The sequence below is a fragment of the Phocoena phocoena genome, chromosome 11, assembly GCF_963924675.1.
Source record: "Phocoena phocoena chromosome 11, mPhoPho1.1, whole genome shotgun sequence".
NCBI classification, from domain to species: Eukaryota; Metazoa; Chordata; class Mammalia; order Artiodactyla; family Phocoenidae; genus Phocoena; species Phocoena phocoena.
The window spans coordinates 22,851,617-22,923,705 of NC_089229.1; the positions used below are offsets into that span (position 1 = coordinate 22,851,617).

Below are 72,089 nucleotides of genomic sequence, written 5' to 3' on the forward strand. Positions count from 1 at the left end.
CTCGTGCTGCAACTACTGAGCCTGCGGGCTGCAACTACTGAAGCCCGCGCACCTAGAGTCCGTGCTCTGCAACAAGAGAAGCCACCACAATGAGAAGCCCATGCCCCACAACAAAGAGTAGCCCCTGTTCGCCGCAACTAGAGAAAGCCCACGCACAGCAACAAAGACCCAACACGGCCAAAAATTTTTTAAAAATTAAAAAGTAATATCCCTTTGCACCTAGTACACAGCTGCACAGGGTAAGTGCTTGTATGCATTTGCCTTAAATACTAGGAATAGAATCCATTATATATGGTGACTGTGTTACTAGATACAGCAATTATTTGTGATATGGGTATTTGAGTTCTTATTCCAAACCATAATGATTTTTTGTGATGGATTTCCCCATAATTACAGTGGCAAAAGACATATTTTTTAGAACAACACTTGATTCATCCCTGTTTTAATACGTAGAAACATGAGAGTTTGAAATCAGAGATACTAGGTTGCAATCCTAGCTCTGCCTAGTTCTGTGGCCTCGGACAAATTTAATATCTGTGACCCTTAATTTCTTCATCTGTAAATAATAAATAATAATATCTACCTTATAGCACTGCTGTGAATATTACCATTAATATATCTAAAGTGCCTGGCACATCTGAAAAAGGGCAAAGCCATTAATTAATATAACAAAAAGTTACATACTATGGAACTGCTTTTTGGAAAACAACTCTATAGCCCACAGGGAGAGTATCACTGTAGTACATCCTAATGCAGTATTTGATGTTCATAATGATGATACCAAATGAAATGTAAATTATGTTCCATGTAATCAACTTAATCAGACAAAATAATGCATTTTAGACGTGAAAAATATTTAAAAAGAAAAATTTCAGGCTGGATTGGTTCAAGATGGCAGAGGAGAAGGACATGCTCTCACTCCCTCTTTTGAGAACACCAGAATCACAACTAACTGCTGAATACTCATCGACAGGAAGACACTGGAACTCACCAAAAAAGATACCCCACATCCAAAGACAAAGGAGAAGCCACAATGAGATGGTAGGAGGGGCACAATCACAGTAAAATCAAATCCCATAAGTGCTGGGTGGGTGACTCACAAACTGGAAAACACTTATACCACAGAAGTCCACCCACTGGAGTGAAGGTTCTGAGCCCCACGTCAGGCTTCCCAACCTGGGGGTCCGGCAATGGGAGGAGGAATCCCCAGAGAATCAGACTTTGAAGGCTAGTGGGATTTGATTGCAGGACTTCGACAGGACTGGTGGAAACAGAGACTCCACTCTTGGAGGGCACACACAAAGTAGTGTGTGCATCAGGACCCAGGGGAAGGAGCAGTGACCCCATAGGAGACTGAACCAGACCTACCTGCTAGTGTTGGAGGGTCTCCCGCAGAGGTGGGGGCTGGCTGTGCCTCACCATGAGGACAAGGACACTGGTAGCAGAAGTTCTGTGAAGTACTCCTTGGCTTGAGACCTCCCAGAGTCCGCCATTAGCCCCACCAAAGAGCCCCCCGCCCCCCGCCCCGGTAGGCTCCAGTGTTGGGTTGACTCAGGCCAAACAACCAACAGGGAGGGAACCCAGCCCCACCCATCAGCAGACAAGCAGATTAAAGTTTTACTGAGCTCTGCCCACCAGAGCAACAGCCAGCTCTACCCACCACAGGTCCCTCCCATCAGGAAACTTACACAAGCCTCTTAGATAGTCTCATCCACCAGAGGGCAGATGGCATAAGCAAGAAGAACTACAATCCTGCAGCCTGTGGAAGGAAAACCACATTCACAGAAAGATACACAAGATGAAAAGGCAGAGGGCTGTGTACCAGATGAAGGAACAAGATAAAATCCCAGAAAAACAACTAAATGAAGTGGAGATAAGCAATCTTCCAGAAAAAGAATTCAGAATAATGATAGTGAAGATGATCCAGGACCTCGGAAAAGGAATGGAGGCAAAGATCAAGAAGATGCAAGAAATGTTTAACAAAGACCTAGAAGAATTAAAGAACAAACAAACAGAGATGAACAATACAATAACTAAAATGAAAAATACACTAGAAGGAATCAATAGCAGAATAACTGAGGCAGAAAAATGGTTAAGTGACCTGGAAGACAAAATGGTGGAATTCACTGCTGAAGAACAGAATAAAGAAAAAAGAATGAAAAGAAATGAAGACAGCCTAAGAGACCTCTGGGACAACATTAAATGCAACAACATTCGCATTATAGGGGTCCCAGAAGGAGAAGAGAGAGAGAAAGGACCAAAGAAAATATTTGAAGAGATGACAGGCAAAAACTTCCCTAACATGGGAAAGGAAATAGCCACCCAAGTCCAGGAAGCCCAGAGAGTCCCAAGCAGGATAAACCCAAGGAGAAACATGCCAAGACACATAGTAATCAAATTGGCAAAAATTAAAGACAAAGAAAAATTACTGAAAGCGGCAAGGGAAAAATGACAAATAACATACAAGGGAACTCCCATAAGGTTGAAAGCTGAATTCTCAGCAGAAACTCTACAAGCCAGAAGGGACTGGCATGACATATTTAAAGTGATGAAAGGGAAGAACCTACAACCAAGATTACTCTACTCAGCAAAGATCTCATTCAGATTCGATGGAGAAATCAAAAGCTTTACAGACAAGCAAAAGCCAAGAGAATTCAGCACTATCAATGCAGCTCTACAACAAAGGCTAAAGGAACTTCTCTAAGTGGGAAACACAAGAGAAGAAAAGGACCTACAAAAACAAACCCAAAACAATTAAGAAAATGGTAATAGGAACATACATATTGATAATTACCTTAAACGTGAATGTATTATATGTTCCAACCAAAAGACACAGGCTCACTGAATGGATACAAAAACAAGACCCATATATACGCTGTGTACAAGAGACCCACTTCAGACCTAGGGACACATACAGACTAAAAGTGAGGGGGTGGAAAAAGATATTCAATGCAAATGGAAATTAAAAGAAACCTGGAGTCGCAATACTCTATCAGAGAAAATAAACTTTAAAATAAAGAATGTTACAAGAGACAAGGAAGGACACTACCGAATGATCAAGGGATCAATCCAAGAAGAAGATATAACAATTATAAATATATATGCACCCAACAAAGGACCACCTCAATACATAAGTCAACTGGTAACAGCTATAAAAGAGGAAATTGGGCTTTCCTGGTGGCACAGTGGTTGAGAGTCTGCCTGCTGATGCAGGGGACACGGGTTCGTGTTCCGGTCCGGAAAGATCCCACATGCCGCAGAGCAGCTGGGCCCATGAGCCATGGCCGCTGAGCCTGCACGTTCGTAGCCTGTGCTCCACAACAGGAGAGGCCACAACAGTGAGAGGCCCATGTACTGCAAAAAAAAAAAAAAGAGGAAATTGACAGTAACACAGTAATAGTGGGGGACTTTAACACCTCACTTACACCAATGGACAGATCATCCAAAATGAAAATTAATAAGGAAACACAAGTTTTAAATGACATAATAGACCAGATAGATTTAACTGATATTTATAGGACATTCCATTCAAAAACAGCAGATTACACCTTCTTCTCAAGTGTGCATGAAACATTCTCCAGGATAGATCACATCTTGGGTCACAAATCAAGCCTCAGTAAATTTAAGAAAATTGAAATCATATCAAGCATCTTTTCTGACCACAACGCTATGAGATTAGAAATCAATTACAGGGGAAAAAACATAAAAAACACAAACACATGGAGGCTAAACAATATGTTATTAAATAACCAAGACATCACTGAAGAAATCAAAGAGGAAATCAGAAAATACCTAGAGACAAATGACAATGAAAACACAATGATCCAAAATCTATGGGATACAGCAAAAGCAGTTCTAATGGGAAGTTTAAAGCAATACAAGCCTACCTCAAGAAACAAGAAAAACTTCAAATAAACTATCTAACCTTACACCTAAAGGAACTAGAGAAAGAAAAACAAACAAAACCCAAAGTTAGTAGAAAGAAAGAAATCATAAAGATCAGAGCAGAAATAAATGAAATAGAAATGAAGAAAACAATAGCAGGGCTTCCCTGGTGGCACAGTGGTTGAGAATCTGCCTGCTAATGCAGGGAAAACGGGTTCGAGCCCTGGTCTGGGAGGATCCCACATGTCACAGAGCAACTAGGCCCGTGAACCACAACTACTGAGCCTGCCCGTCTGGAGCCTGTGCTCCGCAACAAGATTGGCCGCAATAGTGAGAGGCCCGTGCACCACGATGAAGAGTGGCCCCCGCTTGCCACAACTAGAGAAAGCCCTCGCACAGAAACGAAGACCCAACACAGCAAAAATAAATTAATTAATAAACTCCTACCCTGAACACCTTTAAAAAAAAAATAGCAAAGATCAATAAAACTAAAATCTGGTTCTTTGAGAAGGTAAACAAAATTGATAAACCATTAGCCAGACTCATCAAGAAAAAGAGGGAGAGGGCTCAAATCAATAAAATTAGAAATGAAAAAGGAGAAGTTACAACAGACACCACAGAAATACAACGCATCCTAAGAGACTACTACAAGCAACTCTATGCCAATAAAATGGACAATCTGGAAGAAATGGACAAATTCTTAGAAAGGTAACACCTTCCAAGACTGAACCAGGAAGAAATAGAAAATATGAACTGACCAATTACAAGTAATGAAATTGAAACTGTGATTAAAAATCTTCCAACAGGGCTTCCCTGGTGGCGCAGTGGTTGAGAGTCCGCCTGCCGATGCAGGGGACGTGGGTTCGTGCCCCGGTCTGGGAAGATCCCACATGCCGCCGAGCGGTTGGGCCCGTGAGCCATGGTTGCTGAACCTGCGCGTCCGGAGCCTGTGCTCCGCAACGGGAGAGGCCACAACAGCGAGAGGCCTGCGTACCTCAAAAAAAACATAAAATAATTAAAAAAAAAAAAAAAAAAAAAAAAATCTTCCAACAAACAAAAGTCTAGGACCAGATGGCTTCACACGTGAATTCTATCAAACATTTAGAGAAGAGCTAACACCCATTCTTCTCAAACTCTTCCAAAAAATTGCAGAGGAAGGAACACTCCCAAACTCATTCTATGAGGCCACCATCACCCTGATACCAAAACCAGACAAAGATACTACAAAAAAAGAAAATTACAGACCAATATCACTGATGAATATAGATGCAAAAATCCTCAACAAATACTAGCAAACAATCCAACAACACATTAAAAGGATCATACACCATAATCAAGTGGGATTTATCCCAGCGATGCAAGGATTCTTCAATATATGCAAATCAATCAATGTGATACACCGTATTAACAAACTGAAGAATAAAAACCATATGATCATATCAATAGATGCAGAAAAAAGCTTTTGACAAAATTCAACACCCATTTATGATAAAAACTCTCCAGAAAGTGGGCACAGAGGGAACCTACCTCAACATAATAAAGGCCATATATGATGAACGCACAGCAAACACCATTCTCAAAGGTGAAAAACTGAAAGCATTTCCTCTAAGATCAGAACAAGACAAGGACGTCTACTCTCACCACTATTATTGAACATAGTTTTGGAAGTCCTAGCCATGGCAATCAGAGAAGAAAAAAAAATAAAGGAATACAAATTGGAAAAGAAGAAGTAAACTGTCACTGTTTGCAGATTACATGATACTATACATAGAGAATCCTAAAGATGCCACCAGAGAACTACTAGACCTAATCAATTTGGTAAAGTTGCAGGATACAAAATTAATGCACCGAAATCTCTTGCATTCCTGTACACTAATGATGAAAAATCTGAAAGAGAAATTAAGCAAACACTCTCATTTACCACTGCAACAAAAAGACTAAAATACCTAGGAATAAACCTACCTAGGGAGAAAAAAGACCTGTATGCAGAAAACTGTAAGACACTGATGAAAGAAATTAAAGGTGATACAAACAGATGGAGAGATATACCATATTCTTGGACTGGAAGAATTATTGGGAAAATGACTACTACCCAAAGCAATGTACAGATTCAAAGCAATCCCTCTCAAACTACCAACAGCATTTTTTACAGAACTAGAACAAAAAATTTTTAAATTTGTATGGAGACACAAAAGACCCCACATAGCCAAAGCAGTCTTAAGGGGAAAAGAAACGGAGCTGGAGGAATCAGACTCCCTGACTTCAGACTATACTACAAAGCTACAGTAATCAAGACAATATGGTAGTGGCACAAAAACAGAAACATAGATCAATGGAACAAGATAGAAAGCCCAGAGATAAACCCATGCACCTGTGGTCAACTAATCTATGACAAAGGAGGCAAGGATATACAACGGAGAAAAGACAGTCTCTTCAATAAGTGGTGCTGGGAAAACTGAACAGCTACATTGTAAAAGAATGAAATTAGAACACTCCCTAACACCATACACAAAAGTAAACTCAGAATGAATTAGAGACCTAAATGTAAGACTGGACATTATAAAACTCTTAGAGGAAAACATAGGAAGAACACTCTTTGACATAAATCACAGCAAGATCTTTTTTGATCCACCTCCTAGAGTAATGGAAAGAAAAACAAAAATAAACAAATGGGACCTAATGAAACTTAAAAAGCTTTTGCAAAGCAAAGGAAACTACAAACAAGATGAAAAGACAACCCTGAGAATTGGAGAAAATATTTGCAAACGAATCAATGGACAAAAGATTAATCTCCAAAATATATAAACAGCTCATGCAGCTCAATATTAAAAAAACAAACAACCCGGACTTCCCTGGTGGCACAGTGGTTAGGAGTCCACCTGTCAATGCAGGGGACATGGGTTCCAGCTCTGGTCCAGGGAGATCCCACATGCCGCAGAGCAACTGAGCCCATACGCCACAACTACTGAGCCTGTGCTCTACAGCCTGCGAGCCACAACTACTGAGCCCGCACACCACATCTACTGAAGCCCGCATGCCTAGAGCCCGTGTTCCACAATGAGAAGTCACCGCAATGAGAGCCTGCGCACCGCAAGGAAGAGTAGCCTGCCTTCGCTACAACTAGAGAGAGCCTGTGTGCAGCAACAAAGACCCAACGCAACCAAAAATAAATAAATAAATTTATAAAACAAAACAAATAAATGACCCAATCAAAAAATGGGCAGAAGACCTAAATAGACATTTCTCCAAAGAAGACATACAGATGGCCAAGAAGCACATGAAAAGCTGCTCAACATCACTAATTAGAGAAATGCAAATCAAAACTACAATGAGGTATCACCTCACACCAGTTAGAATGGGCATCATCAGAAAATCTACAAACAATAAATGCTGGAGAGGGTGTGGAGAAAAGGAAACCCTCTTGCACTGTTGGTGGGAATGTAAATTGACACAGCCACTATGGAGAACAGTATGGAGGTTCCTTAAAAAAACTAAAAATAGAATTACAATACGACCCTGCAATCCCACTACTGGACATATACCCAGAGAAAACCATAATTCAAAAAGGCACATGCAGGGCTTCCCTGGTGACGCAGTGATTGAGTCCGCCTGCCGATGCAAGGGACACGGGTTCGTGCCGTGGTCCGGGAAGATCCCACATGCCACGGAGCGGCTGGGCTCGTGAGCCATGGCCGCTGAGCCTGCGCGCCTGTGCTCCACAACGGGAGAGGCCACAGCAGTGAGAGGCCCGTGTACCGCAAAAAAAAAAAAAAAAAAAAGGCACATGCACCCCAATGTTCACTGCAGCACTATTTACAATAGCCAGGTCATGGAAGCAACCTAAATGCCCATCAACAGATGAATGGATAAATAAGATGTGGTACATATTTGCAATGGAATATTATTCAGCCATAAAAAGGAACGAAATTGGGTTATTTGTAGAGACGTGGATGAATCTAGAGACTGTCATACAGAGTGAAGTAAGTCAGAAGGAGAAAAAGACATATCATATATTAACGCATATATGTGGCACCTAGAAAACTGGTCTAGCTAAATCGGTTTGCAGGGCAGAAATTGAGACACAGATGTAGAGAACAAATGTATGGACACCAAGGGGGGAAGCGGCGGGGGTGGTGGTGGCGGTGTGATGAATTGGGAGATTGGGATTGACATGTACACATTAATATATATAAAATGGATAATTAATAAGAACCTGCTGTATAAATAAAATTCAAAAGTTCAAAAAAAACACTTCAGCACTTAAAAATATAAATCCAACTATCTGAAAATTCATTAATGAAAAATATTAGTTTCTGGGGAATTCCCTGGTGGTCCAGTGCTTAGGACTTGGCGCTTTCACTGCCGGGGCCCAGGTTCAATCCCTGGTCAAAGAACTATGACTCCGCAAGCCACACAGCACGGTCAAAAAAAAAATGTTTAATTTCTATCAGTGCCAAATAAATGAGATACTCACCTTTTTTGGTGCTATTCTACTCATTATTTTAATGATTCACAAATCTATCAGTAATTTGGTAGCCATCCTGAGTGGGACTTTCTCGAAAGAATCCTCAAATCTGGAATGTCACTAGGTTCATTGACATGATTTTGTTTTCAAGACAGATAGCTTTGGAGGCAAATATAGAATGGAAAACTTTGGATCTGTTTCCCAACAGTAGAAAATGTAAAATTAATCACTTCAATAATAGATATGGTCTCTTACGGGTGAGTCATCTTCAGCTTTCTGTGGAATTTCCCTGCTTTAATACTATTTAAAGTCTAACCAGTTGTGCAGTCAATAAAATCAGTGAAGAATTGTTTATCCATGATTAAAAGTTGATTACATTATTATTTTCAGAATATTAACGATGTCTGAAAAAGCAGTTTTAACCTTGGTTGATACAGCCTCCTGGTGTTGAGATCATGGGTCTTGAAATGATAGATATTGCCCCTAACATGAATTATCCTCCATCTTCAAATCTTGCATATGCTGCGTTCCACAAAGAAACCTAGCTGACTTGCACATCAAATCACAGTATATTAGGTACGAATTGTATCTTATGTAGGAGACACATCCTCTAGGCTTTCATTCAGTATAGCCAACCTTTAAGTGACTGTTGCACACATGGCACTTTATAGTCTATAAAACCGCAAATGAAAACCTTGGAATAGTTGCTTTCTAGGAAATTCAAGTCACCAAAGATTCATAAACCGTTTATCAATGTGAGGTGAATATCTCATACACCTCCTATGACCACTTTGGAGGATGTGAAGTCAGGGCTGCCTTGCAAAAGAGAAAATGATTCAGTAGATAATATCTGAGTTAAGAGCTGTTAAGAGTAGCTAGCTTATAAGGTACATCATTGTTTGATATATCAAGAGGCACAGCATTCAGTTGTGAATTCCAGATTCCTCAAAGTTTGCAATCAGTCTCTTATCCACATGGTATCTGGGATTTTTAACAATTATTGATTTATCATGTAAATGATAACAATTGTATAAACAATGTTTATATAACTTATGTTGAAGAAACAGTATATAACTCCTAATTTGGCAGCAAGACTGACTGCCATGCACCAAACTTGATGAATATTGTGGACACTTTCCCCAAAATGGTATCAAAACATTTCATGAAGCTTTCACACAATGGAGATTCGGTTAAGCTGTTAAGTTTTTCAATTTTGTTGTACATGTCACCAGATAATTTAGCAAAAATCTGGCTTTCTTAGAGTTTCTTAGAGACAAGTTGAATTTTATTTGATCTCTCTGGAAACTATGTCCTAGTGTTAAGACATAATTCAATTAAACAACTAATCACATATACTCATCCCACTGGGTTCTGCTTTGTGGAATTAACATTTTCTTAAAGCCAAATGTGAAAAAACAATATTAAAATATCCTTATTAGAATCTTTATTTTCAGCATAAATAAATTTTAAAATACAAAATGGGAATTCACATTTTAAGTGGGCATTTTAATTTTGAGGATGAAATGGTTTTACCTCAGAAATAGCTTTGAAAGTTCTCTAACTACAATTAGCAAGCAATTCTTGACAGCCTGAACACAGCACACTTTATGTCAATACCCACAAATGAAACCGATTGCTTCTCTTGAAAATAAGACTTGAATCCTGGCTGGCAGTGGAAACCTCTCATGGTGAAGCTGGCTGAACTGCATACCCTAAAGTTTTTAAATCCACAGTCCACCTCTCCATTGGCCCAATGTACATATATATCCAATCCCACAGGCTCTTACAATGTGACTGACCCTCCTCCCAGTAGGAGGTGGAGGCTATGCTCCTTTTCCATGAAGCTGGGATTTGATCTTCTGGGACTTCTGGTGACCAAGAGTATAGTGGAAGTGATGCTAGGACTTCCAAGGCTAATTCCCATAAAAGATCCAGCTTCTGCCTGGCTCCACTTCAGAGCCCTGAAATAAGTCCAGTTGCCCTAAAGCCACCATGCTGTTGATTTTGAGGAAAGACTGAGCCACTAACAGGGAGATGCTCAAACAATCTCCCTCTAACCAGATGTGAAAAAGCCTTTGGAGATGACCCAAGAGCTACCATCTGATAACTTCATGAGACACAGAAGCAGAAGAACCCAACAAATGCTCCTTAATTTCTGACCCACAGAAAGCTTGAGATCGTATCGTCGCTTGCCATTACATTTCAGATGATTCGTTACACAGCAGTAACTAATGCACACTGATGACACCAACTGCCACAGCCATCATTTGCTTCGGCTCAGACCACAGCTCTACCTTTTGTCAGTCTGGTCCAAATTTACACCCATAACCCCTCCTTTTTCTCTGCAACACAGGTAAAATAAGACTGGAACCTTAAACAAGACCAGGTGATGATGACAGAGAGAAGTTAACATGTAATGAGATATACCTGGTTTCTAAATTTAGTTCACTGACCTTATAACATGGGTTTGTAATGAAAACATTTCTCTTCCTGTTTAGACTCCTTTGAAGTTTTTTTCCTGAGGTCCCATCTGCATACTTTACACAGGGACTGTCAACTCAATCCAGATATTATATCCAAAGGCCTGAAGGTAAAATGTAATCAGATTTGAAAAAATAAACTATATTACAGATTGGGCTTTTATACTTCCTAACCAAAATACAAGGGAAAACTAAACAGTGGCTTACGTTCTAGCTTTTAAATCAGTTTGGGCTTAAACCAAATTCCAGATGCTTGAATATGCCGAAGTGCCACCGTCCCAGGGGCATTCACCTATTCCAGGTGTCAAGCAGATGCCTTTCTTAAAAACAAAACCGGAAATAGTTTATGTTATTTTTTTTGTAATTTAGAAAGTCAGATCTGTGTGAGGAGAATTAAGTTACCTGAAATAGTTTTTAGCTATCAAATGTTTTGGTCTTTCTAAAAAGCTATCATTCTAAGAAACAGCCTAATTTAGATTATCTTCTTTTACAAATAAGGATTAGCACACTGATTAGGATTTTTAAAAGTATATTAAGTGTTGCAAAAATCTGATTATATACGGAAATGTATTTGTCAAAATAAACCACAAATGAATATTTATCCATATTCAAACTGAACAATTAAATTGTTTTTAAAAATTTAGGGCATGGTACCTAAAAATGTAAGAACTCTCTTGAGTGACAAATCCTGAAACATGACAATTTATGAGTAGGGATTATAGTATTCAACCAACAGTGATTTTTTTCCTTGAGGTTCTAATGTATGCATAATTCTTTTCCATTTTAGGGTTAATTCTTTAAAAACTAGCTTTAAAAATAATTATCAAGTCACAGACAAACCATGAACAGTTGGGTTTATTTCAACAGTAAGTTTGAAACTCTTGCTTTTGGCAAGAGTACTACAGTAATTATATTAGGAATAGGTAATTTCCTACACTGTCAAATATATAAAAGTTCCTTCTGCATTTTCCTCAACACTGATCAACAAGCAGATTCAGTCCACATCTGCTTTCATCTACTCAGTGTACCCAAGCTTCTTCTTCAGAGATTCTGGCATCTCAGGTGGAGGAGGGCGAGGGAGCCTGAAGTAGACCTTCACGGAGTCATAGATGAACCACTGCAGTGCAGTCAGAGTGCCAATCATGATGATACGGGCAAAGAGTCCCTTCCATACACCTTGATAAAATATGAAATGTGAGTGAAAAATATACTCCAAAGTGTTATTCTTTCTTTAGAGGGGAGGAAAAAAAATCTTACCTCTAAATCCAAGTCTCTGGAGGACCAGAGACGCACTGCTACCCTTCTCTTTATTCAACACAGACACCACAGAATCAGCAGGGTGAGAAACAATGGCACAGAAGACTCCAGCTGAAAAAAAGTCAAGATAAATGATCCAATATGGGGTCAGTTAAAAAAAATTTTCACATCACAGCCAACAACATTTTCAGGAGTAATAAAATTTTCTTGTGTTTAAAAAAATCATATTTTAGAGTGAGACTAACAAGAAAAGTTATAAAGCAGTCTACCCTCTGTAAAACAGAACAATCCCTCAAGTTATATTCAGATTTTAACACTTTCTCTTGTATTAAAAATTTGTTATTGGAAAAACTAAACAACAAAAAAAGGCACAGCAGTGAAGTCAATACATTCCCGAGCTTAATTGTGACATGCAAACCACAAAACAATTATTTTAGGAACAAATTAGCAAGTATTTATGAATCCTGAAGAGTATATAAAATGCAATGGAAAGATAAAACTTCTTTGGAATATTTTTCCCTCACAAAAGAGACCAATACTGGAAATGATTATTCTTTTTTTTTTTGGAAATGATTATTCTTAATTTCACAGACAAGTATGTTCTAAATAATTCATACCTATGTAACCTGCCACAAATGTGACAACCAGCTGCTCTGGCTTTGAACATTCACTTCGGGGCTTGGGAACCACAAACTTGTACAATGCTTCAACAGTACGTTCAAAGCAGGCGAACTTCATCATGGTGTATGGTATCTGTCTCATCCAGAGAGGAGCAACCCCCTTGTAGAATCTAGGAAATCAGAAGACTTATTTTACTCGGTTGCATATATTCATCTAGCAGACTTTTTCATTATTAACAGAAGTGTCCGCACACCAGTCAAGTCCTGATAGTAACAAAATGGCAGCACTACTGCATGTCATTTCTATCAGAACCTAAGACTAACATGCAGGTATATTTATCTCACATGCCAATGACTCAAGCACCTTTGACTATACAACCAAAAAAGTTGCTGGATGTTTCTTTCACTGGAACTACAAGAAACAGTAAGTTTACAAGTAGAACTCAGCTCAAGATTGGCATCCACAAAGGTGGATCTAAGGAAGCATGTGTGGCCTGTCTATATGCAAATTCTTAACTGTGAACATAGATGACAAGAATTCTAACAAGGGCACTCCCCAACCCCCAAGTTAAGAGTTAATATTTAGGTCAAATATCAAGTCATTTGTAGACTGACAAATGATTCTAACTTTAGGGGAAAAAAAACCCTTAATTCAGGGTCCAAGCCATGTATCAACTTATCCTTGCCCCTAGAGTTTACATTCTATGTGAGGGGGAAAGAGATATGAAAAAGAGAAAGTCTGGCAGGTTTAATGCTAACAAATGCGGTTTTTTCAAATGAGTATTTTTATACTATATATTTAGGCAAACGTTTACTTACGCCTTTAAGCCTTCTTCCTTATACATTTTGGGAGCTGCATCCCTCAAAGTGTTAGCATATCCTGGTTGGGTTTGAATTCGAACCTTAGCAGCTTCCATAGGAGCCAGAGCAATGTCAGCAAAGAATTCAGCACTGGCAGAGGCAGCCAAATATAGTGATGTGCGCCAGAGATAGGCATTCTCCTAAATGAAAAACATAAGGAGAAACATGAATTGCTGCTGCACTGGCTGTTCTCAATTTAAGAGACAGTTCTAGGCAACAGTTAAAATTTCAGACATTTTAAGTGTTTCTTTATCACAGTCCACAGATAACACCCATGAGACTGAGTATCTCTCATAACCTCATCAATCATAGTACACTGTGAATATTTTTTGAATGTCTAGGTGCCAAGGATAGTTGACCCTTGAACTCACACAAGATACTACAATCCTCTTTAAAAAACTCAAATCCAACTTATTTGGAAAGCAGCACAGCACAATAAAAAGAGCACTGAAATCCAATGAAATAGTTTCTTTTTCTTATCCTGTTTATGTTAAAACAGCCTTATGATACAACATTGTAAAGCAATTATACTCCAATAAAGATGTTAAAAAAAAACACAACAGCCTTATGATTTGAAACATACTGTTCACCCTTTCTGAGACTATTTCCTCAGTTCTAAAAAAAGGTGAGTCAAACAAAAATCTAAGATCCTTTTTGGTCTTATATTTTATGTTAAAAACTGAGGAATTTTTTTCCTTTTTCTTCTTTTTTAAATATTTATTTATTTATTTGGCTGTGCCAGGTCTTAGTTTCGGCATGTGGGATCTAGTTCCCTGACCAGGGATCGAACCTGGGCCCCTTGCGTTGGAAGCATGGAGTCTTAGCCACTGAACCACCAGGGAAGTCCCTAAAAGCTGAGAACTTTCAATTTCAAAGATAAATTACATACCTCTCCAAGCATGTTGCTATACAAAACTTTGAAGACTTCATAAAAGCCAAATTTGCAGAGCCCTTGCATAGAGTAGCCAATGAATGTCGGAGCCCATCCTTTGGCCAAACCACGAACACCATCTTCTTTGAGTGTAACTGAGAATCCATTAAATATGCCCTTGTACTTCTGTGGGTCCACCTTTATTTAAAACAAGAAGAAGAAGAAAAAAAATGTACAACAGAGATAATAACACTTCTCACAAACATTTAATTGTTATTATTAGTTTTTCCTTTTGGTTCTAATATAAACTTTAGTAACTACACAAAAGGTAGGTAAATACAAGTTCACTGCATGATATCAGCTTAATGTCTACTATTTATCTTTGTAAATGTAACTTTTTGTACAGTAAGGTCTAGCTTTCTTTCAGTCAGACTTAAGTCTTGGAGAGTTAGTTAAGAGGATAAAATTCCTGCAAAATTACATGATAAAACGGACACAAGATTTTCCCACCACCCAACTCTTTTTACCACTTAAAAATTAGTCTTAAAGCTACTTCATAAACAATAATTGAGTCTATATCCTTGAGATATGCTAACCCATTAAGTGATTATAAAGTTTTGTGAACTTAAGACAATCAAATTAAATACAAGTTAAAAAGGTACATCAACATGAAAACCCTCTTTTAAGAAATTAAATTCCCTTTAAGAAACATGCATAAGAAGTTTTAGCAAAGGTGTATTTAATATTCATTCTATTAACTAATGGGGGTAAAAATCTTAATCTATTTCTGCCAGTACTAGAAGGGCTGGTATACATCACCTTCCTCTCCCTGCTAACATTTCACCTTCCTTTCTCTTTTAGGTAAGTAGACCGCTAATCCTGTTTGGGACAAATAAATTTTTGATGTTTGATTATTTGTGTTTCAATAATCCTAATTAAGACATTTTAATTGTGAAAGAAAACCTTTTATGTAAATAAATATGCAAGAAGCTATGCCCACAAATTTTAAGCACTATACAGTGAGAGTTTTTTAATCTATCGTGTTCTCTGCCTTGATCTTATCAATAAATAAGAGACATGAAGTTACATCATATAATACACAAAGAATGACTGCCTACTCTGACGTGTAAGTGCTTTTAAAATGACTATTTGGAGCAAAAAAGAATCGGTAGGCCTTGAAGAACTCTAGGCAGAATTCAGCCCAGCAGCAAGAACCACTTACAACCAGAGTCTGAGATCAACAATCTACCTTCACTCTTATTTTAAAAGAGGTATTTCTTGGATTTAAAACACTAATTAAAGTAAAAATCATGCATTAAAGAAATCTGAGTTTGGTGTTCTCCTAAAATTTCCGGCAGTCATAACGTCTTCATTCTTCTCAATTGTGAAGTCCTTTAATATTACTTGGAATTAAGTCACACACAGAAGAGATGTTCAATGTTATCATCTCAATACAAACCTGCATACGGCATTTCACTAAATCCAGAGGAACAACAGCAGTGTGTGTCAGACCACAACTTAAGACCCCACCAAAGCCACACAGTGCGTAAAACTTCGCAGAGCCATATTCACAACTGTACTCTGTAATAAGACAAGACACACCATGCGTTTTAATATAATACTCATGTTACTGGTTATCAACTTACCTCCTGGACAGTTAGGTTTCCACACAGCTTGTTAGTAGGTAACAGCCATGTTTCAACAATGTTTTATTTAGTCCAACATGCAAAAACAAACCTGCAGTCTGCATTTAACCAGATCTAGAGGAACCAATGCTGTATGTGTTGTGCCACAACTAATAATTCCTCCAAGTCCACAGAGGAGAAAGAATCTGCCAGATCCATAGTCACAGCTATACTGCTCTGTTTAATTGAAAAAAAAAAAATCAAGTAAGTATTTCTTCAGAGGTGACTAAGGTCATGGGAATGCAAGAGAACTACACTTCCCTGTGAAAAAGTAGTATCACAACTGAACAGCTCTGCCCACCATTTACAAGTAAACAAAGATAATTTTCCACCTAGTGTGAACAAGGAATTCACTGCCAAAATCAAAACAATCATTTAAAGATTTTGAAGGTTATCTGTGAGATACTACCTCTCTCTCGTTTTGCCATATAAATTTTAAAAAAAGTTTTCTACATCATTAATAGCTCTTCCAATTAAAGTCAAACTTCAAATTACTAACGGCTGATAAGAACACACTTTTAAGTACCAATCCAACTTAAATCATGTAAAAGCTTGCAAACCTCTAAGGCCACTAACCAATACTATCCCCACTTATGGATCCCTATAGTGTAAAAATAGATAAACATAAATTTCTGCAGTCAAATACATTTACTACACAAATGACCATAGATTTAACTCTCTAAACTGAAGGACCGAATGATGATGTAAGGGTTTTTTCCTCACACTGAAGACAGAACAGAAACACGTAATAATTTTTTTTTTAAATCTTTACATTTTACAGGTACAAGGTAGATAACATATTCTGTACTCCTGCAATTCGGTTTTCAGGTTTCTCTATAAATACACTCCACTGGGATTTAAAATACACACAGTTAAAATAAAGTTGGGTCTAATCATTAAGAAACCCGAGAGATAAGATCAAAGGGATTCCTATCTATTATATCCTTTCTATGGTCTCTCCGGGTCTACAAGCCAATCAGGTGCATTAAAACAAGAGTTACCCAGTTATCACACATACCTTGTGTCAACTAATATTAGACTCCGGGAATACTAAAGGGAGGAAACAATATTTTTAAAAAGAAAGTGAAAGCAAAATCAAAGAACTGATAATACAGTTAGAACTGCGGTGGCCAGTGGTTAGGATGAAGACTTTACCCAATGGCCTAGTCGGCTGACTAAGCGGGCTCACGGTGAAGATAAGGAGCTAGTCACGGCCTCTTTGCCTCCACTCGCTCGAGGACGCGGAGGTCACGGAGGGAGCAGGGCCTAGACCCTTCCACGCCCTTGAGGGAGGGCCAAGGATCCGACACCCGGCCTCGGGCGGAACGAGCTGACATCCTCGGACAAGCAACTGGGCGCCCTCCTGCGTTGCCGCGGGCAGGGCGCGCGTCCTTCCCTGTCCTCCGGGCCGAGCACGCCACGAAGGCCGAGGGGACCTCACAAACGTATCGGGACAGGGTCTGACCTCACCTTCCACAGAGGCGGCCGCCAGCTTGCGGGAGCGACGGGGTGGGCCCGGGGGCCCGGCGGGGTTGCTGCGGGGGCCCGCGAGACCATCTTGCACCAACTGCAGGTGGGGTGCGTTGAAGGGGTTCGCCCGCGCCAAGTGCGCCACGGACGAGAACATCTTGCTAGGGGGAGAGGAAGCGGCGGTTAGAGGAAAGGCAAAGGGGTCCGTTAGGCCGGCTAACGTCACCAGCACCCTGGGACCACCCCCGCACCCAGGCCTTGCCTCTTCCCGCCTCCGCGCCCTTGAGGAGGTCACCGCGGCCTCCCCAAAGGAGGAGGCCAACGGGGTCTACAGCCAAAGAAGCGCCCCACCGGGTCTCCGCGCTCCGCTCCCCGCACGCACTGCAGGTAAGGCCGAGCCACACTCACTCCCTAAGATGGCGAACACACCACCGCTCCCTCGGAAAGGCTGGGGCTCACAGAGGCTAAACGTCCTCCGGGTCTTTAGATCTGTGCCTTTCGCGCGTCGTCAGCGCGACGCACATAGTGCGTCACTACAGACTGGCGGCACCCATTGGCGAAGAAGAGCGCCGAGGCCCTAACGTCATCGCGTTCTCCTAGCAGCCGTATCCCCGCCCCACTCGCCCTAGCCCTTCCGGCCCGGCTTCTGCGCAGGAGGGTTCCTTTTGCGCAGGCGCGCATTCCAGGCCGGTGTTCTGAGTTGTGTGGGTTTGTGCTCGTGACCTTCCCTTTTTGTCCCTTCACCTTCAAACGTCTCTCCTGGAATCTGGGGCTTACTTTCTTTTCATTTAAATGAGCCCCAATATACTAGTCACCTAAAAAAAAATCCGGGGCTTCCCTGGTGGCGCAGTGGTTGAGAGTCCGCCTGACGATGCAGGGGACACGGGGTCATACCCCGGTCCGGGAGGATCCCACATGCCGTGGAGCGGCTGGGCCCGTGAGCCATGGCTGCTGAGCATGCGTGTCCGGAGCCTGTGCTCCGCAACAGGAGAGGCCACAACAGTGAGAGGCTCGCATACCGCAAAAAAAAAAAAAATCCGAATACGCGATGATATATTATTTCGGTTTGCGGTTAGAATGTCACTAAAGTACAGTTTTTGTGTCACAGCTTCTGCTATTATGGTTCTTTTTTTTTAAGTTCTATTGACATTACACACAGACATGTCTGAATTTTCCATCAGCATTTAGGAGAGTATTTTAAAAGGAAATGTGTAGCAAGAACTCTTAAGACAGCTTGCTGCTTCATCACAATAGTTTATATAACACATTAAAGCATTCAATAAATTATTTTTAACACCTGGGAGTACAGGGGTGAACTAGAGTGAAAGTGACTGGCAGCAGATTTTGTTTTCAATTTATTTAGAAAATCTTCATTAGATTCAGTTAAACAAAGAAAGGCCTAGTTTAATTGGAAAGAGTTTAGTAAGGATCAAACCTCTTAGAATTCTGGCTCTGACATTTTCCCAGCTATTGTTAAAGTAACCTTGGGAATTTACTTGATCTCTGTGCACCTGTTACTTAAATGGTGGAAGCAGGGCTGGCCTCATGGGCTTGCTACCTATACAGTTATGCAGGGCCTATGCTTAGTTTAATGTTCTGCTGTCACCGTTTTGAAATTCTTAATGAACAAGAGACCCTGTTTTTCATTTTGCACTGGGCCCTGCAGATTTTGCAGCTGGTCTTGGATGGGAGTAATACATATCTTGAAGAGTTTGTGAAAACTCAGTGAGATAATTTCTTCTTTTTTCTTCCTTTTTTGTTTGTTTGTTTTATTAAATGGACTTGAAAAATTGAGCTGTCATGTATGCCAATGGTAGCAATATTGCCTAAAACTCTGTTCCTATATAAACATGCAAGATTTTTGTAGAAAATTAGCATTACAATATTAGAAAAAGTTAAAATGTTATCCTCTTAAGAAAGAAACTGGACATTTTCTTTAAAAAGCAGATATCATGGGCTTCAATCTTTTCAATTCCCCATCCTCTGAATAGAGCTCAATAATAATTTTGGTGAGATCAATATTTAGTGTTCACATTATGATGACTGCTATTTATAGTAAGCCATGGTGAATGCTGTAATTATATTTCTAATCTTGAATGATCTGTTTTTCTCTAGAGGTAATAATTGTCACTTTTGGCATTTGTTTGGTTTTCTAATCACTCATCACTAAGTCAAAATCTGCTGTATTAGTTTGCTAGAGGCTGTCATAACAAAGTACCTCAGACTGAGTAGCTTAAGCAAAAGAAATTTGTGTTCTGTTAGTTCTCAGTGAAATAATTTCTAAAACTGAGGATTTTTAGCCAAGGAGCAGAGCTGGGGTCCGAGGTTGTGGAGGGGGACATCAGTGGATGGTAAGTTACTGAGAGATTAAGGTAATTCTTGCTAAATTGACCTCACAGGATTCTTGCAGAAGGCAGGCCAAGGTTATCAGACATCACTTGGGAGATGAGGAATTTGATCAGGTATCGAGCATGATCAGATACCAAGTTTGGGAGATTCTGGCTAAACCGACTTAGAATTCTTGCTACACTTGGGTTCCTTATGATCATGCCCAAGGATGGGCTTAGTGGAAAAAGGTCTCAGAGTAGCCTAACTAAAGTTTGGTCAAGGAGAGAGTCTTTGTCAATGCCTTCCTATTCAGTATACCAAGGCAGTCTAGCCTTTTAATTTCATTTAATATGGGCTGCCACTGAGTTTAAGTTTCAGCCAAACTGTTAGAGACACCCTCAGCAATCTGAGCTAAAACAATGGACTGGGCCACTTTCTTTACTGTACTCATATCAGTAAGTTTGCCTTGATCTACCATTATATTCCTTCTCTTTTAGTTATTGCTACTTATCAAATTACTCCAAAATTTAGGGACATAAAACAACAAATACTATTATTTCATATTTTCTGAGGGTCAGGAATCTGGATGTGGCTGAACTACATGGCCTGACTCAGGGACTGTCATAGGGTTGTAGGCAAGCTGTTGGCTGGGACTGTGGTCTCTAAAGACTTGACCGGGGCCAGAGTATCTGCTTTCAGGGTCGCAAACTTGGCAACTGGCAGGATGCTTCAATTCCTTGTTGTGTGGCCCTCTCCATAGGGCTCCTCATGACGTGGCTTCCCCAGAGTAATTCAAGAAAGAGCAACCAGGACAGAAGTTGCGGTGTCCTTTATAACCTAATCTCAGAAGTGACTCACCATCACTTCTGTATTTTACTGGTCATGCAGACGAATCCTGATACGATGTAGGAAGGGAGGTGGAGATCATTGGGGCCATCCTGGAGGCTGACTACTACACACCCAACCAAACATTCTCAGCCTCCATCCCCATGTGTGTTGCCCAGGTTTCTCTTAATATAAATCTTGCACACCTTTTATCTTATCTTCTAGGGTTTCCTGCAATGGGGCCTAGAAGCAATGGGAGGTATTGACAACTGGTTCTGAGAAGGATCAGCACACCCTACAAGGCAACTACCTCAGGGGGAGGAAGAGCTATTTCTACTAGCAATAGAGGCTCAGCAGAACTTAGGGGTTCATGATCCCAGTGTCATCTGAAGCTTCCCATGTGTTCCCATCCACACTGCTCCAAAAAAAAGCCCTTACGTTAACACAAGTCCTGCAAGATGGGGAATTCAACTGCATTGTAATTCAGGATTAGATTTTGGGTTTAGTTTTTAGAAATTACACCCTTGTACATATAGGAAGGCAATCATTTAGGTTTTCTGGTCCCTTATCTCATCTTGAACTGAGAGTTTAAAACCCTAAGCTCATCATTTCCCTTCCCCTACTTATCTAACATAATTAGGAAAAAAACCAGCCAACCCCACTGTAGTCCTTATTTTCACTTAAATATTTCGTGGAAGCATCTACTTGGTCACCCAAAGCCTTGCCTTCTTCAGCCATTTGATTACTGGTGTCCAGAGGTCATAATTTAAGAAATTTTTTTTTGCTAATGCATGCCATGGACAACCAGTGTCACCATTATCATTGACAGCTGGTCACCAATGCCTTTAAATCCAATCAGACCAGATAACCCAGAACAAATTCAGAGAAACCCATTGTTAAGGTTTTGTTCTCCTGGAATTACTTCCAACACCACTGTCTGTATCAGAGTTTGATCAGAGAAGCATAGCCACAGTGAGTCATATGGAATAAAAGATTTATTGTAGGGATTAGACTTTATGAGACTGTGGGAGCTGGAGAAGAATTTGCCTCTGTGTCTGGGGCTGGACCTGAAATTACTGTGAATCAATAGGACTTACAGTCAGGCAGGAAAGCTGAACATGAAGTGGGGGTGAGCAGGGACAAATTGGAACCCACAAAGTCAAACTAGACTGTGAGTCTGTCTCATCACCTACAATGCTGGTCCCTGCAGGAGCCATGGTGCAGGTGCTTATGAGAGCCACAGTGCCACTATGCATCTGGCCCAGGACTCAGAGAAACCGAAGAAGATCCAGTTCTGAAAAAGCTTCACGCCTGGCCTCTGCCCCGATTTAAGGTGAGCCAGCAAATCAGCAAAATGAGCGTGAGCTGCCACAGCACCTCATGTCCTGCACCGACCTTCAGAGTATAAGGACTGCTGCTTCACTTCTGCCTTTGCACAAATTTCCTTTGTGACCAATCCTAACCCAGACCCATATTTAGGAGATAAACAGTTAAACTTTGAGGCGCTAGAGAGATAGAACATTCAAGGGGAACTTTGCCATGGGCATTTGAAAAACTCAGAGCTAGAAGTCAAGTTTGCCCTTGTAGATTTGACAATTATCTCTGTCATGGAGAATCACAAAAAAATCCTTAAATAATTCCTAGCACAGTCATGTAATAAAAGGATACAAAAAATTATGTGAGGGAGACTGAAGTCCATTTTCATATCTGCCCTGAGGAAAAAAGAGTAACATCCACTTATTTATTGTCTTTTTTGATTAGAAATCTTGTTTTTTATTTTTGGGGTGGTTTGTTGTTTTGTTTTTGTATGACTTCATAAATAGAGTAGGGAGAAATTTGTCTCTTTGTGTCTGAAGTAAAATAAAATGGACTTCATAGTTGGGGCTTTAGTTTCCATTCTGGAAAGTTTTAAAATCCCCATTCTTTGGAAAGGTACGCTAGGTTGAGCCTAGAGTACCTTGTCTGTAAGACTGGTGGTCTCTTTACCATAGCGCACCCCGAGAGAGCAGAGCTAGCTCTGAGGCCCGGTCTCAGACTCTTAAATTTACCCATGTTTGTGCATGGAGCTGAAAACAGTGAAAGTTATATCTGTATATCCAGAGACATTGTATTTTATAGGAAATAAAAGGCAGGTGAATCCTTTTACCCAGTCTTTATCTCTTGATATCTTGAAATTTCTTTCTTTCTGCAATTAAGATCATAAAATATGCTTTGGCCCAGAGAGGAGAGCCATACCTTGATGTGGCAGAACCTAAAAGAGTCCACGTGGAAGGAGCACATCTATGTGGCACTTCAGTCACTCAATGGCTACAATTCATCACCTGGACAGATTTTAAGTGAGGCCCTGTCATCATAAGTTAGAGGTCCCCAAACCTGGTTTCTCATCGAAGCACCTGGGGAGCTTTTTAAGCACAGATGTTGTCAGACCTCAAAAGATTCTACTAAGTCTGATGAGGAGTTCTAGAAGCTGCCATTTTTTTTTTAAAGATCCCCAGGTGATTCTTAAAATAGCCAGTTTTAGGGACTGATGATCTAAGGAATTCAAAGATAGGCGTGAGCCTGTGGAACGGGCCTGACCCAACACTGACAACATCCTGAGTTGCCTGGTTTGCCATGGATATAAAGTGCTCACTTACTAGAAAGGAATCCCTGCTGATCTGGTTTGCTTCAAACTGACTGTTCATCTTGTTCTTCCACATTCAAGAACAAGGTGCAAGGCTGCGGTGCACACCATCAGCACCCCGTACAAACTGGGGCAAATTCTTAACAGAAGTATGAAAGGGGACAGGAGAATATCAGCTGCTTAAAGATGGTCACAGCCACAGACTTGGTAACATACGGGAAATTTGAGGGAGAAATGTATATACCTGAAGAATAGCAAATACGAAAAATAATGAATATAAAATGGACTAAGCCTTACTAAAAGGAGAAGAAATAGTTTTGTTCATCCTTAGATGGGACAGAATATACCTAACACCTAAATTTCTGTTTGTACGCTGGGTTATTATGAACTGAAATGTATAGTAATTTTATCACAATTCAAACCTCATGCCACTTATGATCTTTTTGCTGTAGCTACTCAGAGGCCTTCCCACAAATGAGTCCGATGTAACTGCAGTCAGCTCTAAATGAAGTTAAAATTTGCAAACATAATGAAACTTCAGGAAAAATTCTCAAATTCTGCTATTATATCTCTAAACCTGGAAGATAGTCAATTGGGAAGGAATAACTTTAGGGAATCAAACATATTTTTAGACAGCAGTAGCCTCAAACGTTAGTGGAATTTAACTGACTGATTTTATTCTTCTGAGAGAAACTGAATATTGCTGACTTACACAATTACAGTTAATGTACATAACACTAGCAGTTACTTAAATTTTCTATAATTTGTGCTGCTTTGAAATTTTGTGGAAAAGACACTATTTTTTCCCTCTTTTGACTTCAAGAATTTCAACTTTGAAAAATATTTAAATCATCCATCATTTAAATTACAAAATAGGAGAAAATAAAAACGTAGAGTTTTGTCAGCTAATCTACTCACCCATGGCAGTTTATGGGTCAGAATAACTTGTTCCTGGGTGTTTGAATGATCAAATTAGATGTCTGAATTAAATGAACATTATTATTATTATTATTTAAGTGGTATGGCTGAAGCTGAGGAGGCTGTTTTTAATTTTTTAAAATATATGATCGGGAATTCCCTAGAGGTCCAGTGGTTAGGACTCTGTGCTTGAATCTCCTGAGTTATGTGGACAAGCTTCAGTCCTAAACATTAAGAACTTCTTATACCTTACTTTGCCATGCCCTCATCCTCCTGGCTACTTACAGTCATCGTTTTTCTGTTAACACAATCTCCCAGTTAGGTCCGATCTTTCCAAAAACGTTTAAGCATCCTCCCTTCTAGTCCATTTGCTAATGTATGTTGGAACTGCTCTATGTAATAGTAATCTAGACAACTTAAAAGTTTTTGGACTACCTTTCACTCTAAGAAATATCACTGTAACATCACGTATTTTAAAGAATTGTTGAAACGTTTGCAATTTTGCCTTAACACAGTGGATCCAAGGGTAATTGAAAAAAAGTCATAGGCAGGTTTCGACTGTTAACATGTTTAAGGTAGCATGGTTGTTAAAATGTGTAAATATGTCTAGAAAAAAATACAAGTATCTTAGTAAAATCATTTTAAAACAACATAATGCCCCGGTTGGTCTAAGTTATTGATATTTATTCTTAAATTGTTTAATATCTATTGAATACCTAGTGTAGGGTACTGTGAATATTTCCAAAGGCCTCTCTCCTTTCACATTCTCTTCCCAAGAATCTCCTTTACTCCCATGGGATCAGCTTTCATCCTTTATGGTAAAATTCTCAGTATTTTATTTTTCGTATTTTCTGATTTTGAATATTTGTTTACTTTTTAAGTTTTTTGAAGTAATTTTAAATTTACAGAAAAGGTGCAAGAATAGTACAAAGAGCTTCTGTATACCCTTCACTCAGCTTCCCAGATTGTTAACATTTTGCCATGTGGTTTATGACTCTGTCCGTCTGTCTGTCTCTCCCACATATTTTTAGACACAGATGTATGGAGAGTTATACACACATATAATATATTTATATGTATATATATAGATTACATGTACAAATACATAAATACACATAAATACCTATATACATACATATTTTTCCTGAACCAACTGAGAATTAAGTTAAATACATGATGCTTTATTATTCCTAAATACTTCAGTATTGTATTTCCTAAAAGATAGAGCACAAGCATCAAAATCAAGATATGATCAGTGATATAATACTACCATCCAATCTAAATATCCTATCTAAATATCCCAATAATGTCATTTACAGCAAAAAACAAATCAAAACAAACCAAGAATACCTTTTCTTCTAGTCCAGTATCCAGTCCAGGAGCATGTTACATTTAATTTTCATGTCACTTTAAGTTTCTTCAATCTGGAACAGTCCTATCTTTCTTTGTCATTCATGCCCTTGGCATCTTAAGAATACAAGACAGTTATTTGGAGAATGTTACTTGAATTGGTCATCTCTGATGTTTTCTCATGATTAGATACAGAGTATGCATTTAGGGCAGGAATATTGTAGGAAGGATTTCTTGTTCTTTTCGGAGAATCATATCAGAAGGCACATGATATTGATTTGTCTTATTACTGATGAGGGGAAGTTTGATCACTTGATCAAGGTGGCATCTGCCCAGTTTCTTTATTGTAAAGTCACTATTTTTATCTGTAATTAATATGTAATTTGTAGGGAGATACTTTGAAACTACCTAAGTATTCTGTTCTTCAACAAACTTTCGCCTACTGATTTTCACATTTGTCAGTGATTGTTGCCTGAATCAATTACTATTGTGATAATTGCCAAGTAGTGATTTTCTAACTCCATCAGTCCTACATTTATTCTTCTGTGAGGAAGTGCTTTTCTTACTCTTCTTATTTAGTTCATTCTTCATTTATTTGTATCAGTATGGACTAATGGATTCCTGTTTTATTCAATGAATTATCTAATACTAACATTATTTCATTTGATGCTTATATTGTCCCAGATTTGGCCAGTGGGAACCCCTTTAAGGTGATCTTGTATTCTTTCTACAAGTCCCCATCATTTTTTGAGCACTTTGTTACTTTCTGGTACAGCAAGATGTTCAAGGCTCACCTTATACTTTTTCTGCCCCAGCCCTGGAATCAGCCATTTCTCCAAAGAGCTTTGGTTCTGTTAAGAGAATAGCATTTAGAACCAAGATCTGGGATCAAAATATGCATAACAATGCTATGTGTTATTGCTTCTAGGTTTTCTCAGTATATATACATGCAAACATATATACACATTTGTATCAATCCATCTATCTATCATTAATTATATCCTCTTAAAAACCATGAGTGCACACAAATACTTCCAATTCCAAGTCAGAATTCCCCAGAATTCATTCTAGCCTTTTTTTTTTTTTTCCTTTCCACATTTGTAACTCCCTTCTCTGGTTTTCATTACCTTCAATGTATTGTCTCTTACTTGCTTATTCCTTCTGGTTATATCCAGCTTCCCAATCCTGCTGGCAGTCTCCCTGTCATAAACCTTACAGAGCCCACTGGCCCTGGTTGCCTGAAATGAAGAATAGAAACCAAGAAATTAAAGAAAAGAAACCAACCAATGTTTTTTAAAGAAAAGAAAAATAGAAGGAGAAGAGGAAGAGGAATGGAAAACAGCTATGGCTATCATTATTAACAAATTAACTCCAAATCTTAACTCCAAGTCAATAAAAGTGTACTTTTTGCTTCTGTAAAGTTTAATGCTGATTGAGCGGTTCTCCAGGGAGCTCTCCTCCAAGTGGTGACTCAGGGATCAAAGGTGTTTTAATCTTATGCCTCTGTCATCTCAACACATGACTGCTGCAGGTTTGGCCAAAAGATGAGATGCAACAAGGAAAAGTCACACCCTCTCTCAGCTGCCTCAGAGTGAAAGTAAAATGTCATTTCTGCTCATGTTGCTTGATTGAGAATTAATCTCATGACAGGACCCAGATGTATAGGACTGAGAAAGGTAAGAACATATGGATATTCAGGGACTCATTCAGGGATGAGTTCCTAGTCTCACCTGCACCCAATGTAGATACATTTGCATAGATTCTATCTATACTTAGACAACAATGTAACTTCCTGATGAACATTCTTGGAGAATAACAATGAGGTTGACCAGGATAAAAATGAGTAAACTTATATGTAGCCCTTAGATATACACTGTTAAATGCAGCAGTCATCTATAAAAAATTATTTCAGTTTTGGATTAGTTGATTTAAAGATACTTTTTCTAGCAATAGTTAGTAGTTAGCAGGGTCATGTCTCTATAATAGTCACTTCTAGTCCAAAGGTTAACGTGCTATTTCCTGGTGGCCCTTGTAAGCATTTGGATTGTTAGTAAGTGTTCATTAAATAACTGCAGTACAAGGTATAGCTCTGTGCTTCCTTCTTTAATTATAATTATTTTAACATTTGAAATAATTTCAAATTTACAGAAAATATGGAAGAATAGTACAACGATGTACTTCATCTAGATTTACCAGTTTTTAACATTTTGCCACAATTGCTTTAATAGATTCTTTTTTGTCCATCTATCAGTCCATCTTTATAATTTGAACCATTTGAGAGTAAGTTGCAGACTTATACTGTTTTACCCCTAAATACTTCAGAGTGCATTTCTTAAGAAGAAGCACTATTTTCTTATACAATCATAGTAAAATTATCAAAATCAGGAAATTTAACTTTGATAATATAATATACAATACACATTCAAAATCTGCCAATTATGCCAATTGTGTCCTTTTTAATAATGCCTTTTTTCTCGTCCACATCTGATCCAAGATGACATGTTGCATTTAGGGGTCATGTCTCTTTAGCTCCCTTTGCTCTATAAGTTTCTTAGTATTTCTTAGTCTTTCACAACATGAACAATTTTAAAGAGTACAGGCCAGCTATTTTGTAAAATTTCCCTCTCTGATGTTTGCTCATGATTAAAGTTGTGCATTTAGGGACGGAAGGAAGGAAGGAAGGTCATGTAAGTGATGTATTCTCCTCAGTGCCCTGCTTTGGGAGGCGTTTGTGGTTGATTTGTACCATTACTGGTGAGATTACCTTTGATCACTTGGTTTAAGGTAGTGTCCTTCAAGCTTCTTCACTGTAAAGTTATTATTTTTCCCTTTGTAATTCATAAGCAATTTGTGGGGAGATACTTTTCATACTTTTGAGACTATGTCAATAGCCTGTTTCTGAAAAATCTCACACCCACTCATTTTCACATCCATTGATGATTCTTGCCTGAGTGACTACTATGATGGTTGAAAATGGTAATTTTCTAAATCCTTGTTCCTTCTACATTTTTTTAGTTGCCCATTCTACTTTAAGAATGAAATTCCCTTTTAAAAAAATTTATTTACTATCAGTATAGACTCTGGATTCTGGGTTATAATACATTACTGTTATTTTGATGTTCATATTATCCCAGTGAAAGTCCCTTCAGGCTGACTTGTTCTTTTAACATGTCCTATCACTTCCTGCACATATCCTTGCTTTCCAAGGCAAGATATTCCTGGGTCATTTGTTTTTTTCATGCCCTAGTCTTCGAATCAGTCATTTCTCCATGAATCCCTGGTTCCTTTTACAGAGTAATAGTATTTAGGAACCTAGTCCTTTCTTAAGGAAGGGCTTACATTATTGAACCTACTTATTTTGGGCATTTTTAAAAAATAAATTTACTTATTTATTTACTTATTTTTGGCTGCGTTGGGTCTTCGTTGCTGCACGCAGGCTTCCTCTAGTTGCAGCGAGCGGGGACTACTCTTCGTTGCGGTGCACGGGCTTCTCATTGCGGTGGCTTCTCTTGTTGCAGAGCACGGGCTCTAGGCTCACGGGCTCAGTAGTTGTGGCACACGGGCTCAGTAGTTGTAGCTCGCGGGCTCTAGAGCGCAGGCTCAGTAGTTGTGGTGCACAGGACAGTCTTGAAAAAGGGACACTGAAAAATTTTGGCTAAACTGTTGGCTCCTAAAGGTTTCTAATACAATATAAAACATCAAAGTGAAGAGTAGGACACATAAGACTATTTTAAGCTATGAATCTGCAGCATAAGTGGCCATAACAAATGAATGCAAAGAATGTAACTGCTCTTTAGTGATCCTCGAACTTAAAATTGGAACCATATTTCAAGTAGGTTTCTCTTGGCAGCATGTAAACCATTCAGCAAATATTTATGGAACACTTTCCTATGCATCTCTGGCACTCTAGGTGCTGAGAACCCACTGATAAGCAAAACAGATCTTTGTAGAACTTAGGATCTTATAGAAATGTAAAGGAGGTAAATGCTTTCTCAGCCTGAGCAAATGGGACCTAATTCACTTCTGCAGTTAAAACGCCCAAAATAGGGCTTCCCTGGTGGTGCAGTGGTTAAGAATCCACCTGCCAATGCTTTTCACAATTTTCTAAATAGCTAGGATGTGATTTCAGTAAATGTCGTTCCTTTTAACTGAGATTGAAAGAGTACTGACATTCTATAAAGTCTGAGGTGTTAATTCAAAATGAATGGTTGAGTAGTTTATTATTTGGCACTACTAACAAATAATCTGAATAACTCAGATTACAAATTTGAAACAGAGGTAGAATTCAATCTCTGGTTGAGAAACAAATCATAGAGTTAGTGAATGTCGTTTGATCTTTTCTTGACAGAAACCTAATAAACTTTTAGATCTGCTTTTTTTTTTTTTTTCGGTACGCGGGCCTCTCACTGTTGTGGCCTCTCCAGTTGCGGAGCACAGGCTCTGGATGCCCAGGCTCAGCGGCCATGGCTCACGGGCCCAGCCGCACCACGGCATGCGGGATCCTCCCGGACCGGGGCACAAACCCGTGTCCCCTGCATCGGCAGGCGGACTCTCAACCACTGCGCCACCAGGGAAGCCCTAGATCTGCTTTTTAAGGCACTGAAAGATTAGAAGATGAAAATTAGGAAAGGGTAGGCAGGAAGCTGTTACAAACAAGTCAATTGACAGCTAAAAGGAGGGACAGATAATAGATAATCAGAGGAAAAACTAGAAAAAAACACCTCATAAACTGAAAATATACAGCTGGCTCCAGCCCCACTTAGGATTAAACAACTTTACATGGTACCCAGTTACATATATCTTTGTTTATCACACACACAGCTAAAAGAGGGTGTAGGGAGAGTAAGAGAGCAAGAATACCTTAGCTTATCAAGACATATTGTCCTGACAATGTCCATCTATCAAAAATCACAAATGCATGTACTCTTTGGTCCAGTTATCTCACTTCTGGAAATTTATCTCACACTTACAACACTTGTGCAAAACTATGTATGTACAAGAGGATTCATTGTGGCATTATTTATAACTACAACAGGTTGGAAACAATGCAGTAAGTACACTGATAGGGTTAAAAAACAAATTATCGTATAGCTATACATGGAATACTCTGTGGATAGATTGATAGATAAAACTGGACCCTTTTTTACTGATGTATAAAGATCTGCAAAATACTGTTAAATGAAAAAGTAAGACATGTATAGAAAGAATATAGTACCATCGTGTAATATTGTGTGTGTTTCTGTGTGTCTATGTAACATCTCTGGAAAGATATACACACAAAACACAAGACTGGTTGCCTATGGGGTAGAGAACTAGATTACCCTGATGTTTCTGGATATTTCAGGATTTACTATGTGCAAGTTAATAAGGTAAAGGGCTCCTGTTTTAATGAAAGAGTTATGTTGTCAATAGAAATTAAATTATCCTAAACTGATTTAAAAACCTTGATAATCAAGTTATATTATATTGGAAATAATAAGCCCAAATTAAGGCCAATTATTTCCTATTTACTGATTTTCTATTACACTACCTTCATGCTCATTTTAGTGTAATGGTATGAACATAAGGATTGAAACTGTATTGCATTTTCCATCCAGCATGCAATAATAGCAACTCAACATTTCAACTGTTACTTTCAGGTGACCCACTACTTGGTTAAAGCTTTCTGATAGCAGGATATATTACAAACTACAGTGAGTTCCACAGTGACATCTAGTGTCCCATTTTGGTAAAATTATTTAGATTCTGGGATATTATTTCTGAGATAGCTTGTGACCATGTGACTAGGTACTATTTTTTTTTTTTTTTTTTTTTTTTTTTTTTCGGTACGCGGGCCTCTTACTGTTGTGGACTTTCCCGTTGCGGAGCACAGGCTCCGGACGCGCAGGCTCAGCGGCCATGGCTCACGGGCCCAGCCGCTCCACGGCATGTGGGATCCTCTCAGACCGGGGGCACGAACCCGTGTCCCCTGCATCGGGAGGAGGACCCCCAACCACCGCGCCACCAGGAAAGCCCAACCCGATAATCTTTTGACATACATTCAGACGTCTATGTAGGTATGGCAGATGGCTCTAGGGTAAACTACCAAATACAGTGGTTCAGTGGCCACAGATTGGAGATATATATATATGTATGTATATACATATATATATATTTTAAATATATATGTATATATCTCCCAGCTATAAGTCAGCTATTTGCCGGATTATTTACCCCTTGGGGATCTAAATTCATACTTCACTAATTCCACAGTCTGAAGTTCTCCTAGGACTTTTTGCTAAATTCCAAGAAATTATGCATTCTTGATCTCTTCTGTCCTCAAGTCCAGCTTCCCTGTGTAATCTGTTTTTGCCTTTCCTCAACCCAGAGAACAAGCCCCACCTTTAACTTCACTCAAAATTGTTCACTTTCACAAAAATGAATTGGTGAGCCAGATATAGAGAACAAACTCGTGGTTATTGGGGGAAGGGGGGCAACATAGGGGTGGGGAGTGGGGGGTACAAACTATTGGTTGTAAGACAGGCTCAAGGATGTGTTGTACAACCCGAGGGATACAGCCAATACTTTGTAAAACTATAAACTGAAAGTAACCTTTAAAAATTGTACAAAAAATTTAAAAAATATGACTAGCTAGCAATTTTGAATATACTAAAAAAAAAAAGAATTGGTGAGCAATGTAGCCTTTATCAAAGACATTTTTAGTCTGATAACGAAAGAGCTGCACAGCACTCCTCAGAGCAAATAAAATTAAAATCTCCTAGTCATTCTTTCTCTCCCAAAGACCCTTTTGGGCTGCTCTGCCCTGAGAATTCTCACTTCTTCCCTCTCTCCACATGCAGTGGCCCTCTCCCCTCCTTTATTCATCCCCTTTATTTACACAGAATAATTCACCTGTCCCAAACTTTTCTCCAACCTGTACCCCTAAATCTATCCTGACTGGGAAGAGAAGAGGACTTCTACTTAACAGAAGGCAAGCTCTTACTAGAACAGTTGGGACTGTACATACAGTATCCTTTTTTTTAAAAAATAATGCCTAAGATTAAGTTTTTTAATCTATAAAAAATTTCTTGATTTTTACCAATCTAACTTTCTTTTCATCCAAATGCATATTGGCTTCTCAGTATTTTTTTTTCTTTTAAGGGTTATCTATTTCATGGAACAATTCTAATTTTCCAATCTACATTAAAAGAGGGAAAAATCAAGAAATTGATATATGCTACATAAATTTTATATACTATAAAATATATTCCCACGAAGTTAGATTCATATAGAATGGAGATAATAGTGCTTTGTATTTCTTTTTTTGGCTGCTCTGGGTCTTCATTGCGGCATGTGGGCTCATAGTTGTGGCATGCGAACTCTTAGTTGCAGCATGTGAACTCTTAGTTGCGGCATGCATGTGGGATCTAGTTCCCCGACCAGGGATCAAACCGGGCCCCCTGCATTGGGAGCATGGAGTCTTACCCACTGGACCCCCAGGGAAGTCCCTCAACTACTTTTAAAAATGGTCAAAAGACTTGAACAGACACTTGAGCAAATGAGAAGTGTAAGCTGGAAATAAGGACATAAAAATCCTATTCCAAAGTAAAAGGAACAAATTAAATGCGACAATTCTCAGAAGATTTAGTCTAAGTCAAGTTTCTCAGCTTCAGCACTACTGACATCTTAGGCCTGGTAATTCTTTGTTATGGGGGCTGTCCTGTGTATTGTAGGATGTTTAGCAGCATCCGTGGCCTCTACCCATTAGTGCCCTCCCCCAAACAAAGTTGTAACAACTAAAAATATCCAGACATTGCCAAGTGTCCCCTGGGGTGCAAAACCACCAGTTGAGAACCAGTGTGCTGAGTGATGGAAGCCAGACTCAAAAGGCTACAAAGTGTATGGTTAATTTATGTCACTCTGGAAAAGGCAAAACTGTAGGAACAAAAAGCAGTTCTTGCCAGGATATGGGGTTGGAGGCAGGAGATTGATTACAAAGGGTCAATAAGGGAACTTTCTGGGGTGATAGAAATATTTTATATCTTGACTTTGGTACTACTCACATGACTGGGTTTATAGTTTTTGTGAAATTTAGTAAAATCTTATCCATCATTTCTTCAAATGGTTTTTCTGCTCTCTCTCCTCTCCTTCGGGTATTCCAATTACATGTATGAAAGACTGCTTGATATCACCTCACAGGTCACTGAGGCTCTTCCTCTTTGTGTTTCAGTTTGGATAATTGTATTGCTCTGTCTTCAGGTTCATTCATCTTCTTTTGCACTGTCTAATCTGCTAAGTCCATCCAATAAAATGATGTTTTGATATTGTAATTTTTCATCTCCAGAAGTTTTTTCTTTTTTTTTTTTTCGTAGCTCCCATTACTTTCATCATTATGTTCATGTTTTTAACTTTTTGAGTAAATTTAGTAATGAAGCATTTCTTGGTCTGTCTATTGACTTATTTCCTGCTTATAGGTCACATTTTCCTGCTCCTTTGCATCTCTATTTAATATTTTACTGGATGCTTGATATTGTGAATATTACTGACAGTGCATTTTATTGTCTTCCTTTGAAGAGTGTTCAACTGTGTTCTGGAAGACTTAATTTACTAGGAGGTCAGCTTAATCCTTTCAAAGCTTATTTTTAAGTTCTGTTAGGATGTATCTAGAGTAGCTTTTATTCTAGAGCTTGTTTAGTACTACTCAGTTGTGGCCCTTCTGGGATCTATACTAAATATCCTGGGCATTTTACAAGGTCTTTCCACTCTGGCTTTTTGTGATGAGAATGTCTCCCAGCCCTGTGTGAGTTCTGGAAAGTGCTGGGCTCAGAGCCTCTGGGGAGGTGTTCTTCAACCTATGCACACAATTTGGTATTTAGCCAGACTCAAGAGACTCCTATGCAAATTTCTGGAGCCCTTTTCCTGCATAGTTCCCTTTCCTGTTACTCTTACCCACAAATTCTAATTGCCTTAGCCTCCTTGAACTTTGATTTCCGTGTCTTCAACTAACCAGAGACCCTGTGCGCTGCTTCAGACTCACCCTCCTTTTGTCACCAGCTGGAAAGTGCTGTAGGAAAAAAGTGTAATTGTATGCCTACTTTTGTTTCTCTTCTCTCAGGGATCAGTCACATACTGTCTGTTATCCAATGTCGAAAAGCAGTTGTTTCATATACTGATATTTTGCCTAGTTTTCTAACTTTTTACAATGGAAGGACAAATCTGTTACTGGTTATTCTGTCACGTCCAGAGACAGATGTGAAAAGCAATGTTTTTTTTTTGTTTTTTTTTTTTTTACTAATAATAGACAAAAACACTGTAGACCAATAGAAAGAGGCTAGGAAAAACTTGAAATATAAACATAAAATATTAAAATGATCCCACCTGTCAATAAGATCCAAGCCTCCCAACTACCAAAAGTGGGCAAAAATACAAATGGGCAATGAATAAAAATGAGATTAAAAGACCATTAATAGATGAAAGCTGCATTAATTTTAAATTAATTTTCTCAATCTCTTTGATAAGAAATATTTTTGTTTTACTTATTGAGGTTTAAAACACAGTAAATTGCACAAAATCTTGTGTATAGATTGATGAAACTCTTGGTTACATATGTATATACCCTTGTTAACCACAACCTAGATCAAGATATATAGAACATTCTATCACTCTAAAAGAATCCTTCATGTTCACCTAATACCTAACCTTTCCCCAAAGGTATGTATGCCTTGTTCTTCTATCACCATAGAATATTTTTGCCTGTTTTCCTACTTTAGGAATTTTGGACTGAATCATACACTAAATACTTTTGCCCCAGGATTGTTTTAACATTATGTCTGTGCAATTCATCCACATTGTCACATGTAGCTGTAGTTTGCTTATTGCAACATAGTATTGCATTATAAGAGTATTCTACAGATTATCTGTTCTCCTGTTGATGGATGTGTGAACTATTTCCAGTTGGGAGCAGTTATGAATAAACCATTATTATGAGCATTTAACAATTCTTTTTTGTGGTTATGTTTTCATGCCTCTTGGGTAAATACCTGAGTGGAAATGCTAGGTCACAGGATGGGCATGTTTAGCGTTAGTAGATACTACCAAATAGTATTCCAGTGTAATGCTGTTGCAGTTTCAGTTGCTCCATTAGCTTTTTCACATTTGCTGCTGTCAGCCTTTAACCACAATTTCAAATGCTTATTTGGATATTTCCTTTTGTGATGAGATTTTCAGGCTTTTGTTAGTTTTTTGTTTGAGTTGTCTTTTTCTTATTGATTTGTGGGACTTTTCAAAACATTCTGTTTAAGTCCTTTGTCAGATATGTGTATTGGGAATATCTTCTGCCATTCTTTGACCTGTTTTCTAAGTGTCTTTTGATTCACACTTCTTAGTATGTAATCCAATTTACTAATTGGTTAGTGCTTTTTTTGGTCTTTTAAAAGAAATGTTTGCCAACTCTAAGGTCAGAAAGATATTCTCATGGTTTCTATTTAGAGGCTTGATTTAGCTTTTTCATTTAGGTCAATGATCCACCTCAAATTAATTTTTTCTGCACAGTGTGAGTTAGGGGTCAAGGTTAATCTTTTCCCTATATGGAGATCTAATTTCTCCAGCAGTATTTTAAAAATCATCCTTTCACTGACAGAATTGCATGGAACAAGTTGAGAAGTGTTTATTTGTGTCCTCTGGGAGTATAAGATTAGTATTATATCTTCCTTATATTTTGATAGAATTCATTAGTGAATGCTATCACTGAGTTTTGTGTGAAGTTTAAAATTACATATTCAATTTAATAGATATAGTACTATTATTTTTCCTCAAGTTAATTTTGGTCAGTTGCCTTGTACCAATTCTTGTCTCTTGGCTCCAAAAGCAACCCCTTACATATTCTGCTTCGTGATGCTGAGGTTAGGACTCTGCAACCACACTTCTACTTTGCAGGCTGGTTCCCTGTTAGGCTCTGCTGATAGTGGTTACTAGAGACTGAAAGCCTGGAGAAAGGAGATTTGTCCTTCCTGTGGACTATCTTCTTGCAGCTCCTCTATCAACCCAGTGATGTTTCTTCTCTGTGGTGCTACAGTTTCTGTATCAGTTTCAGAATCCAGTGTGGAGTTTCTTTGTGCCTTTCCTCTCCCTTCAGGTGGCAGCATGCCCTCTTCAGAGGTCTGAGTTTCAGCCCCAAGGGTTCCTGCCCCAAGCTTCTAAGTTTTAATAATTCCAACCTCTTCTCTTTTTTCTCTTGACCTTAGGTTCTATAGTTGCTGCAGTGCTCTCTCCATACTTCAAAATTCTTTTGTTACTCTTTCAGTTACCTAACTTTATGACTGGTTAATAATTCTTTAAAGTATTTCTGTTCAAATAACTGATGTCATTTTTGCCTCCTGATTAGAATCTGATACACTGACAAAGGGCTAGAGTCCAGAACATATAAAGAACTTCCACAAATCATTATGAAAGATGGACAACTGGTACATAAGCAAACCCTGTAACAAAATGAAGAGACAGAACTACACATATATACACACAAAGGACATGTACAGAAATGTTTACAGCAGCATTTTTGGTAATAGCCCAAACCTTCAAACTACCCAAATGCCCATTAAAAGTTAAATGGATGTTATGCTATATCCACACAATGAAATATAGCAGTGACAAAAATCTATCACTACATATATGGATTAATCTCACGAACACAATGCAAAGTGAAAGCCACTCAAAGGAGTAAATAATGTATGATTTTATTAATAAAGCAACAACAACAAAAATCCATGGTGCTATGTTAGCACAGTGGTTATTCTAGGTGGAGGGCTGGAGAGGGATAGAAACTAGGAGATTGAGAATCTCTGGGAGATTGGTAATATGGCTTCTTGATCTATGTATGGCTGCACGGTCTCTCATTTTAGAAACAAACGCCTTTTTAAAAAAAAAATAAATTTACTTTATTTATATTTATTTTTGGCTGCGTTGGGTCTTCGTTGCTGTGCGTGGGCTTTCTCTAGTTGTGGCGAGCGGGGGTTACTCTTCGTTGCAGTGCGCGGGCTTCTCATTGCGGTGTCTTCTCTTGTTGTGGAGCATGGGCTCTAGGTGCATGGGCTTCAGTAGTTGTGGCCCTTGGGCTCAGTAGTTGTGGCTCACAGGCTTAGTTGCTCCGCAGCATGTGGGACCTTCCTGGACCAGGGTTTGAACCCGTGTCCCCTGCATTGGCAGGCGGATTCTTAACCACTGTGCCACCAGGGAAGCACGCACCTTTCTTGACATACTGCCAACTCTCAAGCTACTGCCCTGTTCTCTTAGTTGTCTACACATCTGCCCCTGCCTTAACACTGAAATTATTCTCACCAGTCACCTAAATTCAGTAGACATCATTCTATGCCCCCATTTTACTTAGCATAACTGTTGACCACTCTTCTTAAAATGCCCTCTCCAATGACACTGCATTCTCTTGGTCTTCCTTGATTACCCATCCCTTAAACACTGATACTCTCATCCTTAGCTCTTTCTCACTTCCAAATCTGTGTATAATCTTATATATTTCCATCATTCTGAATATATCTATTTGCTAAGGACTTCCAACTGTTTCTAGTTTCTCTCCTAAGCTTCAGATAGTTACCCAATTGCCAACAGATGACCTCCATTTGGATTTATTCACAGTATCTGAGTGCTTACTATGGGTCAAATATTGTTGCTACAATTTCTCACAGAAATATCAGATTGAATGCATTCAAAGTCTATCTTCTTTCCCCCATAGTCTTCTTTTAGAATTCTTTCAGTGACTGGAACCACCTTCCACTAGGCCAGCCAAGTAGAAAATCTCCAGGTAATTTTTTCTTCTCTCTCTCTGACCATATATTAATCAAGTCTGTTAAATTTGCAAGATAACTCAAATCTACCCCCTCTCCAGTCTCTCCAGTCTCACTGCTTTTCATTCATATTTAATTTTATATATAATGTTTTGGAATGATGGACAGATCAAAGTGAACATTCCAAAGAAATGTCCGTATACATTCCAAAGCAATACTAAACACTGTTTTCAAATGCTATACAGCATGTCCAAACTAAATATCTATATAACCCCTCAGATTAAGATAGTTGTGGTAGCCAAACTCCAAGAAGAGTCCCAATCACCTCTGCCTCCTGGGTATTCATTCTGTGCCATCCCTTCCCCATTTGACCTGTAAAACCAATAGAATATGGCGAAAGTGATGGTATATCGTTTCCAAGATTAGGTTGTATAAATGCTGTGGCTCCAATCATGGGTGCATTTTCTTGGATTATTCTGGGAGAAGCCAGCGGCCATGTCATGAGGGCACTCAGGAGACCTATGATGTCTCCAGCCAACAGCCTGTAAGGAACTGAGGCCTGCCAACTACCCTGTGAGCTTGGGAGCATATTCTGCCCCAGTTGGACCTTCAGATTATGTCGCTGACAACTAACTACAAAGTCATGAGGTCTTGAGCGAGAACCACACAGCTAAGTCGCTGCCTTAATTAATTTTTGGCTGCGTTGGGTCTTCGTTGCTGTGTGCGGGCTTTGTCTAGTTGTGGTGAGCAGGGGCTACTTTTCATTGCGGTGCGCAGGCTTCTCATTGCGGTGGCTTCTGTCGTGGAGCACGGGCTCTAGGCACACGGGCTTCAGTAGTTGTGGCATGTGGGCTCAGTAGTGTGGCTTGCAGGCTCTAGAGCACAGGCTCTAGAGCGCAGGCTCAGTAGTTGTGGCACATGGGCTTAGTTGCTCCACAGCATGTGGGATCTTCCCGGACCAGGAATTGAACCCATGTCCCCTGCATTAGCAGGTGGATTCCTAACCACTGCGCCACCAGGGAAGTCCTGCTCCCTGATTTCTGACACATAAAAACTACAATAATTGTTTTAAGCTGATAAGTTTTGAGGTTAATTGCTATTAAGCAATAGATAACTTACTTCTCCCAATCAAACCAGAAGCTGACTAGTCTCTGTCAGTGGGACAAATAAAACAAGTACACTTTACACTGCTTCACAATTTCAAATTATTCACTACCACAAGATCAATGTGTTAAATTCTGGACAACAAAGTCAGTACTGGTCTAGTATAAACGCATTTGATTAGGATTTTATTTTCATAGTCAGCTTTGATTTATTCCAAACAAGCTGACAAATTTTTCGTTCTTCGATTTACAAGGGTTAAACATTACTAATTCCTCTTAATTAGCTAAAGAACAATTAATACAATAGATTTAAAATTTTTATTTATTTATTTGGCTGTGTTGGGTCTTAGTTGCAGCATGAGGGATCTTCATTGCTGTGTGCGGGATCTTTAATTGTGGCATTGTGGGAATTTTAGTTGCTGCATGCGGGATATTTTTGCTGTGGCACGTGGGATCTAGTTCCCTGACCAGGGATTGAACCGAGGACCCCTGCATTGGGAGTGGGGAGTCATAACCACTGGACCACTAGGGAAGTCCCCCATTAATACAATACTTAAACAGCTAAATAAACCTATGTTGCTATTAGTTAATGGGACAAATGTTTTTGACCCCAAAAACTTCCCCCAAAGAATACCCAAAGATATTCTTAAAACTGCATCCAGGGCTTCCCTGGTGGCACAGTGGTTGAGAGTCCGCCTGCCGATGCAGGGGACACGGGTTTGTGCCCCGGTCCAGGAATATCCCACATGCCGCGAAGCGGCTAGGCCCGTGAGCCATGGCCGCTGAGCCTGCGCGTCTGGAACCTGTGCTCTGCAACGGGAGAGGCCACAACAGTGAGAGGCCCGCGTACCGCAAAAAGACAAAAACAAAAACAAAAAAACTGCATCCAGCATTGCCAAACATTATACCTGGCAAGAGGAGGCAATGAATAAATATTTCTTCAAGTGGGTGTAAAATTTTACTAGCAGTCAATTTCAAAGAGCTGGGAACGTAATAGCAATAAACGTCATGAAGTGTCAGTTCAACTAATGACTTTATACCAGAACATAACAGAATTGATCTGTTTTGGGTCTCCCTACACTAAAAATTCCATGTTTCCTTCTCTGCTTTCTTCCTAAATCTTTGGTGGGAAGATACTATATGAACTCTGAATAGTTCTCAGTGACTGCTAATTCAAAGTGACAGACTGACTACATGAATGGAAGAGAAATGAGACATCAGAAGACAATATGTTGCAAAAAACTGTATGAAGATGGAAAACAGATTAATAAATAGAAAACAAATTAAGGGTAAGAAGGCTCAAAGTTAAATGGCTACAGACAAAGATTAAAACTACAAGTGAACCTTAAAGATCCCTTAAAGAGGTTTGGAACTTAGAGGCACCACTGAAGTTGTGGAAGGAGCAAGGCTGAACAGGAGAACTGGTTCAGAGTCTGTTTAAGAGTTTCGGTCTTCTAGGTCCTCTCTGCCATTGTCATATGCAACCAGACTCATCATTTCTCAGCTGTGCAAATTTGGGCACGTTTCTTAACCCCTCCAAGCACCAATTTCCTCATTTGTAATGAGAGAATAAGAAAATACCTATTTCATAGGACTATCTTGAGGATTAAGTGAGTCAATACATATCAAGTACATAGAACAGTATCTAGCACACAGTAAGCATGCAATAAAGCATACTTTATTGTTATTTTAAGCCTTTGATGCTACTTGCTTTCTAATTAATTACAGTGTACATATTACCTTGAGAATCACTAATTTAAATAAAATCACTTTTGGGGGACACATGAATGATGGAGAGATAAAAGCATTTTCAACTTGTGAACACAGCTCCGTGATGAATATATGGCAGCAACATCTTTGCTTAGTCTCAAAGCAAGGCTAACAATCATGAGCGCCATAGATGAGTACAAAGACAGGAAAACTGATGGAAAAAAGGAAGTGTAGACTGAAAAGTATTAGTTGCTATACTGTAGAAAGTGGGAGAGGTGCCTCTGAGAGCTTCCCTACAACATTCTGTGAGTATAATGCCTATACACTGCTTACCTAGGAACAAGAGAGGACCAGATTACTACAATGATTAGAAGCAAAACATAAAGTAGACTGAAAAGAGAACTAAAATTCAACAATCCATAAATCTCACATACAAAACGTTATCAGGAAACCTTACAGTTCGTGCTATTTGAAAAGTATTTATTGCAATGACAAAACTAGAGGTTAATTACTTTTTTATTATTGAATTAAATTGTAAAGTCTACATCTACAATTTTAATCAGGAAGAAATGCTTTGCATTTACATCAAGGACACATTTATTCTAGTGGAAGAAAACAGACACAGACAAAAGACCAAGTACACATTTAAAAAATTAAAAAAAGACTATGCGTTTTACCTGGTCCTACTTTGCTATTTTGGACCATACCTCTCCTATTAGAAAATTGATCTCACGTACATATTAAGTCTGATTTATCTTCCCACATTTCTGAACATTAAATGCAGTTTCTCACAATTTCTAATTATAAACAAAAGATTGAAAGCAATATGGGAATCAAAGTTTAAAAACAAAAAAAGTAAAAGTAGACTGCTATCACTGTATAGAGGCAACGCTGAATAAAATGTGCTCCCTCTGTGGCTCATCTCAAAACACTTACTTGGAGAGGCAAGCATTTCTGATCTAGGAGTAAGTTTCCCACTGCCTTTGCAGAGACGAGACCTACGAATATTTCTGGTCAACTGCAAAGTGAAAAATGTCTACAAAATACCTAAAAGCTAAATATCAGACTATGGCTGATGCAAATCAAACTTGTGTGTTGGTCTAAATATACATCTTCAGCTTTTCCTTTTTAAAAAGTATCTTTTTTATTTCAGAAGATATTTTAAAAAAACTTACATTTTTAATGTGCTTTACTGTCAATGACTGTAAAGTTGAAACTCACATGATTGAATCAAAATTTTTGTTTTACTTGATTCTACTGAAATTTCAATTACCTACTACTTTACCGAACAAAGTTATACGAGGTAAGTTTTAGCTAAAAAAAAAAATTAATCAACCACAAAGATAAAGTTAAACATTTCAAAAGTAAACAAAAATCATAATGCCCGCCTCAATTTCAGAGTTTAAAAATTTATGTATTAACTATTGTGTATCCAAGGAAAGTTTATTATGTAGTTTAAAAGCACATACTTTTTGCTTTTAAAAGCACATACTTTCAAATCAAATTAAGTTGGGAAATATGGGGCAAAAAAAAACTTGGCAAAATGCATTTTTGGTAACAGAAAATAATTCAATAATGAATCCAAATGGAACCTAAGACTGGTGTTTAAAATTTCTAACTTCTAAACACACACACACACCTATTTATCTAAAAAATATTTTGGTAACGGATTGATAGAATAAATGTTTTGCTTTAAATAAAAAGTACAAGTTTCCAATTATAGCCTTATAGCTAGCTAAATAGTCTTTAAAAACATGTACAGCCAGCTAACAGTTCTCTAAAACATGTGTAAGTTGCACTGATAGATCCCTGCTAAAAATCAACTGCATTTAAAATGGGGTCTTACCGAAGTAGGACATTCACAATACTAGATATCTTTTAAAAGTGAGTACAATAGGGCTACAACAATAACATTATTACTATTAATAAAAGTTACAGAAGAGATTATCACTGTACTTTTCCCCATAAACACCATCAAACTTTGTTGCAGTCACCAAAACTACAATCTCAAGTTACTTTTTCTCTTACCGAATTTCACGTTTCACATGTCTCTAGTTTTTATTCAGCAGAGAATTCTTAAAATCTTTTCTGTAAGAATTCTAAGTATTTAAATGTGTAGCTTCACATTATACTACCACGTTTTGCCCTTGTTTCCCAAATACACAAAAACAATATACATTTTTTCTCAAAAAAGAAATAAGATGTCCACATTAAAAAAATAAAGCCTACAAAAAAGTTCCAGAGCTAAAAAAGATTATTCATATGGCACGAAGTGATCTCCTACTAGTCCGAAGTCCAAAACATTGAATGAAGTCCATTTATATATATCTTGCTTGCTTTTCAATGGAATACTACGTTTACTGAGGTGAAATCACATTTTTTTTTGTTCTTGAGTCAAGTGTACACAAATTTTTTTAATACAGTTATTAAAAATAGGAGACCAAGCTGAATGTGCCAAAGAGATATCATTCAGTTGACTTTTTTAGAGTCATTAGAAAGAAACTTATAGAATGGATTTCCTTGGTTGGTTTCCATAGCTTGATAGACCAAAAACAAAAAAAAGGCTACGACAACGAAGAGCAAAATTTTTATCCACATGGGAATGGAGCGTCCCTTTTTTGTCTTTTCTGACTTGACATCTGCCAAGGGAAGATACTTAGGAATATATTTAGACGAAAAAGATTCCTCCATCCTGAAATCACTGAGTTCTAATGGCCGGCCGGCAGCCCCTTTGATTGGTCTGCGGCAACTAGCACTGTTGGGAGTAAAAGGAGGAAGAGAAAAACTATTAGATAAAGTCATAACTTAAATAACATAAAATGACATTATTACTCCTAATTCCAAACACATTCCTTGAGGTAACAGTAGAAAATTGTCATATAATATCAACAGTGAGATCAGTCAACCTATTTAAAAACTTCTATACATTTTTCATTTAAAGAGTTAGATTTGTATCTTTTATTACAAAATAATATTCAGAGTATTATAAATATTCACTAAATTTGCCCTCTTAACGGTTTTTCAAGCTAATATATTGAGGGGATAAGAGGAAAAAAATAAGGTAGTTTGGTTGTGATTCCTTCAGCCAGGAAACAATTCAACAGATATCTAAAAGCAGTCTTTTCAATTAGAAAAGAGAGACTCTCAGGAATAAAACTGATTTCCTTCTTACCAGGTTTCAGTTTAGATTTAAAAATAAGAATTAAATAGTAGGTAAATGATTTATTTACAACCTTTCAGCTTAACAAAGTTAATTTTGAAACTGACTCAACTTTCAAGAATATGAACTAGTTAGTGCTTAGAAGAATTAAAGTGCTCCCAAAAAGAACAGTTTACTTATGAGAGCAGAGGTACAGTAATTTTGTGAAGAATTAAAAATTAGAATTCATTTATGTATGTATATATAAAATAATTATGTTGTACACCCTAAATATATAGTTTAATGTGCCAATACACCTCAATAAAGGTGGGAACAAATAAATAAATAAAAATGCCTTAATTGAATACACTATATAATTGTTTCAGTGTATCTGAATACCTAATTCCTGTTGGTGTAGCTGCTTCAAAGGGAAACATTTCCTTAAGAATATCCCTTTCTACTCTTCTTTCCTCTGTTTTTTCTCCCACCTAATAAGAAACAAACAAACAAAAAAACAACCAGAAGTTAAAATTTAGTGTAAATATGCAATAATTAGAACATAATTTTAAACAGAAGCTTTGGAGAACAGAATGCACTTAAATCTATCCAACTTTTACAACTGCCATTTCTGAATTCATTATTGCTTAATTATCCATACATTTCCACGGCTCTCTTCAAATTTCCTCAGTGTGAAGATATGTTCATGTTGTAATGGGGGGCACACATTCAAGTAAGTTAAAAACAAAAAGTAAAATTTCAGTAGAGCTAATATGGCAGTGTAAGTTCCCTCCAACGCTTTTCATTGACATTAAAAGTACATTGTTTCTTCCTCTTAATTTTGTAATAAAATAAATGATCAAATATAGAAGATATCAAATTAAGATGGATCTTTTAACAAATTTTAGTATATGCTTTTAACTAGAGAGTCAATCCAATCTTCCTAATTTAAGAAACATAAAATAATTTTTTAAATAATCTGATTGCTTTGCTAAATTACCTTTATGCCCAGATCAAAATAATCTTTGATAAAGAATCATTAAAATTATAATGTATCCATGCAGTTAGTACTTTAAAGCTTAATTTTACAGGAGTTAATCAATTCAAGTATAATACAAAGTCACTTTAAAGTCCCATTATTTGACCTTTCAATGAAAGGTAGTAAGTATAGCTTCCCCCACAGCCCAAGTAACACTTTCCACTCACGTCCATTTTAACAAAGAGAACATATTACAAGCAGCACACAAATGAGCACTCCCTTGAAAACTGGAACTTAAAGAGGCACACAGTAGTAGCAAGAGGAGAGTATTAGCATGTCATATGATATTACTTTCCATTGTCACTAATAAAGTATGTCTTTAAGATAATATATGCACATAAATAGACACACACACCCCCACCCAACAAAGAAAGCTCTGCTCCCTCCCACTCCAAAAAACAAATATAAATATTTCTTCATTAAAAGATCAATGATAGCATCGATCTAAATTTTATTCATTTACTTCAGCTCTTGTCAATGGTTTCTTTGGTGTTCTTCTGGGTATGTCTGAGAATTCAGTGATTGGCAGAATAGGAGCTGCATGCTTGAAATTTCCAGTCACCCTATTGACAACCTGCCAAGATTCAAATTATTCAGACTCAGAATTATCCAAACATAACAAAGACACGTTAAAAGAAAAAATGATAGTCGATTTCTCTAATATTTGAAACTTTCCCTTAATAAAAATTTAGGCATAAGAACCTAGAAATACATTAGTGTTTCATATGTGAAGGAAGCCTTATTATTCTTTAAACATGTTAGCAAAAAAGTATCCTTATAACACTAAGTATTCTTGCACAATGAATTATATATATTTTAAAGTGGCTACACTGAAAACTTCTAAAATTCAGAATTATATGGGGAAAATGAGTTTAAAATATGTTTAAAAACATGTGTTTGAGGTTTGCCAAAATTCGCCACCTCCCCAATTCTAAGTAAAGGATAATTGACAAAGAATACCACTTGTATAGTTTATGAAACATATTTACTAAAGTTTCGTTGCTTGAAGCCATTATAGTTTCAGCTATGGGAGTACTCTCTGAAATTATTGCACCATCTATACGAAAATGTTCTGAAGTTTCCACCTGTTAGTTTGAAAACAAAACAAAAACAATAAATATAAAATAACCACTAAAACCCTACCAATCTGAGAACCCCATTCTAAGCAATAAGCCTTGCATCACCCTTTTCCTCGGAGTTCTTCTCGACCCTCTCGTAGATTCCCTAGTTAATGCCTGCAGAGGTCCGCCTTTTGACGATCCACTTGTCCATTCAGTCTCAGTTACTCCAGCTTGAGAATAGCTCTATTCAAGCATCAACACATTAAAAAGTCATATTCTAATATCAAACACCTTAATAATGATGGCCATATTAGCATATTGAGAATCCATGAAAAGTTTCCAAATGCCAGCATTTGAAAATAATGCTATGCCCTCAAAATACTTCAAATGTATTGACTGAATAGATATGTAGGCATAAGAAAACACTTAAAATATGGTAAAATACATTAGAGTCCAACTATAGGAGCTCACATTATTATGATAAAAGTGAGAGGGGAAAAAAGACATCAATTTATCACTGGCTCCTTTTGTGACTTGCTGTTTACTATCTGGCTCCAGTATCATAGCTGCATCTCTAGCTGTCTAAACAAAAAGGCAGGCTGATCATGACTTGTAAGATAGTCATTTGTTATATATAACAAGTCAGTTTCCTTTTAAAACAAAATACAAATTTTATAATTGTTAGCACAGATTAAACATTATTCTTGTCGTGCAGTTAGGACTATTTAAATAGAATCAGTTTCAATAATCTATACACAACTATCTGACTTAAAAGTTCCCAGGTGTCAAACTCATCTTAGAAACAGGTAATAAAATTGAGCAGCCAAGAAAAACTTGATGGTCATCTTTTTTTGTGAACAGGCAAGCCTAAAATGTCACTGCCAGGACTCAGTGCCACTCACTCTTCACTACTGAAAAAAAAGAAAAAATGGTAATAGGGATAGACCACTGTCCATTTCCAGTACCAGATTTATTTCTCCTTGGAAAAGTCGATTGATTTTTCCTCATTGAAAAAATAATTTAGCAGTCCTCACATAACTATCTGAAAAGCACTAGACTAGTGCTTCTACCTGAAGCTTTTGTTAACATGCATATTCTGATCCAGTAGCTCCAGGGTGAGGCCTGAGATTCTACATTCCAAGGATCAAGTTATTCAACTTTTGAAACTTTTATTACCAGATGATTCTTTTAAATTCTTTTAACTAGAGGACATCCATCAATGATTAGTTATACTAGAATATGCTTATACTATCACTTTTGCTTTCAAGCTAATATTTTATGTAGATAACTGATTTTTATATCTAAGTTAGTGTCTATTAATTTTAAAGATAGATCTATTTTACTCTTATCTCGGGACAAGAGCAGTCATCCAATAAGTACACTTATTTGGCTGGAAGCATTACTACCAAAACACCACAAGATACAGACATAGTTTCATACATCTGGTTTTGTATTTATCTATATTTGGAACGGACTTTATAAGAGTTTCCCCTTTGACTCACAATCTGAATCTCTGGGTTTCTTTTCCAGCTATCAATTAGGAAAAATGTGCTGAATGCAAACATTGTTAGTCAAAAGACAAATTTGTAAACAAATTACGCACACATATAATAGATGCTTATTAATAGTTAAATTCCTGATTATTTGAGTAGAAGGGAACACTAGTTTTAATCTTAAATTCTCAATCCCGGTGGCACAGTATCATCTGGGAAGCTTTTAAAAAATACCAAGTGCCCCAACCCCACCCTAGACCAATTAAGTCAGAATCTCTTCTAGACCGGCCTGGGCTTAATTAAATTTTGTAGCTCCTGAAGGGATTCTAAGTGCAGCCAGGGTTGAGAATAATGTAACTGACTTATGATGTATCTCAAAGCCAAGTATTTTTTTTCAAACTACTTCCAACAACTGCTTCCTCTTTAATAATCAATTGCTCAATGCCAATAAAAATAATGAGAGTATTTAAAAAATATTCTAGTTTGATAGTCTACCTGGTATTATCAATGTATACTCAGTATTTAAAAACTCCTCAAAGAATTAAAAAGAACATTACTTTAAAGGGCTAATAAAGTTATCAGTTATGCAACTAATACAATATAAAGCCTAGATATTTGACCTATGTCCATGAAAGTAAGGAGGGGGGAAGAAGAGACATACTTTTCCCTTAAAATTGGTTATCTACCAAATTCCAGGACTTTCCATTTGTTATGTTTTATTCTGAATAAATAACTGAAATAATCTCATCAAAAATGTTACCAAACATCTATTGAAACTATTACACTTAATACAAAAAAAAAAGTTTACATTTTTATTAGTTATCTTTGAAATTAAAGGCGAAGTTCCATTTTAAATTTTCTCCCATGGAAGAAAACACAAGAAATTCATTGGTTGCCTGTGGAAATAGCTGGGAACAGGGGTAGGATGGACACTTTTCACTATAAATCATTTATGCTTTCTTTTGCTCAGGTTTATTAAATTCTTTGGTTGAGGACTGTCAACCAATTTTATTAGTTCTTGCCTATCATCTAATTTAGAATTAATCATCTGCACAGAAAACTATCTTTCATACAACCAGAAAAGATACCTTGAAGACTGAAAAAAAATTTTTCTACCAGAATCCACTATGCAACAAGTGACTTTGAGAAGAAAATATAAATAAAAAACATAATTACAATTCAGTGTTATAACTACTTAGAGTAAGATGGACCAAGCAATTATTGACTGAAAAGAAAAACTCATTGCTACATAAAATTAGTAATGCGACTGCTATATGCTCTGCGGCCAAAATAAGGACTGTAGTGTCATCTATTTTCAGCAAGATGTTCTACAGAAAGTCCTCAATTTATCATGGAGACAACAGGAGGAAGAAAGAAAAAAACCCTATCAGGTAAAAAGTTATTCAGAAGACATCAGGCAGTTGAGGCACATGAGAATGCAGGAGCTGGGTTATTAAAGGAGGCTATAAATCTCATTCAGTAAAAATATAAGCTTTAACTAGGTTATAAAAAAATAATCAAGATAATTAAAAGCCACCTTACTTTAATGAACTATTAATTTAAGTAAAACATGGCCAATATGGTTATTCATATTAACTTTTATTTTTTAAAAAAACAGCATCATATTCGTCTATTAGAGAAAGGTACTCCCATACATGACTTGTGGGAATGCGAAATGCTTCAACTCTTACACAGGGCAATTTGCCAACATCTAGCAAAATTACCCAGCAATTCCACTTCTAGATTTCCTGAAGATAAACTGGCTAAAACATGAAACACATGTAAAAAGGCTGTTCACTGGTGTACCTTTGCATTATTCAGAATAGCACATAACTGAATAATCAATAACAAAAAATCAAAATATCCATGAAAAAGAAAGTGGCTGAATAAATTACAGTAAATCCATAAAATGCAATACCATGCAGTGGTATAAAGCAATGAGGAAGCAATGAGGAAGAAGGCTATACTATATCTTGACATGATCTCAGGATAAGTGTTTAGATTAAAAACAGAAAAATAGAGATGTGCAATGTAGGCTGTCTTGCATATATGGAGGGGAGCATAAATAAATATATAAATCTATTATTTACTTATATTTTCAAACAGAAACAAAATATAAACCGAAACTTAATAAAAATAGTAACCTATGGATAGAAGGAACAAAGATAGAAGCCAGATTTCTGACTCTTCTTTTGCCCAAATAAAGCCACATATATATTCTCAAAACTTAAAAAATAAATATGAAAGAAAAAAATTCTTTCAAGTGACTTTAAGCACAGTATTTTGATTTTATATCCTTAACATAAGAAAAACTGCCCCCCCATCTGAAAATACAATTAGCAGCTTTACTATTAGTAGTAATGCTGTTATTTAAAAACATATATAAAATTACATAAGAAACAATATTATTTTAAGAACCAAGATACTCAGCATAAGAGAAAAGTGATACAAGTGTAACACCTAGAAATTAGCCTGCATTCATAAATTTGAGGAATTCATGACCTATCTTCTCTTTCTAAAAAGTAAGTACTCCTAGCTTTACCTACTGAAAAAGCCTAGAACAATGACAACCCAGTAGGAATGAACACCCTAGCATCCAGGCTGTAGGTAGCTTCCAAATAATACTTTCTATTAAAAGGATAAGGGGTTCTTTAGAAAAATGAATGACTTGATAACAGGCAGGAAATATACAGCCCAGGACTTCTTATTGTGCCAGCAAACAAGAAAGTATCAAAGACAAATGGGGTCACTAAAAGGATACAGGAATCAACTCAGTAATTCCCAGTGGCTAAAGATGGTACAACTTGAATGTGAAAAAAGAATAATGACTGCAATTGATCATAAATCAAATATATAAAAACCACAGTAGTAAAAAGATATTATTGATCGTTTTTCAAAATGACTAAAGCACTTTAACTTGACAACTGGCAAATAAAAGGCATGTAAGCGTTTATCCTGGCTTTCCTATATGAATTTTATTTCAAGGTAACTAGGCAATTCACAAGGGAAAGTTCTTTATAAAAGAATTCCAGTTACAGATGTAAAGGAATCAGAGAATTCCTAGATCCATTATTTCATTTGAAGTAATGAAATAATGGATCTAGGAAATAATCATAATGGCTGTCATAACCATTAAATGAAAGGGCGATGTGGAACTTTATAACGGATGAATCAGGCTTTCAACGCCTGAACCTATTACTAATTAATTTTAGCATCATCAAAAGGACATCATGTGTCTCTGGAATGATGCAATGTGAAGGCCACAACGCCATTTGTGAAGTATTCTTGTCAAAGTAACTGAACTCAAATCTAACCAACCCCTTAGATCTGTGCTGTACAAAATGATAGCTACTAGCCACGTGTAGTTATTTAAATTTAAATAACATAAAATCAAAATTTTAGTTTCTCAGCCATACAAGTCACATTCCAAGTATTAAGTGGCTACTTAATGAACAGCAGATATACAACAATTTCATCATCACAGAAAGGTCTATTGCACAGCCCCACTATAGTTCTAACTCCCAGTCTACAGGAAATCCAGGGTATGAAAGAGCAAATTAAACGACCCTTGAAGAAGCAATCTGCCAAATCCACAATGTGAGAAATATTATAGAGAACTAACCTGGTTTCTTCACCAAATAAACGGAGGGACGGAAAACTGTTTTAGTGGAAATAGCTACAGACTTAAAAGACAAAACAAGGGTTCCCAGGTGGCACAGTGGTTAAGAATTCGCCTGCCAATGCAGTGGACACAGGTTCAAGCCCTAGTCCGGGAAGATCCCACATGCCGCAGAGCAACTAAGCCCGTGAGCCACAACTACTGAGCCCAAGGGCCACAACTACTGAAGCCTGTGCACTCTAGGGCCCACGTGCCGCAACTACTGAGCCTGCATGCTCCAACTACTGAAGCCCGTGTGTCTAGAGCCCATGCTCCACAACAAGAGAAGCCACCGCGATGAGAAGCCTGTGCATCGCAATGAAGAGTAGCCCCCACTCGCCACCAACTAGAGAAAGCCCACATGCAGCAATGACGACTCAATGCAGCTAAAATTAATTTATTAATTAAAAAAAGACAAAACAAAATCAAAAACACCAAATGATATGTGGAGTTTGTATGGAACCTGATTTGAATAATTCAATCATAAAAGAGACATTTCTGAAACTGGAGGTTATTGTATGGAGAATGTATAAAGCTTTGAACACGGATATGAAAGATTTTACACACACACACAATGCCACTATCACTCCAAATAAAATTAATAATTCTTTCATATCTAACATATATATCTAATATATATAAATAAAACACAGCTCCAGGGCTTCCCTGGTGGCGTGGTGGTTGGGAGTCCACCTGCTGATGCAGGGGACACGGGTTTGTGCCCCGGTCCGGGAGGATCCCACATGCTGCGGAGCGGCTGGGCCTGTGAGCCATGGCTGCTGAGTCTGTGCGTCCAGAGCCTGTGCAAAAAAAACAAAAACCCCAAAAAACCCCAAAAAACAAAAAAAAAAACCCAAAAAACAAAAATCAGCTCCAATCTTTTAGAGATATATACTGAAATTTTAATGTGTGAAATGAGATGATGGCAGAGATTTGTTTTAATATACTTCAGCAACAAACAACAAAACCAAAGGAATTAAAAACACCGCAGGGTGCAGGTGAAGCTAAAATAAAACTGGTAGAACGTTGACAGCTGTTGAGGTTCTGTGACTGAAGGGTCAGTAAACTCTTCCCTTTACTCTTCCATATGATTTAAATTTTGTGGGACTTCCTTGGTGGTCCAGTGGTTAAGAATCCACCTGAATGCAGGGGCCACAGGTTTGAGCCCTAGTCTGTCTGGAAAGATCCCACATGCCACGGAGCAACTAAGCCCGTGCGCCACAACTACTGAGCCTGCGCTCTAGAGCCCACGAGCCACAACTACTGAAGCCCGTGCGCCCAGAGCCCATGCTCCGCAACAAGAGAAGCCACCACGATGAGAAGCCCGTGCACCGCAACGAAGAGTAGCCCCCGCTCGCTGAAACTAGAGAAAGCCTGTGGGCAGCAATGAAGACCTAATAAAGCCAAAAATAAATAAATTTATTTAAAAAAAAAAAGGAACCTGCCTTCCAACGCAGGGGACATGGGTTCAATTCCTGGTCAGGGAACTAAGATCCCAAATGCCACACGCCACAACTAGAGAAGAAGCCCGCACGCCGCCAAGAAGAGCCAGTGCAGCCAAAATTAAAAAAAAAAAAAATTTGTATAATAAGGCCGTTGTCTAATCCTGCCTCTCATCTCCTAAATCTACTCTCTCCTTTGACTATTTATCCTGTCCCTCAGTTTAGATTCCTCAGGTCAAACAATTACACCTTAAACCATATTTAAAACCATCTTCCCACCCTCCTTTTAACCTCTTATCTGACAAGTCAATGCATTCTTGCTAGCACTATACCATCTTGCCTACATAAACTGGACCAAGATTCTCCATGTCTGTCCATTTCAGTGTCCTTCACCAGATTTTCCTAGTTTCTCTTGCTCTGTTATTTCCTTATTCTTCGGTGTGCCCCTGCAGCTCTTTCCTGACAACAACAGATAAAAAGACAACAAAATATTTATTCCAGTCTTTGGTTCAATATTAAACCAAATCTTCTTTCATTTGAAGCTCTATACATTCTCCATACAGTCACCAAGCTCATTTCTAACAAATAGTTCTGAAATTCAACCTAACTACATCAAACTAAGAAAGACACATGGCTTAAGAAATCAAGAATACGTCCACTGATGATGTGTGACTTTAAAATGACAAAGAGAAAATGGAAAAGATAAATAGCCAACTAGACAAATCTTCTAGCTGGGCAGAAAAAGGGTAAGGAAAATGACTCTAGGGATAGCTGACTTGTAAATCGTCAGCCAAATCAATGCTTGATTAGTCAATAATTTGTTCACTGTAAACTGAGTTCATTATTCCTGTGCTTATTTTCCCCTTAGTTTCCTACATTTTCCTTTTGGAAAACTACATTTTGCCTCACCCATAAAAAGGTGAATTTTTGTCTAGAATAAGGAAAGAAAACAGTGTGGTCTTAGGATCAGACTAGCTTCAGAGTTGAGGGAAAAGCCACAGAATTATTATAAGACAGGCAAAAATAAAAGCAAAGTCAAAAATCTAGAGACAAAGACACAAATATAAAACCATTCCTGTTTTTTATTATATCAGAATTGCTTAGGTATTTCCACCTTTTAAAATATGTCTCTTAAAAAGCAGTATGACTGGCTCTGAACTATGCTTAGCATAGAGTCAAACACAAATGAGACATTTATTAAACACTTGCTTTTGCAGTAAACACAGGCTACACTACTGACAAAACACACGAAGTTTAGATTTCTAGTGCCATTTAATGAATGCTTTATCGAGTGTGCTGGATTTTGGGTGTCAACTATGAACTAAAGGCAGGGACACAGGCACATCAGTGTTGTCAGAAGATTACTTATACCTGAATACAGCGACCATAAAGCTAAAGATACCTGATTGTGCTCAACTCTTCTTTGCTTGAGTGTTACCGGAGTCTTTGCTCTGCCCTTTAGTGGTTCTCTCTTCTCAAGCTTGAGCTCTATTTTAGAGTCTGGAAATAACATCGGAGAAATCATTACTCTCTGAGACACACAATAAACTACAATGTCATCCTAACATTACTCTGGAACCCTGGTTTTTTGGCACACTGATACATAAAATAAGTCTGTAGATTAGTACTACCTCAACAGACCCAAACTTGTTAACTGCAATTTCTGTCTTTAAAAACTTTTCTTTTCCATTTTTATTTCATTCCATTTTTGTTTATCTCCCCCACTCCTTAATATGATCACCACTTCTTCCTGTTTATTCTTTCTTTTTTCTGGGACTAATAGCCTGAAACAAAGTAAAAACCCATGGAGGCTTTTCACTGAAAACAATTAGCAAGTGGGAAAAGTACATTAGAATACATAGTTGTTACCATTCTTTTGTCCATACAGTGCATTTTTACTACATAAACAAAGGTTAGTTATTAAATTAAAATTTAGAATATGGAAGGGAAAAAGCTATAGAGAATTTTAAGACTGAAAAAACTTGTATGGTATCAAGCCGCTAATAAGTACAATGACGTTTATACATAAGTGCATTTTAGAAGTCTGTCCTTTTTTGATGTGACTATAAAAACCCTGGGTACAATTGAAGAGGTATGGAAGAAACTTGTTCACAGAAAAGTACAACCAACCACAGGTCACTTCTCCTCAGCCTCCCCCATAATAAAGTACCATTTCTTTGAAGAGAAGCTAGTGCATGTATATTATAGCAAATCACCATGACAGTTATTACCATAACAACTCAAATACGTATATCTTTTATCATAGGCTTCAATATCCCATTCTCCTAGTTTTGATTTTATCACCATTTGAAGGGCCAGACTTTTCAAGAGACTTGACAAAAATTTTAGTTAGCTTCTACATTTTTGTGGCCATTTATCATAGTATAGCAAAATTAATGTCAGTTGTCACTTCTAAAACTTCTATTACCAAAAAGTTACTTTCTTATGAGACAGGAATGGAGTCAACTCTTAAACAAAAGCTTAGTTTTGCATGAATTCAATGCAGTTGTGCTAAAAAGTAGTCAAGATAGTTACGTGTCTTGCTAAATATCTAGCCTAGTACCAGTCAGTCCAGTCTACTTGCAAGTTTCCCAAAAATAAACAGTGATTTTTTTACCATGTTAGTTCGAATAGTTCCATCTTTATTTAGGATTAAGGTATCAACTCCATCCCCCACTTCCCAGTAATTCTATTAATGGCTCTATTATCTATGGGACAATCTTTAGCATTATAAAGTCTTACGTTAACTCAGAACCTAAGAATCAGAAAGCAAAAAGAACCCAACAGTAGTTGAGCAGAAATTGATTAAACAAATAAGATATCTGGTTACAGAATAATTCCTCTTACAAACTTAAATTCCAATAGCCAATAAAAACATGGTCCTCATCAACTATACTTCAATTAGAAAAAAAAAAAGACACCCCAAAACCATTGTCCTCAAATAGGGAAAAAAAAAAACCCAAACATTTAATAATAATTTGAATATGTTCAGCTAAACCATTGGAATGTCAAGTGAGTTTCAGTGATGAAATGGAAAAGGGATGTTGTTCATCCACAAATATCTAACTTGTTGCAACTCTAAGAATAAAACACACATACAACATGTTTGTGGAGACCACACAAAACTGTTCAAATTTAACAACTTTATTGAATTTGCAAAAGCATTCTACAGTAATACATTAAAAAAAAAATCACATAGTACTTAGTAGGTACATGTATACATGTACATTTCAGAAGACAAATAACAAATAGAATTACTCCCAGAAAGCTGCAAAGATGGATAGGTTAGTCTAAGAATATAGTAATGGCTGTAAGTCCCAAAGGACTATATTTTGTTTATAATTAATACTACTATTTTCCATAAAAATACAAAGAAATTCGATTATCAAGTGCCTCTACAGTTAGACTCTCTCATCTTACAATCATAGAAATGAAAACAGAGAATAATATATTGCTTTATATAGACACATAGAAACTGGGATATAGTAGGATTTCTTATGACTTAAAAAAAATAACTTAAATTTGCTTTTAGAATTTAGCTTAGATTAAGCCTAATCATACACGAATTACAACATACCTTAAAAGTGTTACTTATAAAAAAAAAGTCCCATCTTTCCTAATTCACCTGACTATAGTTTTCCAGTGATGGTGAGAATGCACTATCCCAGAATACTATGGTCTAGAGCAGTATTTCTCAAAGTGTAGTCCACCAACTGCTTGCTACCAGTCCATGAAAAAACGAGGCATTTGCGCCAGAATGTAAATCAGCGCACTGTCTTTCCTCTACCAATAAAGTTTTACCACAAAAATAAAACCTGTCATTCATCTAGATTCAAATTCTGGTACACGCTTATCTTATCTGTGGATCAGTAACAGTTTGTAGACTGGCACTTTGAGTTGCACTGATTTGGACTATTACAAACGATACTGTAGATATCAGTAAAAAACAACACAAGTGAGAAAATGAGAAAATATGTAGACAAGTTCTGGAAAGTAATAAAATATTTAGTAATATTTAAAACCATGAAGACTCAACTTATAATCTAGTTAATGGAATTTTCTTAGTTTTGAAGAGTTGTAAAATCTTAAAATAGGAAAGACCGAACTATTTGAGAAAAAATGCTATCTAGAAAAGCTTTAAACTGTTAGTATCAGGCTTTCTTTCTGTGCAACTAAAAAAAAAAGGCAGATATATGTAGGCAATTACTTTTATACTGCAATTTAATTGGTAGAAGTCTGACACTTTGAAATTAGCCTATTCTGGAGACTAAAAAGACCTTAGAAAATTCTGGCATAAAAGTACTTTAAATTCCTAGAAAAGCTGCCAAGTTCCCCATATCAAAGATAAGATGTCTTTATTCTTAATTTTATTAGCGTTTTTTTCCACTCTTTTTAATTACTTTGAATACTTCTCTTCCAAATAATGTTCCGCCTTTAAAGGGGGTAACAGCCAGCTTATTCTTAGAAGCTGGATTAATTTTGCAATCTTTTAGCCAGAGATACCGGCGACCTAAAGTGGAAGATCCCATGGTATAAGCAGCCATTTTTATTTCATCAAAGGCAGCTTCACAAAGAAATGAGGCCGCATCATATGTTTTGCTTAGCATCCCAAGTGCCTGGTGCACGTGACTAGGATCTGAGCTAAGAATTTGTGCAGCCTGACTAATGTCTGCCTGCATAGCCCGAACTACAAAGGCAGTATGGGTTGCAATCTGCAATGCTGATGCTGCAGCTTCATACGTTCCACAAAGTGCTAAGTCCAACTGTTTATCACAGGACTCAGGGGAAGCTGCCTGAATACCTGCTGGTGGAGTGGCTTCAGAAATAAACCCTAGGATTTCATCATCTACTTTTGGAACTGATAATATCCGTGTTGCCTCTCTGGAAGAAATTGGATACTTGCATGCCAATGAAGGCAGCTGCCTGCCGATTTGCTGCCACTCCTCTTCAATTACTTTTAAAATAGATTCATGGAAGGGAAAAGATAGTTCGGGGGCATCTATTTTATCATGCTGTGATTGCTTAGACATTTCTATGCCTAAGGTAGTCAGTGAGTGAGAGACAACGGTTTTTGCAGAAGAAGACATCAGTTCGGATCCAGGTATATTTTGAAATGCCACAGAGGAACCTGAATCCTTTTCTTCTACTGACTTTTCACTGAGTCTAGGTAATTTTCGTGGAGGAGACAGGGATTCTGTTTCTCGAAAATTAGGTGCATCAATTCTCTTCCATATATTTTCTACATCCAGTGGGGGTGTAGAGCTAGAAGTCCCAGGCAAACTACCTACTCCACCCTGGACCAACAGAGAACTGACGTAATCTCTGATTGCCTTAGCCAGTGGTGGAGAAATTACTTGTGATCTCTCAGACTCTTCTAGTGCTCTCCTTTCACTGGAGAGAACTGACTGATCTGAAACATGGGACCTCTCAGTACATAATGGTTGAATTCCACTTTTCTCTCCACAGTAAATATTTTCTACTATGTCTTTATAGCAAGTACTGGTGGTTTCTTTAATCAGTGAAGGAGAAGCTGCAGCAGAGACCAACATGGCAGCGAGTTCATGCTGAGGAGATGTCGAAGAACTTTTCTCTAAACATCTATCATGGCTAGACTTGGAGGAAACAAACAAATTCCCTCCAGAAGCTAACTTCTGCATCTGTTCCCTGCCAGGCAAGGCTGTGGCAATAAGAGGTTCCCTAGGTGGGTCTCCCTTAGAAGAATGTACTTTCTTAGCTGCCTGTTGTTCAGTCCTGCCCAAAGGAGGACGGGTGGAGATTTCAGGAAAAGAAATACCCTGAAAAAATCCACCAGAGGGAGTAGTTGGAAGTTCAGAAAAAGGAAAAAAATCCCTAGTGGACTTCACTTTCTTGTGTTCTTTCTTCTTTCCTGTAGAGGCAAAAGAGGCAGGAAGTTTAAGCATTACTTGTGTTTAAGCTGATTCTATTCTTTGCCTCTTTGCTAATAACATAGTGCTGTTGAAGGAACATTCTGAACAACCAATTTGACAGACTGTGCCCTGGCAGGCAATGTTTATGGAGATATAAACAATTTGAGTCATTAAATAGTCATGAAATTAACAAACAAGTCATATGAATTAAAAATTTATAAGTGTCAAGTTGTTCTTAAAATAAATTTTAAAAGGTCGTTTATTTCATGTACTACTCGAAAAATATTTATATACCATGGCCAAATTTTCTTAAAATAGTCTACTAAAAATATGTCAAAATATTTACTATAAAGTTTTCTTGAAATCAGATCTTCCAGCAAAAACTATAAATTTAAATGCTTATCAATATGAGAACAGAGAAAACATGCCGTATGTAAATACTACTGCTACATATCAATTACGAGAAATAAATCAGACACATGTAATAAATCAGTAGGAGATCTTAATATAACAGAGTAAAGAAAAGCAAGTGATAAGATTTAGCATATCACTTACACAAATTTTTTTTCAAGTATAAGATAATACCATGTATTAGGCAGATGCATATGAAAAAGTATTTAAAATCAGGCTGGAAAGATAATCATCAAATTAATGATAGTGGTTGCTTCTCTGGAGATGATACTTAGAAAGGGATAACTGGGGAAACTTTGTCTCTACTTGTAATACTTTTCTCTTAGAAAGATGAAATTTGCAGCAAAAAAGATAAAGAGTGATTTTACGTGACAAAAAATTAGACATTTCTACTTTTCAGTTTCTTAGAATTCTCAACAAAAGGTATTTAAATCAAATTACTTGGAGGACTACTCTAATGATATGAACAAAATTTACATATATCTTGGTAATATTATTTAAAATTTTATCTTCTTCATGGTTACTGTATCTTATGAGTCTGAAAAAAATTTGATTTTTTTGATTATATACTTTATTAACATCATATAAAATTTTACCTTCTTCATTGTCACTGTATCTGTCAGAGTCATTACTTCCATTCTGTCTTGTATTTTCCACTGAAGAAGAAATTGCCGGCAGAGGAGTAGAAGATCTAGATTCTGTTCCTTGTTCCCTCAGTTTCAACAGCTTTTTCTCATATAGCTTCCTGGTTGTTCCTGTATTAAGGCAGAATTTGCTTTATTACTTGTATTGTCTTATTTAAGATCCAGCTCAGACATTAGCTTTAGAAACATTAAAGTGTTACTTTTCACTGTTTCCTTTTCTAAACTTAAATGCTTAAAAATACTACATAATGGATTCTTTTCTAAAATAGGTGCTTTTCTGGGATGTTAATAAATGATTATAACAATGGTTTTCTGGTTTGTTTTTTTTTGTAGAATGAAATACATAATAGATTGATTTAAGTCTTACTATGGATTACCTATTGAAGAGCCATGTATGACTGAGTATCTCTGACTGAAAAGTTTTGAACTTTGTGTAATTTCTCTAGTACTAAGTAATAGTACTTGCCTTTGTAGAAAAATTGTGTTTATAAACAGAGTGTACTCCTCTGAATTATTATGATTAAAATCCCACAACTCTAAGAGACTAATATGCCTATAAAGGCCATTTAGTTATGGGAAAAGTCCTAAAAGTCACATTTTTAAAAACTAAGTATCTCTCACACCTAGCACTGAGTAAATTTAAGATGTTAAATCATATTTCAATATACTGCTGCAGTAAAAATGACCTTTTACGGAAAATGTGTGTTACAAAAAGAAATGATTTGCCAATTAGATAGCAAAGTAAAATTGATTATAAATAATTTAGTAACATATTTCAATGACAATTTAAAACTAAAAATAGCTTTTACTTTCTGTTTTACACTAGCTATATGTCTTTCCCTGATTTCTATAAGATGAATAAAATGATAAACATATATTTTTTAGAAACAATACATATCTCAGTATGTTACATAAGTAGTCTTAAGATGAACAGCTGGGGAGGGGGAAATAAGGAGATGCTGGCCTTAAAATTTCAGTTACACAAGATGAATAAGTTCTAGAAATCTAAGTAGAGCTTGGGCTACAGTTAACAACACTGTATTACATCCTTGAATTTTGCTGGGAAGGTAGATCTTAAGTGCTCTCACCACACATACATGCATAAAAGGAAACTCTGAAGTGATGGATATGTTAATTAGCTTGATTATGGTGATCATTTCACAATGTACATGTATATTAAAACAGCAAGTTGTACACCTTAAATGTACAACGTTTGTTTGTCAATTATACCTTAATAAAGCTGGGGAAAAAATAAACAACTGGTATATCAACATGTAATTTAATGTATGTTAATACACAATACACAGTCTTCAGCACCTCCCTTTTGTAATTTTAAATGAAAAATATAAAAAGGGTATCAAATGTCTGTTGGTAATTATACTAATAGGCTTATTATCATCTCTTGGGAAGCCGTACATTAAATAAGACAAAAGAAAGTCAATATTCTAAATTCTTATTTGCAACTACACCTATAGGTAAAAAACAACCCCCAAATCTACAGTATTCAAAAATTTACAGGGACTTCCTTGGTGGTCCAGTGGTTAAGCATCCGCCTTCCAATGCAGGGGACGTGGGTTCAATCCCTGAGCAGGGAAGTAAGATTCCATACGCTGTGGGGCAACTAAGCCCACGTGCCACAACTAGCGAGAAGCCCATGTGCTGCAACGAAAGCCCGTATGCCACAACGAAGATCCCACGTGCTGCAACTAAGACCTGATGCAGTCAATTAAAAAAAAAATTTTTTTTTTTACACAACTTAGAAGATCAAATAGAACTTTCTCATCTTGAGGTTATTGCCAAGACCCTCCAAAATTAAGGCACAATCAGCCTTGCAAACTCACTGACTTAACAGTAACCAAATGATGAAAATCCAGGGTATTTACTTTTAAGTTTTCCTTTTCGGTTTGTTCTTTAGTTTTCAGTTTGTTCCTGAATTCCAATCAAGACAAGACTTTTTAATAGGTACTTTTAATGATAACTGAAGTGGATACTATGCTGGGAATTGAATAACTTGAGTTCTTTTAAGAAGTCTGTAACTAACTTACTGATTTGGATTAATTTGGCCAGCTATGTTACCTCAGATTTTCCTCAATTGTCATATAAGACCCATGTCTCATCAAGTAGTATGACAATGGGCACAATACGAAACAATCTCAACAGAGGTAATCTTGGGGATTAATTAGTTCAATTCTCTCATTTTATTTCCCTCATTTGTATAGTTAGGGAAACTAAGGTCCTGGTCATATAAATGATTAATGACAGACTGGTCCTTAGAACGAAAACTCTACCTGCTAGACAAGAGGGGAAAACAGTGTGGGGTACTGCTTCATAAAAAGATATTTGAAATTTTATCAGCTTACCCACAATAGGACCAGGGTTCACTCCATATTTCACAAGCTGATCCAGAAGGTCTTCATTAGAGAGCTCGGTTACATCTAGATCATCTTTATCTTCTAGTCTGGGTTTATCAGTTTTCTTTGTGGCTTTCTGTAAACGAAGTCCAGTTGTCATTTCCACATGAATTTTTAAATGTTCATTTATTGACACTATATAAATAACACTGCATATAATAAATACGCAAATTTACCTCCAAGTTGACTTATAGTAGAGCTTAGCAATTTGATTAAATTAAAAGCAACTTATTATTCAAAAGTATTTTCTAAGTTCAGCTGTAATTATACAAACCTAATAAGCCAAGCAAGTAACTCAAATTTTAGATATTACTGTTAAAATAGTCAATTTTGGTTAACTATCTAAAGAGGTGACGGCATCAAAAATTCAAAAGAGCAAAAAGTCTGAGTCTAAACATTTTCATCCAGATAACTGTAAATACAATTTACTACTGGTTTTTCTATAATCCTTGAAAGTTTAAATTAATCCAGGAAAGTTTAAGATTTTACCAAAAAGGTTAATACATGTTATATATAAAAATGATTTATTTTAAACAAGCATATCAAAATTTAAGAAGCCCAAATGAATTCTTCTTGTAATACAGTGACTTTAAAAGCCAGTTTTTGACTCATGAAGGAAGTCAGACTCTATGGCTACATATCACCTCTGACATGGCTTTGTTGCCACACATAGTCTATATGACCATTTCACTAAGACTAGCTGAAAAACGTGGAACAAGCTTTGAGAAAAATTTTAAAGGCAGTTTTTAAAATAATTTAAGCAATGGCATTCTTTATTGGAAAAACTATATAAACTTCCAAGGTTAAACAGGGTAAGGGAGCAAAAGTATGGTTAGCTTTTAGAGTTGTGGCAAATAGCTTTACAAATGTCTCAGTAATCCCAGTAACCATCAGAGGACAATATAAACGGCTGTTTAAATAATGGCCACAAACATCAAAGTCAACGTAGGCCCAAATTACTGTTTAAGGCAGAAGAGTCAATACTGCATCCTAGAAATATTTTATGGAAAATAGCAAAAATCATAAAGCTGTATGGGCTGTTTACTTTCCAGTGATGCTGAGGGGGAAAGAAAAATCAGGCATTATTTGTCATGTATTAGAATTTGTTTCTCAACCAAATAAAAATGTGAAATACTTCATATAAAGAACATAATAGGAACAATGTCAACTCATGAGAAATCTTCAATACAATTTTTTAGATGTGTGAAAAGTTACCAAGGGTACTTTCAGAAGGCTTTAATATTGTACCAATCTAGGATCATTAAGTTCAAATCTTAAGCAACTCACACCTTGATGTCAAAATAGCTGCCTAGAGTCTAAGAGTTCTATATATCAAATCCTTGAATTCTTTAGAAAAGACTTCTTTTTTTTTTTTTAATCAAAGAGACCTAATCCTGTGACCTACTTGAATATTCCAAAAGTGTGGACAGGTTGGGAAGAAAAAGCCCATTGTGTAACATAAATACTTTAAACAAAAAAAAGCAGTCAGGTACAGATTACTTGTAGAAAAAAATCCCTCTAACCATAAGAACGTTCAAATCCTACTCCTATAACCAAACACCCAGGAATTTCAACTTCCTGAAGCAGCGTGAGGTTTTCAAGAAATAATCTGTCTTTGGCACTAACTACATTCTGCTTTTTATTAGTTATCTGTACATATGTTTTACCTTCTCCAGATGGTAAACTCCTTGAACAATAGTCCTTAAGTCTGGCTTGTTATCAAAACCTCAAAACTTTAGGAAAAGTTGCCCCTATTTTAAAAAGTCTTACGCCATTCTGAGTCCTAATATTGGGCCTAACAATCTGTATTTTGATGTACAGCTCAGGTGATATTAGATGTAGCATTTAAGAGGGTAACACAAAGCAGGAGCACTGTCATATTGTATCCCAAGCAGCTAAATTAAAGAGTGCCTGACATAGGAATAGGTGCCTGATACATGTTTTGTTGAATGAATGAATCAAAGTGCCATCTGGTGAGGGGGAAATTAGCCACTTATTTTAAAAAACCAATTTCTTATTAAGAAAAAACAAAGACTTAGCATATCCAAGCAGGAAACCAACTCCCTCACATTTTCTTAAAACATATTGAAACTCTACAGCTGTACAAGGAAATTTTAAGTAAAGGCCAATAAACTGGCATAAGGTAAGTCAAATAGAGCAGGTGCTCATAACGGGCCACCTGAGTTTTATTTTTACGAAGAAAAGCTCCAGAAAAGTAATGCCATTCTACGAAATATCAAATTTAATAAGAATAAAAATTGGGAGTATACATATTTATCAAGCCAGCAGTTTCAACCAGGAAGAAGGAGTCATTAGTTGTAATGATTTCTGCCTCCAGAGAGCTTTGTTCGTTTAAGCAAATCATGTAATCTCTTAGTTTCCTTCGGTCAAAATACCAAGTACCAGCTACGTGCCAGGCACTGTTCTCCAGTTTCTTCCCAACTACCAGATGATCTCTAATTTCTTTTTCAACTTTAAAATCCAAAAGTTCTGTGATATCACCTATGAACCACTCTTATTTAAATCTCAACCATTAGTAGCAAAGATGCTGAAGTATAACTAATTATTACTACAGAACAGATTCTATTGAGCATTTATATACCAAATTGTGTTCTAAGTGCCTTATATGTATTAACTTATTGAATCCTAAAAATCCTATGCGATAGATACTAATATCCCCATTTTACAAGAGAGGAAACAAGTCCAAAGTTGTTCAGGTAACTCAGGCAATCTGCATACCCAGTTATATGGTAACATTTGAGCAGACTTTACATGTACATCACTTTCACAAACTTACCTCATCCACTTCTGAATACATTATGGTAGCACTGTATTGTTCTGGCATTAAATAAAAACAACAAAGTTCAGAAATCACATATTGTAATAGCTAACATACGCTGTAGTTGCTGAGCACTAGACATCTTCACAAATGCAACCTCAAGTAATCCTCTAAGTTGCTATTAGATTATTCCTATTTCAGATGAAAACTGAGCATCTGATAGGCAATGCTTTTTGTTCGAGGTCACGTGAATAAGGGCAGAACTGGAATTTGAATCTATAATTCTGATTCAGAAGTCTGTATACTTAACACCTTAGTGTAGAATATAGTGGTCAATTTATGATTTAACTTTTACTACCTAACACACTCTTTACTGTTCTGTTCCATGTCATTAAATATTTCCTGTTAAGAATTCATAATTCATCAGATCAGACCATTCAAGAATGCTATGCTCCAATGGATTCCAAACAGCTACACTGCTTTGCACCCTGAACGAAAAGGCAGACCATCAACTCTGTATGTAAATGTTTATTTTTGTGTTGACAATGCTGATAATTTCATCACTGGAAAATACTGGTTACCATCAAGATGCATAAAAAGCATAGAAATAAGAAAACTAAAAACTAAAACCAAATTTTGAACATGCAAATATTTTGTCCTATCACACCAAGTGTACCTGACCATGGCAATGGCTGAAATGAAACAATTTCTCCTTTAGTTAAAAATACTCTTCATAAACCCATGTTTAAATCGAAGGTATATGCTATGTCCTTGGCCAAATCCATGTTAATGTTTGTTTTAAAATGTTAAAAATTCACCATTTAAAAAAATCTGCCTTATCTGAAACTGTCAAACATAATTTGGCTTTCTCCTAGAGCATAAATATTCTTTAAGAAATGTGACTCTATATTGTTATTACACATAGGGCTAACAATGACTAGAACATAAAACACTGTACATATAAAAGGAGAATAATTTTATATACCAATTGTTATAAATGGTCTAAGGTTGTCTTCTTATAAATTCAATATATTTTTTTCCTATGCCTGATAAAAAAAATTTATCAGACTCCTTAGTTAAATTAGGACTCATTTTTACTTAATGTGCTTTAAAGAGGAAAGTGACGTTAGTGACCAACTACCACTATTAGCTTTTTCAAGTTGTTGACACCACTGCACCCAGCCCAGGGTACACATTTTTGAGTTTTAAATACACAAGGTAGAAAAAACTTAAAGCTGTCTTTGACACAGTTGATATCTATATGGATTCAAACATTGAGATACATGCTACTGGACATAGGAGGTTCTCTTAAAAAATTAACTATGGTGGTTGGCAGGTCTGCAGAAATCAAACTCCTGCAGTTAAGAGCGCATGATAGGAACTCAAAAATGTTGGATAATTGAACTGAAATTTAAAAATTTTACATTCAGGTCTTCTTACACCCCAACGAACACAGGGTAGATCGGGACATACCCTCTTTGAAAAAGTTGAAGGAAAAACATCAAAACCGAGACAGCTGTTTCTGTCGACAGTGAATCATCATCAAAATAAGAATGAATAATCCTATCATAAACATACAACCAAATACTTCCACAGCTCAAGAATGATACATTTGCGCAGGAGACCAACATAAGGTTCCATAGAAGACTTAAAAAATAAAGTGTGCTGATTTAAATGGAAGATATTTCATTTTCAACCAAATTTTTACTAATAGTTTGAATATTACTTTCGTTTTCAGAGGGGTTGGGGAGAAACAGGTAAGGGATATACTTTATTTCAAAAATAAATTTCTTCTTATGAAGTACAGTGGCTTTCTTCAAATTCAAAAACAAGACATGAGAAACAAGAAGGTGCGATTGATCTTTTACTTATCAAACCAATATTTATTTGGCACTACTATGTGCCATGCATCGATTTAAGACATAAGGTTTTCAATTTCTCTAAAGCCCAGACTAAGATTTAATTAAATCTACATGTGTCTATTATATCTTTCCTTCATTGCCATCTGGGTAGTCCAGAAAATACACTGGATAAACTTTTTAAAACTAAAGTTAAGATAACTTTGAAAGAAGCAGTCATTTAGAGTTATACTAGTAATCAGTACAACTCTAAACTCCACTTTCAATGTTTTACAAAGCATTGCACTTTACACCAGTCACTAGTTTTAACTACATTCTATTATGATTTGTAGCCTGATAACCAGGCTGATTCATACTAATAGCACATAAAACCCCAGAGAACAAAACCCAACTATCCTCAAACGAAATATGCATTTGCTGGAGCCAATCTGAGTTTACCCGGGATTAGATATCCCAAATTGCAACAATGACAGAGCAGAATGTCATGAAATAAACATTTCTCCTGATTCCGAAGCTTCTCCTTTTTTCATGCAAATACACCAAAAGGAAAAACAACCCCCCAAACCCCTAAAACCCAAGCCCTAAGTAACTAGAATTTTTAAATATTTGAGCGTCTATGATAACCACTCAAGGGTGTATTTTAAAATGCTCGTTTAATTTAGAGTAACGCTGCCCCGCCAAAAGACGGCCTGCTGCTGGAAAGGTGTAACACAAACAAGAAAAACATAAACCGTTCAAAAAGCCCTCCATATGCAAAAAACATAAAAAGGCGGGAATTTCTTTATTTCAAATTTTGGTTAGGTATCAGTATGTCACAAATTGCCCTCCAGGGAGCGCTCTGAGACCCGGTTACTAGTCATTTCTGTTAATAAAGCGGGAAAACGCTCAAACGTAACCTGTAGCCGTTTCGAACTGACACTCCTTAGGGCTTTCGAAAAGGGCAGGGAAGTCCCTGTTCAGCTGCCCACCTCCAGCGGCCGGGCGTCCAGGGACACAAAGCTGCCTGCGCGCGCCCATCACCCGCGCGCAACCCGAGAACAAACACCAACTTCACACCCCCCGACACACCGCGACTAAAACGCGCGCCCCGCGGCCTTAACTTCGGGGATCTCCTCTCCGACGCCCTTCCCTCTCAGAGCCCGAGAGCCCGCGGCGAAGGAGCCGAGCCCGGCGTCCGCAGACCCAGAGGCCAGCCCCCCGGGCGGGTGGGGGAATAGCCCCACCGCCGAGGAGGCCCGAGGGAGGGCTGCGCGCGCGCGAGGGGGGGGGGCGCCCACTGCTAAACGCCTGCCTTTGTGGCCCCGGCCCTGCGTCCTTACCCTGCCGACGGCGGCGCGGCTGCGGCCCGCGGCGGCGGCCCCGGAGCCCAGGACCGGGGTAGGTTCGCGCTCTTCGTCGCTGGAAAAGTCCGGGGGCCCCTTGCTGTTGGCGCCGGCTGCTAGCGGCGGCCGGTTGCGCGCCGTGAGGTGCTGCAGGTAGAGCTGCACGTACACGTCTTTGCGCTGCTCCCCGGCCGGGAGCGTCACATTGTTGGCGACCAACTCACTCTTCAACTTCTCTTTCGTCAGGACCGAGGGGTCTTCAAGGAACTCCGGCATCTCGGCGGCGGCGAATCCCCTTCCCCGCAGCCGTTGCACCCGCCGCTCACGCCGGCGCGCTCGCTCCTTGCCCGGGGGGGGGGGGGGGGGGCCGCGCTACCGCCTCCGAGTCTCACAGCTCTCGGCCGGGACCTGCGCCACGGAGCACAGCGGAAACTCGCGCACACAAAGCCAAGCCAACGCCGGACACAAAAGCCCCTGCAGAACAAGCGGGGCCCAGTGCAGCCAAGCCAGGAGTCCGCACCAACCCCAGCGCACACCCCACGGCCAAGGGAGAGCAGCCTCTTCGCCCACGCCCCAAGAACGGGTGCCGCCATTGGCCCGCGGCCGTAGGAAGCGCGGCGGTGATTGGCGAGACGCCTCGCGCGGGTTCCATTAGCCGCGGCGCTCTGCTAGAGGTGGTGGAAACGCAGTTTAAAAGCCGCTTGGGCGGGAGCTCCGTCGCGCGGCTCGTTTCTGTTTCCCATTTCCTCATCCTTCCTCTTAGGATGGCGATAAGAGGCAAGTCGTACTGCTTTTTGTGCGCCGTTTCCTCTCCTTGCCCCTCTGGCGAAGCAGCTTTTCTCTCCGGGGTCGGTCGCCGGCGAATGGGCCGGATTTCACGGCAGCTGCGAGGACCCGGGTCTGGGCCTTTCTCGATACCGGGACACTGGTTCACCGAAGAATAGCCGCAGCCTTTCCTCTCCAAAAGCTAGCCCTGAAGGGAAAGAAAAGGAGTGAGGCGTTCATGTGGACGCTCATCTTCCTCGATTTGATTTACTTGGGGGAGGCAAGGGGAAAGCGGGCAGTTAAATCTCCGTCTCTGCTTGCGAGCGCTTCTTTTGTTCCCGAAATTCAGAAAAAGCCAGACCTTGACTACGGGGCACTTTGAACTACCCTTGAATTTGTGACGAAATTGTATTGCCAAATATTGCACTTGCCTCTTACCCTAAAGAAGGTTGGGACCTTTCTAAATTATTTCATTTAGTTATTTGGGGCTCAATTGCATTTTGTTCAGAGCCGTCTCTGGGTTGGATCCCTCCACCCTTAAGTATCTTACCCGTAACTTAAGCCTAATGCTTCATAATACAACGAAATGAAATGATTTAGGAATTCCTTAATGGATAACTTACAACTGAGACAGGTGCATTCTAAATTTTAATCTTAGGGGAAGCCTAGTGACTAATAATTAGGCCAGAAACCCTAATCAAACCCCATTACGGATCCGAGTTAAAACTTGGTGGAGTCTCAGAAATTTTACAATAAAAATGTCTTTCTGAAAACAAATACCATTAACGACAAACGTTTAAATACCTTTCGAATTTATATGTTTCAAGATATTTTCTTCCAAGAAAAGAAAGAAACTGACCTTGGATTTAGGGTGTCTTAATCATTTCCCCAGATTCTGACCTCCAAACTATGTTTTATAAGCTACTTTAAAAAAAAAAGTTTATCTGATTTCTGCATGGTTGTTTAAGTTCCAGTAAATTTACTGGAAACGCTAAAAATGTTTCCTATGAATTAAGCCATTTTATTTTTAGAAATTGAGGAGATACTTCTTTTAACGATAGTCTATTTTCCTAGAGGCAATTTTACTAATTATTTTCTAAAAATATCAGTATTTACATATATTTGAGCAATAGTATTCAGACCAGAAATGCAAAATAAAAATTGTATTTTAATTAGCCGATTGTTTCGTAGGTCTGTAGGTTGCTCTGTAAGAGTTACCTTAACCGTTACCTATCCACCCCCAGCTTCACTAGGTACAGAGGCAAGGGTTTCATCTTCAGACGGTGAACTGAGCTGACAGGCGAACGACCATAATTTCGCAGTGACTGGTAACCCCATAAATGTAGTCAGTGAGTGTGGGATGGTCCCAGGCAGTGTGCCTGGCACAGTTCAGTTATTTCTTCCAGTATAGTCTCAAATTACGCGCAAGGCAGAAGTCCTGAGCAGAATATCTGCAAGGCCACAGTTAACGGGTTTATTCTATCCTATTTGAATTAGCAAGTTATCCTGTTAAATCGTTACCTTGCTAGTTGAAGGGGTTGACTTGACTGTACTAACAGTTTTTAAGAGGTAGGTTTTGCCGCTCTAACTGAAAAGGGTCAGAGTTACCAGGGCTTAGTTACCAGGGCTTAGATCTGACGAGGGTGGAGTACATAGAAGGATCTCCAGCCTCTGATAGCTGCCCTATGGTCTGAGGATACCTGGGCAGCTAGGTTCCTGAAGTGGATCTTCAGAGGAGGAAGAGGCATCACTGACACTTTGAAAATAATAATCTACATAAATTTGATGCCAGTAGAGTACAACGCTGGAATCACAGAGCCACCTGGAGGGACATCTGAGGGTGCTGCACTGGAGCTCTGCTTTTTCATAGGGCCATTGTACCAGAAAATTTCCAGGCAGTTTAATCCTACCTTTTACCACAAGCAAAAAAAAAAAAAAAAAAAAAATCACCTGTTGAGTCTGAAAGTTGTTATATTTTATTTTTATTTCTGATTGAGTTATAATAAACACATCAATACAATATTAGTTTCAAGTGTACAACAGTGATTCTGTATTTTTATGCTTTATGAAATGATCACCATACAAAGTTGTTAAAATATTTTTGACCATTCCCTTATGTGTACATTACATTCCCATGATTTATATATCGTTGTTTTTTTTTTTTTTGTGGTACGCAGGCCTCTTACTGTTGTGGCTTCTCCCGTTGAGGAGCACAGACTCTAGACACGCAGGCTCAGCGGCCATGGCTCACGGGCCCAGCCGCTCCGCTGCATGTGGGATTTTCCCGGACCGGGGCACGAACCTGTGTCCCCTGCATTGGCAGGCAGACTCTCAACCACTGCGCCACCAGGGAAGCCCTCCCATGACTTATTTATCTTATAATTGGAAGTTTGTACCTCATAATCCCCTTCCCCTATGGCAACCACCAGTTTGTTCACTGTATCTGAGAGTCTGTTTCTGTTTTGTCCATTTGTTTTGTTTTTCAGATTCCATGTATAAGTGAAATCATACGGTATTTTTCTCTGTCTGACTTATTTCACTTAGCCTAATACCCCCCAGGTACATCCATGTTGCTGCAAATGGCAAGATATCATCCTTTTTATGGCTGAGTAATATTCCAGTGTGTGTGTGTGTGTGTGTGTGTGTGTGTGTGTGTGTGTGTGTGTGTGTGTGTGTGTGTGTCTGTCTATCAATGTATATCACATTTTCTTTATCCATTCACCTATGGAGGGACACTTAGTTTGCTTCCATATCTTCGATGTTGTAAACGATGCTGCAATAAACATAGGAGTACATATATCCTTTTGAATTAGTATTTTTGTTTTCTTCATATAAATACCTAGAAGTGGAATTGCTAGATCATATGGTACTCCTATTTTTAATTTTTTGAGGAAACTTCATACTGTTTTCCATAGTGGCTGTACCAATTTACATTCTCATAAATAGTGTACGAGAAT

The 72,089-nt window shown here is 37.8% G+C and overlaps 2 protein-coding genes and 1 non-coding gene across 7 annotated transcripts; all 3 read right to left on the reverse strand.

Moving 5' to 3' along the window:
- Nucleotides 1–11,670: 11,670 nt before the first annotated feature.
- On the reverse strand, nt 11,671–18,149 carry SLC25A3 (solute carrier family 25 member 3). Of its 2 annotated transcripts, none has more exons than XM_065886671.1 (8): nt 18,003–18,149; nt 17,595–17,755; nt 15,899–16,020; nt 14,458–14,637; nt 13,527–13,708; nt 12,705–12,877; nt 12,088–12,198; nt 11,671–12,006 (listed from the first exon to the last, which is right to left on the reverse strand). In XM_065886671.1, exons 2-8 carry the CDS (start codon nt 17,749–17,751, stop codon nt 11,846–11,848), a joined length of 1,086 nt encoding a protein of 361 aa, XP_065742743.1. In that variant the 5' UTR covers nt 17,752–17,755; nt 18,003–18,149; the 3' UTR covers nt 11,671–11,845. The 2 variants fall into 2 exon arrangements, with proteins under 2 accessions (XP_065742743.1, XP_065742742.1); XM_065886670.1 differs by lacking the exon at nt 15,899–16,020 and adding an exon at nt 16,177–16,301 and having other exon boundaries at nt 18,003–18,059.
- On the reverse strand, nt 12,949–13,197 carry LOC136131652 (small nucleolar RNA SNORA53). The gene has a single exon (XR_010656385.1). It is a non-coding gene; the product is annotated as a small nucleolar RNA SNORA53 (small nucleolar RNA).
- A 24,308-nt stretch (nt 18,150–42,457) lies between the features above and the next one.
- On the reverse strand, nt 42,458–68,891 carry TMPO (thymopoietin). Of its 4 annotated transcripts, XM_065887083.1 has the most exons (9): nt 68,365–68,891; nt 62,357–62,483; nt 59,949–60,107; nt 54,456–54,553; nt 46,584–46,703; nt 46,389–46,484; nt 45,863–45,973; nt 44,763–44,851; nt 42,458–43,979 (listed from the first exon to the last, which is right to left on the reverse strand). In XM_065887083.1, the coding sequence occupies exons 1-9, from the start codon at nt 68,641–68,643 to the stop codon at nt 43,694–43,696; spliced, it is 1,365 nt and encodes a 454-aa protein (XP_065743155.1). In that variant the 5' UTR covers nt 68,644–68,891; the 3' UTR covers nt 42,458–43,693. The 4 variants fall into 4 exon arrangements, with proteins under 4 accessions (XP_065743155.1, XP_065743157.1, XP_065743156.1 ...); XM_065887084.1 differs by lacking the exon at nt 46,584–46,703 and having other exon boundaries at nt 43,694–43,979; nt 68,365–68,643; XM_065887085.1 differs by lacking the exons at nt 46,389–46,484; nt 46,584–46,703 and having other exon boundaries at nt 68,365–68,656.
- Nucleotides 68,892–72,089: the final 3,198 nt, after the last annotated feature.

Bases quoted from the DNA above. Each gene is read 5' to 3' on its own strand.
- SLC25A3 (XM_065886670.1), bottom strand. From the start codon at position 17,751: ATGTTCTCGTCCGTGGCGCACTTGGCGCGGGCGAACCCCTTCAACGCA. The intron at 14,638-16,176 runs GTTTGTTTTTGC...TTTTAAATAAAG, and splicing joins TGGTTAAATGCAGACTGCAG to GTGGACCCACAGAAGTACAA. The intron at 13,709-14,457 runs GTATGTAATTTA...TTTTTCATTTAG, and splicing joins ATAGCAACATGCTTGGAGAG to GAGAATGCCTATCTCTGGCG.
- TMPO (XM_065887083.1), bottom strand. From the start codon at position 68,643: ATGCCGGAGTTCCTTGAAGACCCCTCGGTCCTGACGAAAGAGAAGTTG. The intron at 46,704-54,455 runs GTATCTTTAGCT...ATGCTTGAATAG, and splicing joins GAAGAGTTGAGCACAATCAG to AGCTATTCTCAAGCTGGAGT. The intron at 44,852-45,862 runs GTAAATGAATAA...GTTTCTTATTAG, and splicing joins AACCATTGACAAGAGCTGAA to GTGGGAGAAAAAACAGAGGA.